General features: G+C 47.0%; 1 protein-coding gene and 1 long non-coding RNA gene across 2 annotated transcripts; both read left to right on the top strand.

Annotated features, from left to right (window-relative positions):
• The first annotated feature begins 2,015 nt into the window (after positions 1-2,015).
• On the top strand, positions 2,016-43,038 carry LOC121432890. Its single transcript, XM_041631060.1, has 2 exons — positions 2,016-2,746; positions 42,724-43,038. The coding sequence occupies exons 1-2, from the start codon at positions 2,016-2,018 to the stop codon at positions 42,824-42,826; spliced, it is 834 nt and encodes a 277-aa protein (XP_041486994.1). The 3' UTR covers positions 42,827-43,038.
• A 1,220-nt stretch (positions 43,039-44,258) lies between these two features.
• On the top strand, positions 44,259-50,528 carry LOC121432891. Its single transcript, XR_005972246.1, has 2 exons — positions 44,259-45,049; positions 49,854-50,528. It is a non-coding gene; the product is annotated as an uncharacterized LOC121432891 (long non-coding RNA).
• Positions 50,529-72,089: the final 21,561 nt, after the last annotated feature.

The raw sequence follows: 72,089 nt of genomic DNA on the forward strand, positions 1-72,089 counted from the left end.
TCCAGACGACGGGACGATGGGGACGAGACATGTCCCGACGACAGGACTACCGGTACCGGTCCAGTCCCGACCACTGGACGACGGGAACTTGTCTACTTCCGACGACGAGACGACGGGGACCATTCCCGTTCCGACGACGGTGAGAAGGGGACCGGTTCCGTTACGACGAGACGACAGGGATCATTCCCGTTCCGACCATTCCGGATCCCATGTCTGCGGAGAGTCTGCAGCAGACCGAGCGGCGGCCGTGGCCGGAGCCGACGACGTGTGCGAGTGTGCAGCCCACAACGGCTCCGGGTCGGGAACCGACGACGGTTTCCAGTACGGACCCGAGGACGGAGGTCCAGTCTGCAGACGACGTCATGTCCGAATCCGGAATGCATTACTTGCCCAATATTCTGCATTTCGTGTGGCTGCTGCTTGCCTGTGTTCCACAGCAGAGCGCCTTAGAGAGCTCCAGGAGACTTTCAGCGTTTGAAAGTGAGTTCCGTGACAAGATGATTCTTGCCTAAACCTCTTCAGTCGTCGCAGCCGGTTCGGTCTTCAGTGCAGCCGGTTTCTTCCAAAAATAAACACGTCAATGTGCTTTCGGTGGTCCGTGTCAATTCTTAATTACTTAATACATAAACGTAATTTACTTGGTTGTACCCGCGCCGGTTTTCAAAGGTACTGACCTGACGACACCCCGAAGTCGACGTTTCTAGGATTCCTGGACATGCTGGTATGGGGACCACGTGGTCAATCCTCAGGCCCTTGGGTGAACGGGGTGGGTAGGCGCCGCTGGGATCTGGGGACAGGGGCCATGAGGAAGTGCTAGCCAATCAATAGCAGAAAGACTATTGATGCCAGTCCTCAGCTATGCCTCCAAGCTGCAGGCCAGTCAAATCTTTGCAGCTAGGGTCACTGTGAGGCAGGCACTGGACCAAGTGCCACTTCCCTGTGCCCTATCGTGCAGTTTTCCCTAAGGACCCGCGGCACGTCCACCGCGGGACGACCGTTTTTCCTCACCGGAGTCAAAGGAGAAGACCCAGGCAGAAACAGAAACGCTACTGACACCAAACGCAGCTCAGCATGCCAGCTGAACCGCCAGCCGCTGGCGTCGCTGTGGCGCCCGAACTCAGCGTGTTCGTCCGGACGGCCGGAAAACGCTAAAGGGTTTGGTCCGGACCTCGGGACGACTCGGCAGGTCCACCGCGGACAACGCGGCGGGTCTACCGTGGGATACCGTGTGACCATGCGGCGGGTCCACCGCGGGACGATGTTGACTGGTCCCGTCCGGAACGCGGGAAGACGCAGCGGGTCCACCGCGGGACAACGCTGCAGGTCCACCGCGGGACTACGCGGACGGTTCGGGTATGGACCAGCGGACAACGGTGACGGGTCCCTTCCGGACCTCGGGACGACGCGGCGGGTTCACCGCGGGACGACGCCGATGCGTCCCGTCCGGACCGCCGGACGACTCGGCAGGTCCACCGCGGGACAACTCGGCGGGTCTACCGTGGGAAACCGTGGGATCATGCGGCGGGTCCACCGCTGGACAACGGTGACGGGTCCCGTCCGGACGCCCCGACGACGCGGTAAATTCACCGCGGGACGATGCGGCGGGTCCACCACGGGACGACGCGGATGGTTCCCGTCCGGACCGCCAGACGACTCGGCAGGTCCACCGCGGGACAACGCGGCGGGTCTACCGTGGAAAACCGTGGGACCATGCGGCGAGTCCACCGTGGGATGACGTTGACGGGTCCCGTCCGGACCGCGGGAGGACGCGTTGGGTCCACCGCGGGACGATGCGGTCGGGTCCAGTCTAGACGGCTGAACAACGGTGACCGATCACGTCCGGAATTCGGGACGACGCGGCGGTATCGCCGCGGAACGACGCTAACGAGTCCCATCTGGACCGAAGGGCGACGCGGCGGGTCCACCGCGGGACGACCTTTTCTCACTCTCACCGGAGACAAAGGAGAAGACCCAGGCAGAAACAGAAACGCTACTGACGCCAAACGCAGTTGAGCATGCCGGCTGCACCGCCGGCCGCTGGCGTCGCTGTGGCGCCGGAACTCAGCGTGTCCCGTCAGGACCGCCGAAAAACGATAAAGGGTCCGATCCGGACCTTGGGACGACGAGGCGGTTCCACCGCAGGACGACGCGGACGGGTCCCGTCCGGACGCCCGGACGATGCGGTAGGTCCATCGCGGGACCATGTGGCGGGTCCACCGCGGGACACGGTGACGGGTCCCCTGCGGACCGGGGGGATGAGGCGGCGTGTTCACCGCGAGACCGTGCGGCGGGTCCACCGCGAGACTGTGCGGCGGGTGCACCGCCGGGCGACGTGGATGGGTCCCGTCCGGACCGCCGGACGACTCGGCATGTCCACCGCGGGACAACGCGGCGGGTCTACCGTGGGAAACCGTGGGACCATGCGGCGAGTCCACCGCTGGACAACGGTGACGGGTCCCGTCGGGACGCCCGGACGATGCGGCGGGTCCACCGCGGGACGACCGTTTCTCACTCTCACCGGAGTCAAAGGAGAAGACCCAGGCAGAAGCAGAAACGCTACTGACGCCAAACGCAGTTCAGCATGCCGGCTGCACCGCCGGCCGCTGGCGTCGCTGTTTTGCCAGAACTCAGCGTCAAGGCGATTCCGGGGCATGGAGCTAGCATTAAGGGGTTCCCCGACCACTGTGTCGCTGTCCGCGAGTGCGCGGATTCGTGCGCGGAGCCGAATTCCCATCGGACGTCGGCTCGCCGGAGCTGCAATCCGACGGTGATTTTCAAAGGGCGTTCGTGATTTTCTGCCACTGTCCTTTCGTTTAGAGACCTGAATCAAACTCTGTATGTAAGGCTGCTGCGGGGTTTGATCCGCACGACCAAACCGACGACGTGGACTGGTGCGAGTCTGCAGCTGACGATTGACGCCAGCGAGCAGCCGAGTACCGGTCTGGGGTGTGGTGGAGGGTGGGAGCATATGGTGGGTACGGGTCCGCAGCAGATGACCGACGGGACGGGTGCGGAGCCGGCGATCGGGACGACGGGGGCGAGTCTGCGCCGGATACTGTACGTCTAGAGGCCGCGGTTTCTTTTCTGAAATTTCGCCATTTTCTGACCCCGCCTCCCTTCATGACTACAAATACCCAGGCCTGGAGGAGCCTGTAGCAGGATATGCTTCCTGCGCCAGTGCAGGCACTGCTGTCCTCCCCGCCCAAGTGCTGCCCAAGCGATGGAGACAATGGAGCAGAGGTTCCCTTGCAGACCACCAAGGAGGAGAGTGCGGATCCGACGACAGGGGCGAAAGGGCTTCCATAGAACTGTTGGAATCTGCTGCTTACTAAGGGGGCGTGCCCGGATCCGACCAAGGGTTTGAGTCCAGATCTGACGCAAAACCGCAACAGGTGAATGGGGTGAGTGTGCAGCCAAGGACAGGTGTGTGTTCCGAACCCAGAAAGGGTTCTGGTCCAGAGCTGACAATGTTTATGGGTCCAGAGCAGAGGGCAGAGATGATTGTGGAGCCTATGATGGAGGCGAGGTTGGAGCCCAGGAACGGGGGACCCGTCTGCGTCAGATACCATATATCAAGACGTCATGGTTTTTTTTTTTTTGTTTTTTTTTTGTTTGTTTGTTTGTTTTCGAGACAGGGTTTCTCTGTGGCTTTGGAGCCTGTCCTGGAACTAGCTCTGTAGACCAGGCTGGTCTCGAACTCACAGAGATCCACCTGAAGACATCATGGTTAAGGTGAATTTGGCAGGCAATGGATAGAGCTAGAAAACATCATTTTGAATGAGGTAACCCAGACCTAGAAAGATAATCATCACATGTACTCACTCATAAGTGGTTGTAAAACATAAAGCAAAGGAAACCAGCCCACAAATCACAACCCTAGGGAATCTAGACAACAATGAGGGCACTCTGAGAGGCTTACATAACTATAATCTACATGGCAAGTAGAAAAAGACAAGATCACCTGGGTAAGTTGGGAGCATGGGGACCTTGCCAGAGGTGTGAAGCAGAGGAGAAGAGGTAGGGAGGGGCGCAGAGAAAAATATAGAAATCAATAAAAATCAATAAAATATTAAAAAATGAAAAATAAACTTTTGGGAAATGACACAATGATATTCAACAAATGGTTCTTAACAATTGAATAGCCACAAGCAGAATGCACCTAGCTCTCACTCTGTATGACCCTATAGGGGCACCATTCAACACAGATCAATTCTTCCTATGGAAGTCAAAACTCTAAAGGTGGCAGATGAAAAAGTACCCCAAACTCGCAGGATCCCTCATGGGCAAGCACTTGCTGAGCAGGACTTCAGCACTAAGACATAGTGCTACCAACTGCAAGAGGGACATCATGAAACTGAAATTCTCAGGTCCAGCAAAGGCAGTGGTCTAATGTCCACCGAACAGAAGAAACTCTTTGATAACTTTTCATCTGGTATTGTATTAGTGTCTACAATCCACAAAGCACTCAGCCTTTAAAAAATCTTTTTAAAGAAACTCTTTGTCTCACTTACGTTTGATTTCTATGTGTATTAGTGTTTTGCCTGAATGCTTGTCTGTGTGTGGGTGTCAGATGCCCTGGAATTGGATTTACACAGTAGTGAGCTGACAAGTGTGTGCTGGGAATTTAACCTGGGTCCTCTGGACAGGCAGCTGGTGCTCTCCAGGATGCAGAAGTCACTTATCAAGGAAGAGAACATGGGATGACCCAAACAACAAAAGGTCCAGCAAAGTGATCATGTCATTGGCAGAGGCAGCAGCACAACTGTTATGTTCACCGTTGCTAGCCAGCTGAGAGAGGCGCTAATACCACTGAGATCCATGTTATCCCAGTCAGAGCGGCAGTGGTGGTCATCAAGAGAGCAAAGGAGAACTAATGCTGGGGAGAAGGGAAGGGGGTATCCAGGCCAGCAGGATGGAAAAGATGGTCCCTGATAAGCCTAGGGGAGAGCAATGGAAGAGCAAGAGACAGGAGAAGTGATGGCAGGACACTATTTCTGATCAAACCGCCCTTTATTATTTCCTCAGAAGCTGTTATACAGCAAATGGGCAAGGGGGAGGGGAGATGTGTCAACTCTGTTGGAATTCAGGCATGGAGACATCCCACGTGGAGATATCCCATGGTTTAGGCTGCTCTGCCAGTTGCTTCAAGGAAAAATACAAGAGACAGAAAGAAGACACCCTCCTCTTTTCCATGTGTGAGTTTTTCCGAGGATGGAGAGTCAGAACAAGAAGTTTCAGGCATTGTAGAGACACAAATTCTCTCTGTGGCAAAGTGGGTTGACAATCAAAGAAAGCAATTATGTCTCCAAACCCCAACACTCAAGGTTAGGTCTGAGTTCCTTGGCCATGTAGCTTACAGAAAGAATCACAGGATCTGATAAGCACACTGAGAAAATAAAGTTGCCAAAGGAAATTTAAATGAAATAATTGTGTATAAATAAGAAAGAAAACTAGATGGTTAGCTAGACCACTTGTTTACGGTTTGGTAGAGTGGCAATAGGACAGGAATCTGCTACACTGGAGCCACAGAAAGCTCCCTGCCAGTCAAAAGACCTGGCTGAAAGGTGCTTGACTTGCTTAAAATTTGTCAATGGTTAATAGAAGAATCATTGCTTTGGGGTGAAGTTGATATTACACGTGTTAATTAATGCAAATTAATACTAAGAAAAATGTTTAACCACTTTTGAGCTCTTGAAAAAAATATATAACTTATGATCATACTGTGAGTTTTTCTTGTGTAAAAATACTGTTTTAGGGGGCTGAGAGATGGCTCAGAGATTAAGAGCACTGACTGTTCTTCCAGAGGTCTTGAGTTCAATTCCCAGCAAGGACATGGTGGTTCACAAACATCTATAATGAGATCTGGTGCCCTCTTCTGGCCTCCAGGGGTACCTGCAGGCAGAATCTGTATACATAATTAATAAAATAAATCTTTTTTAATTTAAGGATACTGTTTTAGGAAAATATGAGTTGTGGTTGTGAAGTTATCTTTCTTTGGTTAGAAACTATTGTCCAGAGTGGTATAAAGGGGATAAAAGAACAATCAAGAGACAATTAAAAAAAAGAGAAAAAGGGCTGGAGAGATGGCTCAGTGGTTCAGAGCACCGCCTGCTCTTCCAAAGGTCCTGGGTTCAATTCCCAGCAACCACATGGTGGCTCACATCCATCTGTAAAGAGGTCTGGCGCCCTCTTCTGGCCTGCAGGCATACACACAGACAGAATATTGTATACATAATAAATAAATAAAATAAATATTAAAAAAGGAGAAAAATAACCTGAATTCAACTTTGCTTCCTGAGAGAAGTCTCCTGGGTGTGTTTAGAGGCTGACCCCACCTCTCTTGTCCAGTGTCTCTGGCCTGCTGATGCTGGACTTCAGCTGTTCCCTTTGCTGGGCGTTTTATAGTCTGAAATGGTTCTGTGTTATCTTCTTTAACAAATGAATTCTGGGGCTTGTAGAGATGGCTCAGTGGGTGAGAGCACCAGCAGCCTTTACAGGGGACCTAGGTTCAATTCCTAGAACACACATGGCAGCTTCCTTCTGTCTGTAACTCCATGTCCAGGACTTCTGACGTCCACCTACAGACCAGCATTCACACAAAACACCAACACACATAGAAATTAGAACTAGTAAAGAGAAAGAGTTTCTTACAAAATATTTTTTAAAATCTGAGTCCTTGGTGTGTTGTAGACACTAATCCTCTGCCAGATGAAAGTCATCAGAGAGTTTTCCCATTGTGTGGGCATTTGACCATTTCCTATACTGGACCTGAGGTTCTCAGCTTCATGACGTCCCTCTTGCCATCGGTAGCACTATTTCTTCAGTGCTAAAGCCCTGCTCAGCAAGTGCTAGCCCATGAGGGATCCTGCACTTTGGGTTATTTTATCTGCCACCTATAGAGTTTTGGAGTTCATGGGAAGGATGGGTGTGTGTGAACTGGTGTCCCCCAGGGAAACACTGAGAGGGATCTACTTGCTTCCTACTTGTGGTATTCACTTTCCAGAGACCATTTGTTGAAGGTTTTGTCATTTCTCAAAAGCTAGTTTTTGCTGTTCAGTGGCAATGCATGACTTTAATCCCAGAGGCAAAGGCAGGTGAATCTCTGAGGTCAAGGTCGGCTTCTTTCAGGGTAGTTGATGCTACCCCGAGAAAACTTGTCCTGGAAATAAAATTCTATTTTTTGTATGATTGTGAAAATCAAGTCCAGTTTTGACAAGTGCGTGTTTATGGAACTTTAGGTCTAGCCAAGTGTCCGGTTGTCAGTGAAGTGTGTGCTGTTTGTACTACTATAGCTCTATAAAGCCCCAGAGACCAGATGTGGAGACACATTCCGCATTGTTCTCTCTGTGTGTGTGTGCATGTGTGCATGTGTGTGTTTAGTGACAGCGTGGTTATCCTGGGTCTTTTGGAATTCTACATGAAATGCAGTATTTATGAAAAATCCCAGAGTAAGTCTGGGAGGCCAGTGCTGGCCTGGTACTTTCTGTGATGAAGTGAAAGGCCTGGAATTTGCCATCATAAAACTTTGAAACATCTAGGAGGAGCATGAAAGGCAGCTGTAATGACTTTGGAGTTTGACAGCTGGGTCTCTGTCCTTGTGCCTCTTTGATCAAAGGAGCAGAGCCATAACTCAGCTCCCTAGCACAAACACAGCTCACAGTAGCCGGAGGCAACAACTGCAATGCCCTGAATCCCCAGCCACACAGTTTCTGTTTCAGTTTTTCTAGATTACAGAGTTTAGGAGTTGGGCACGGGTGGCACAGGCCTCTAATCCCACTACTCGGGAGGCAGAGGCAGGCAGATATCTGTGAGTTCGAGGCCAGCCTCTTCCAGGACAGGCTCCAAAGCTACAGAGAAACCCTGTCTCGAAAAACCCAAACGAACAAACAAACAATCAAAAAAGTTTAGGACAGCTGTGCTTCCTTCCTTAGGAGCCCAGGTGTGATGAGGCATAACTTGCTGTGCGGAGGCTCTGCCCTTAACAATCTACTAAATAAATGAAGTACTAGCTAAGTATTTGTTGCAAACCCCCCTCCTGGACTCAAGAAAGCTCAGAGAAAGTGGTTTCAGTTTTATCAGTGCTACAAACAGGAAGCAAACACGCCCTAGGAAGAGGAGTGACTCACTCAGTAAGCAGTTGAGCAAACAAACTGAAGTCAGGCCAGGGCTGAGGACAGGAAGAAGAGAGGTGGGGCTACAGTGGATTGTCTCAGGGTGGACAGGCCTGGCAGCTTAGCCCCTGGAGGGGAGGGGGTGCTGCCTGGAGAATCAGTCCTTGCTCAGACCAGCAGAGAAAAGGATATCCTAACTGGGTCCTCAGCAGCTTGTCTGCCAAGGCCAGCGCCCTGCTGAAAACACACTGAGAAATCTAGAAAGCATGACCCCTCGCACCCAAAAAAAAAAACGCTTTCCTCCAGCAAGGGAAAGTGCACCCACTAGTCTAAATGAAAACTGAAACAAATCTCAGGCACAGCCCAAGAGCCAACTGTGGCCATTTTCAGAGAGAAATGGGCCCAATCTGGAGGTTGCCAGCCTTTCCTTGCTGGCAAGGCTTCTACTACCCATCTACCAAAAATCTGGCATCTTTATCACGCGGGAGCCAGGAGTTTTTGTTCTCCAGCCTGGATGAATGTGGCTTCCAGACAGGAGCCATCCTTCGGGGCGAATATAGAAATGGGATAGTGCGAACAATAGAAATCTAGGGAGCAAAATCCTTATGATTTGTCTGTTTGAATCAGGTCTTTTTTGTTTGATTGTTTGTTTTTCATGATAGGGTTTCTCTGTGTAATAGTCCTGACTGTCAGGGAACAATTCTTGTAGACCAGGCTGGTCTTGAACTCACAGACATCGGCCTGCCTCTGCCTCTGGAATGCTGGGATTAAAAGTGTGTGCCACAGCAGGCTCATGGGAATCAGTCTTCTTTTTTTTTTTTTTCACTTTTTATTTTTTTTTATTTTTTAAATTTATTTATTTATTAAGGATTTCTGCCTCGTCCCCACAACCGCTTCCCATTTCCCTCCCCCTCCCCCGATCAAGTCCTCCCCCCTCATCTGCTCGAAGAGCAATCAGGGTTCCCTGACCTGTGGGAAGCCCAAGGACTGCCCACCTCTAACCAGGTCTCCTAAGGTGAGCATTCAAACTGCCTAGGCTCCCACAGGGCCAGTACGTGCAGTAGGATCAAAAACCTACTGCAATTGTTCTTGAATTCTCAGTATTCCTCATTGTCCGCAGAGACAGAGACCCACACGGGAGCACCGGACAGAAATCTCAAGGTCCAAATCAGGAGCAGAAGGAGACGGAGCACGAGCAAGGAACTCAGGACCACGAGGGGTGCACCCACACACTAAGACAATGGGGATGTTCTATTGGGATCTCACCAAGGCCAGCTGGCCTAGGTCTGAAAAAGCATGGGATAAATCCGGACTAGCTGAACATAGCGGACAATGAGGAATACTGGGAATCAGTCTTCTTATGACTCAGCAATCACACTCAAGGCTGCATCCCGACCTGGAAGCCTCTGTTCCTGCAGGCCAGGCTATGCCAGTCCTTTCCTCTTCTTCACCAAGCTGGGTTGTTCAACATCCAGCAGGAATTTGGCAGTAACTGGAAAAACTTACTAAGCTTTCAAAAGGAAAAAGCAGCACAGACTGAGTTTAAAAGGCAGCAGAATCTCATCTTTGGGAGGCCCACTTCCTGATTCAGGGCCTGATCCTGGCAGAAACTAAGTAATCCTTGTGATGTAGACCTTGAAATGCGGGTACCAGGTAAGTGTTGGACGACACACCCAACGCCTGAGTTTTAAAATTTTATAAATTTTTCTGTGACATAGTTCATTTTTTGGTTGTGCCCTTATGTGTTTTTCCTCTTTGGGAAAGTCCTTTATCTTGGGACAGATTTCCAGTAAAAATGATTAGTTTTCATCTTAAAGTGATTTTGAAGCTCCTTTTTAAAAATATATATGTTTTGTAATGATGACTTCTGGCATCTGCATGGATGGTTTTGCCCCATTTTATTCTTTCCAGTTTTACAAACTTTAGAGAGCATTACCTTTTGGTTAATTAAGATCGCTCTATTTCAGTGAAAGTACAGGACGCTGATTTAAGGTGTAGTGCGTGAGGCCTTAGAAACTGCTTTTCTTCAAATCATGGACACCACATTTAAAAGAGCTACTCGCATGACATCAAGTTTTTATTAGAATAATGGCCTTCATTAAACGACAGACTTTCTAGGAAGAGGACAGCACCTCATTTAAAGGATGAACATTTATTCAAAGGGTGACTTTTGAACAAGCTTTCTTTCAAGACTGCCCAGCATTTATGTAAAGAACTGGCTTTAGTTAAACACTGAATTTAAAAAGAATTTGGTTCTGTCTGTCGGTCTGTCTGCCTGTCTGTCTGTCTATCACCTATCATTTATCTACTTCTTTTCAGACAGTGTCTCTCTAAAGAGCCATGGCTGTCCTGGAACTAGCTGTGTAGAACAGGGTGGCCTTGAACTGCCAGAGATCATCCCGCCTCTGCTTCCAGGCTGTTTGGATTAAAAGTGTGTGCTATCAAGCTTGGCTCAAATATATTGACGTTTAAAACTTTTGTATCTTTTTGAAATTAGAATTTAGTACTTTAATTACTGTCTTTCTCTCCATCCCTCTCTATTTATCCCAATGATAACGCCCTTTTTCTTTGTTTGTTACAAATATATGTGTGTTATTGTGTGTGCATACATGTGTGTTTATGTGTGTATTCCTAAACACAGACATTAAAACTGATTAGTCTGTATAATGCCACTTGTATGTATATGTGTTCAAGGCTGAGCATTTGGCATTGGATAGCCAATCTGGGGCTCTTTGCTGGGGAAGAGTATTTTTCATGCTCTGAACGTTCCTTGTTTTGTTCTATGTTGTTGGGATTTGTTTCCACGCATGCTTGTTTGCTGCTGTTTGTTTATTGAGGCAGGGTTTCTCTGTGTAGCCTTGGCTGTCTTGAAACTCATTTTGTAGACCAGGCTGGTCTCTAATTTAAGAAATTAGCCTGCCTCTGCCTCCTGAGTGCTGGGATTAAAGGTGTGTGCCACCACTGCCAGGCTACTATCAGGGTTCCTTTCTTACCTCTTTTTTTTTTTTTTTTTTTTTTTTTTTTTTTGTCTAAAGCTCAGGCCTCATGAGCTTCCTACTTCCAGGTCAGCAAATCTATCCTTGTTCTCCTTATAAAGAGGCAGCCAGGCCCAGAGGACACTGCACCCCTGGAGCAAAAGGAGGATTTGGATGGGAAGGATCTACTTTAGTATAGGGCTTGGGATTTTGGAAATGAATGACTCTTCATCCAAAAACTCACTTTTTATGAAACAGATCAAGGTTTTGTTTTGTTTTGTTTTTTTTTTTTTTTTTGTGGTTTTTCGAGACAGGGTTTCTCTGTGGTTTTGGAGCCTGTCCTGGAACTAGCTCTTGTAGACCAGGCTGGTCTCGAACTCACAGAGATCCGCCTACCTCTGCCTCCCGAGTGCTGGGATTAAAGGCGTGCGCCACCACCGCCCGGCTCAAGTTTTTCTTTAAAGGTTTTTTTTTTTTTTTGAAGGATTGACTCTCCATTAAATTGATATTTTATTGAAATGATAATCTTTTTGTACACGTTGAAAAATTCATTTAAGGATTGGCTTAATAGTAACTTCACAAAGCAATGTTTGACAACCATACTAATTAAGGCAATTAAAAGCATTAAGTCCTTTTTATTGATGACTAAATAAACAGGAATCTTGTTCCTCTGAAATATCTCTTGGAATCCAAGTTACGCGTACAGAGTTTTTAATGGGAAAAACCTCAGAAACAATATTTAATTAACATCAACATTCAATAATGATCAAGGTAATATTAAAATGCTCACTCCAGACATGTTATGTCAGTTACTTTCTTGTCCATAGTTTTGTGATATTTTGGTTTACTTTAATTGTTTTGGTGAATACATGTGGACCATAGTCACAGCCATGGAAATCTCAAATGTGTGGGCATTGAAGGGTGGCATAGAGAGGGCTGAGAACTGTCTGTGTAAAATCAACATGGAGTCAGGACAGGGTGGTGTTACCCTCAATGTTTTAGACACTTTAAAATTGACTTTTAGTGATAATGATTGACAGGTTAGATATTTATTTCTTGACAGGATTGTTCTGTGTAGCACTAGCTGTCCTGGAATTTGGTCTAGACATCAGACTTGGACTCACAGAGATCCTCCTGCCTCTTCCTCCTGAGTGCTGGGACCAAAATCATGGGGCATTACTGCATAGCTAGGTTAGGAATTTATTTAAAAGACTGACTTTTCATTTGAAAGGTTGATTTCATGAAAAAGTCAGCCTTCATGAGAAGGATGAGTTTCTCACTGAGATCCCTAAGGCCAAGGAAGAACAGGGTAAGTTTTCACTGTGTTGATTCAAGTCCTGTCCTTTGGACTTGAGTTCCCATCCACAAACCAGCACTTCAGAACCCAGAGAGTAGTCATTGTCTTCAGTGTGTGCCTGTCTCAGTTTTTCAGATCTGCACAGTGTTCCAGTAACATCCCCAGGGGAAGGCAAATGCCTTGAGGCAAGATCCTGTAACCTGGAGCAGGGACAAGCATCTCTTGAGAATGGAACTCTCCACCCAAACAAAGGAGGCTTCCTGAGGCCACACTTGCAGATGCAAAACTAGGCTAGAGATGACCACTGGGTCTGGAGTGCTCTAGAGGCTACAGAGAACTCTCTGGACACAATAACATCCTAGCTTGCTCCCTGGTAAGCCCTGCTAACCTGACCATGTCCTACTTTCAAATCCTAACTTTCAAATACATTTTGGTAAAGCTCTGTAATATCCTTTTCTGTTTCTCTTTTAAAACAATCCTTTATTTTAGGATGTAATTTAGACTGCAGACATTTGGTTTTCATCTAAAACTACTTTTAACCATCTTCATCCAAAGTAATTTTATTCAAATACAGAAAGTATGTCCTGGAACTTGCTAGTAGATCAGGCTGGCCTCTGCACTCAGAGTGCTGAGACCAAAGGCCATGTGCCAACAAACTTACTAAGACAGACATGCTTTTATTCTAAATCCAGTTTTATTTTGTCCTTTATAGAAAATGTTAAAGGCATATATCTGAAATAATCAGGCAACAAATAGTCTTGAGGTTTGTTGAATACAGTCAACCCCCAAAAAGCCCCAACTTGGGTTTCCAAATGACTCTAAAGTTACCTGCTGAACATGCTGTAGGATGTTAGTTACCACTGTGTCTATTGCCATTACCATAATGAAGAGGAAATTTAACTTATAGATTTATATGTATTTAATCAACATTTATTTTCATATCCTACATCTCATAGTTTTGATTTTTAAAATTCATATATGTTATTTGTATGCTGAGACTCTTCTTTGATGAGTTCCAGGAGATCAGACACCCTCTTTTAGGATTTGCAGGCACCAGGCACACATGTGGTACACAGAAACACATGTATGCAAAACATTAGTACACATCAAACAAGCAACTAAATTAAAATACTCTTGGAGGGTCTGGAGTGAGATAGCTTAGAGGTTTCAGTATATGTCGCTTTTGCAGAGGGTCCAGGGTTAGTTCCCAGCACCCACATTTTCCTGCGAATCTGAAATACTCTTCTGGCCTGTGTGGGCACCGGGCACACACAATGTGCACAGATATCCATGCGGGAAAAACACTCCTACATATAAACTGAAAGAAAATAGGTCTCTTTAAAATACTTCCTTAAGTTACAAAGAAAGAAAAGAAACAAGCCAGGAGGTGGTTGAAGGAGCACACCTTTTATCCCAGCACTCAGAGAGAGAAACCCTGTGTTCAATTCGAAACAAACAAACAAAAAGGAAAAGAAATGAAACATATTGTTATTTGTTATTATTCTAATGAAATGACGTTAATATCCTTTGGGTATACTCAGTAAAGGCAATGATTTCTTACCAGAGATAATTTAAAAAGAAAATAATATTTAAGTATCAGGAAACAATCTGTTTTAAAAAGAATAGGTTGAGGGCTGGAGAGATGGCTCAGTGGTTAAGAGCATTGCTTGCTCTTCCAAAGGTGCTGAGTTCAATTCCCGGCAACCACATGGTGGCTCACAGCCATCTGTAATGAGGTCTGGTGCCCTGTTCTGGCCTGCAGATATTCATACAGACAGAAAATTGTATACATAATAAATAAATATTTAAAAAAATAAAAAATAAAAAGAATAGGTTGAGGGATGAAGAGATGGCTTTAGTGGTTAAGAGCATTGCCTGCTCTTCCATAGGTCCTGAGTTCAATTCCCGGCAACCATATGTTGGCTCACAACCATCTGTAATTAGATCTGGTGCCCTCTTCAGCCTTGCAGACATACACTCAGACAGAATACTGTATACATAATACATAAATAAACAAATATTAAAAAGAATAGGCTGAGATTCACCTGCTTCTGCCTCTCAATTGCTGAGACTTAAGGCCATTGCCAACACCATTTGGCAAAATAAGTTTTTTACAAAAATAAGCAAACAGTACATTTTGAATCTTGAGTGCCCGCGCCACAGCGACCTCGGCGGCTGGCGGTGTTCTGGAAGCGACTGTACTGCGTCTGGCAGGCGGAGCTGCGTTTGGCGTCAGAATCGTTTCTGCTTCCGGCCCGTGTCTTCTTCATTGGCTCCAGTGAGCGTGAGAAACGGTCAGGCAGGCGTGGACTGGCGTCTTGCCCGCAGGAGGGCACTCGTAGGAACCTTAGCCTCGCCGTGACCGGTGAAAGGAGATAGATGGCCGGCCGGCCGTCGGAGATTCGCCACTCTCGAGTCCTGACCCGTGATGTCCCTGAAAACCATTGAGCCGGCGCGATGGAGATTAGGTTGTGGGAAAAAACAACAAATTTGTCCATTTCAATTAGGCTCAGGTGGGATGTCTTGGGACACTTGCCCGACCAAAACGTATCTTTGCCGACGGCAGTCGGTACTGAATCTGCTACCGAAAGAAATCGGGTGAATTTTCAGCGTTGATATAAAAGCCAAGTGTAGAGAACTCGAAAACGAAACGAAATCGCAGCGTCCTAATCGCATCTGGTGCACACTCAAACCCGGGCGTCAGCCGTTTCTAGCAGCGTTTTGCTCAAGTCCTCGGGACCGTGGTGGAATCCCGCGGAAGAGCCACTTTGTAGAGCCTGATTCCTGCCCAAAACGAAAGGACCAAAGCAGAAAATCACGGATGCGGTTAGAAATTGCAGTCGGATTGCAGCTCGGGCCTGCTGACAGCCCTTCAGAAGTTGGCTCGGGTGACGAATCCCGTACACGCGTGGAGTGTGGATAATCGGCGGGGAAAACTGCTAGCCCTGGTGTTGTGCATGGAGAATCTCTGCTAGGCTGAGTGCTGGCGCCACAGGGATCTCAGAGGTGAAGAAGTGTCTGGTCTGTAGCCGGCAAGCTGAGAAGCTGAGTTGTAGACTGTATAGGAAGGGTTATTTATTTATTTATTTATTTATTTATGACTTCTGGTTGGGACTTCTTCATTTACCCAGGGGCAAGTGAGAAGCAGTCAGGGCGGCCTGGTTGCTTGTCTTTCCCAAGGCAAGAGAGCACTCAGCAGTGCCATGACCAGGAAAAAAGAGAAAGGGGCCACAGTAGACAGCCCAGTGCTGGAGTCGTAGTGCTTTGGAGTCGACAGTGCTTTTTAGTCAGGGCAACACAAAAAATGCTGTTGCAGTGGGGATTTGGTCGGGCAAACACCGATGTTATCATCTTCCAGGGGCGGTGTCAGATGTCTTGGACACTTCCCTGGCCAAAACGTGCCTTTGCCAATGGCAGTAGACACTGAGTCTGCTGAGGAAAGAAATCCCACGAATTTTCAGCGTTTATGAACGACAGCGAGCTGAGACTAGAGGAACCCCAAAACGAACGGAACCGCGGCGTCCTGACTGCATCTGAGCTATAGATCAAGCATTTATAATTAATATAAGCCTCTGAGTGGTAATTTGGGAACAGCTATCAGGACAGGGAGTAAGCTGTGAGGACAAAAGGCGACCTTTATACATATCTGTGAGTATCTGGCTACCCACTGGGCTACATAATGATGAAACCTTGTTGTAAATAAGAAAACATACAAAACTGCCTGCATTTTTAAAACTTTTTTGTTTAAGACTTATTTATTGGTTATATACAGCATGTTTTCCTGCACACCAAAGAGGGCATCAGATCTCATTACAGATGGTTGTGAGCCACCATGTGGTTGCCAGGAATTGAACTCAGGACCTCTGGAAAAGCAGTCAGTGCTCTTAACCTCTGAGGCATCTCTCTAGCCCAAACTGCCTGCATTTTAATGGTATAATAGAATATAACAGGATTCAAAGGCTATTGTAGGTATAACCATGTTTTATTAATTGAATAAAACATGTTAATAAATGCATGTCAATAAAAAGTTTAATTTATAACTTTGTAGGGAAGGAAGGACAGGTAAAACTCTGGCCAAGTTCTTTGACTGGTTTAAGAATTTATGAGGCTTGGAGAGAGATGGTTCAACAGTCAAGAGTCCTGGTTGCTCTGTCAGAGGACCTCGAGTCCACTCCCAATATCAGTATGTTATCTTCTAGTGATATTTGATTTGTGTTTTACTAAATAAAGCTTGTTTTAAATAAATAAAGCTGTGTGATTGCTGACGCAACAGTGACCCCTGCTGAAAATTTCAGGTGGTTTTGTTTTGTTTCAGCAAAGTCACCTTTATAGAGGTTGTCCTGTATTTGCAGACTCACAGTGACATCTGGATATCATCAGTATGCTCAACAGATAGCTTTAGGATGTGTCTTAGTTTTCTATTACTGTGAAAAGATGCCATTGCCTAGATAACGTACAAAAGAAAACATTTAATTGGAGGCTTTTCTACAGTTTCAGAGAGTGCATGACCATAAAGATGGGGAGGGGAGGGCAAGCAGGCATGCATGACACTCTAGCTGACAGGTTAGATCTGGTCTGACACACACACACACACACACAGAGAGAGAGAGAGAGAGAGAGAGAGAGAGAGAGAGAGAGAGAGAGACAGAGATACAGAGAGAAACAGAGACAGGGAGAAACAGAAACAGAGAAACCGAGACACACACACACACACACACACACACACACACACAGACAGAGGGAGAGACAGAGATACAGAGAAAAACAGAGACAGGGAGAAACAGACACACACACACACACACAGAAACAGACAGAGAGTGACAGAGAAACTGGACTTGTGTGGGATTTCTGAAACTCCAAAGCCCACCTGCAGTGACACACCTCCTCCAACAAGCAAGCCATCCCAATCCTCCCTAAGATCTAAATAAAAGTTTCAAACGTATAACTTCCTTAAGATTCACTTCTGTGGATTGTTAAAAGACTGACAGATGGGGTTGGAGAGATGGTCAGTGGTTAAGAGCCCTGACTGCTCTTCCAGAGGACATGTGGTTTTTGCTTAGTTGTTTGAGAGAGAATCTTGCCTCTCAACTCATTGAGATTTGCCTTCCTTTGCTTTGAAGTGTTGGCATTAATGACATGTACCACCCCACCTTGCTGAATAAGAGAACACTTTTAAGTTGGGAGAGTAGGCCCCAGCCCCTGGCATCTATCCCAGCCCCCAGGCCTGAGAGTTATATTGGTCTGAACTCCAAATCCCAGCAAGCCATGTTCTGACCCCTCCCTGGGGGCGGCGGTCAGAACCACTCCCACAGAGTATTTAAATGAACTCCCCAAAGAGGAACACTGGTCTCTGTTCCTTACTCCTGGTCGCACTGCACTTGGAGCTTCTGGTTTCCCCTCCGGGCCACCTTTTTGGGTCTTGGTTACCCCACTCAGGATGGTGATTTCTATTTTGGTCCATTTTATGCAATTCAAGATGTCATTTATTTATTTATTTATTTATTATTATTTTTTAACCATTGAGTAGTACTCTAATGTGTAAATGTGCTACATTTTCTTTATCCATTCTTCAGTTGAGGGGAATCTAGGCTGTTTCCAGGTTCTGGCTATTACAAATAATGCTGCTTTGAACATAGTTGAACATATGTCTTTGTAGTATGATTGAGCATCTTTTGGTATGTGCCCAAGAGTGGTTTTGCTGGGTCCTGCAGTAAGTTGATTCCCCATTTTCTGAGAAACAGCCATATTGATTTCCAAAGTGGTTGTACAAGTTTGCATTCCCACCAGCAATGAATGAATGTTCCCCTTATTCTGCATCCTCTCCAGTATAAGCTAGCATTGGTGTTTTGAATCTTAGCCATTCTGACAGGTCTAAGATGGAATCTCAGAGTTGTTTTGATTTTCATTTCCCTGATGGCTAAGGATGTTGAACATTAGCTTAATGTTCTTTCAGCCATTTGAAATTCTTCTGTTGAGAATTCTCTGTTTAGTTCTGTACCCCGTATTTAATTGGATTATTTGGAATTTTTATGTCTAATTTCTTTCTTTCTTTCTTTCTTTTTCTTTTTTTTTTTTGGTTTTTTCGAGACAGGGTTTCTCTGTGGCTTTGGAGCCTGTCCTGGAACTAGCTCCGTAGACCAGGCTGGTCTCGAACTCACAGAGATCCGCCTGCCTCTGCCTCCCGAGTGCTGGGATTAAAGGCGTGCGCCACCACCGCCTGGCTTTATGTCTAATTTCTTGAGTTCTTGATATATTCTGGAGATCATTCATCTATCTGATGTGAGGTTCTTTTCCATTCAGTAGACTGCCTTTTTGTCTTATTGACTGTGTCCTTTGCTTGACAGAAGCTTCTCAGTGTCAGGAGTTCCCATTTATTTACTGTTGCTCTCAGTGTCTATGCTACTGGGGTTATAGTTGGGAAGAGGTCTCCTATGCCCATGCATTGAAGGCTACTTTCCATTTTCTCTTCTATCAGGTTTTGTGTAGTCAGATTTATACTGAGGTCTTTAATCCATTTGGGCTTGAGTTTTGTGCATGTGGATGATTCCATTGGTTAACCTCTCTGTTTCTATGCCACTACCAGGCTGTTTTCAGTATTGTAATTCTGTAAATAGAGCTTGATGTCAGGGATGGTGATGTATTGTAGGGAGGGGGCCCCTTGTTCTGGTCGCCATGCTAGTTTGACCTCCGAAATAATCACCCAGAAATCGTATTAATTAAATCACTGCCTGGCCCATTATCTCTAACCTCTTATTGGCTAACTCTCACATCTTGATTTAATCCATTTCTGTTATATTACCACGTGGCAGTGGCTTGCTGGGAAAGATTCGGCATGTCTGTCTCTGGCAGGTCCATGGTGGCTCTCCCTCTGCCTCTCTTCCCAGCATTCAGTTCTGTCTACTCCGCCTACCTAAGTTCTGCCCTATCAAAAAGCCAAGGCAGTTTCTTTATCCAACCAATGAAAGCAACGCATAAACAGAAGGATCTCCTACACCAGCGATGCCTCCAGAAGTTTTTTTTTTGTACAAGATTGTTTTGGCCTTCTGGGTTTTTGTTTTTCCATATGAAGTTGATTATTTTTCTTTCAAGGTCTGTGAAGAATTGCGTTGAGGTTTTGATGGGGATTGCATTAAATCTGTAGATTGCTTTTGCTAGGACTGTCATTTTTATTATGTTGGTTCTCCTTATCCAAGAACATGGGAGATCTTTCCATTTTCTGGTATCTTCTTCAATTTCTTTCTTCAAAGATTTAAAGTTCTTGATGAATAGGTCTTTCACATCTTTGGTTAGTGTTACCTCAAGATATTTTATGTTATTTGTAGCTATTGTGAAAGGTGATATTGTTCTGATTTCTTTCTCAGCCCCTTTATTGTTTGTATATAGCAGGGCTACTGATTTTTAATTTTTGAGTTGATCTTGTATCCTGCCACACCACTGAAGGTATTTATCAGTTGTAGGAATTCCTTGCTAGAGTTTCTGGGGTCACTTATGTATACTATCATATTATCTGCAAATAGTGAAAGTTTGACTTTTTACTTTCCAATTTGTATCCCCTCGATCCTCTTTTGATGTTTTATTGCTCTAGACAGAACTTCAAGAACTATGTTGGAGATATGGAGAGCGTGGACAGCCTTGTCTTGTTCCTGATTTTAGTGGAATCGCTTTGGGTTTCTCTCCATTTAATTTGATGTTGGCTGTCGACTGCTGTGTATTGCTTTTATTATGTCTAGACATGTTCTTTGTATCCCTGATCTCTCCAAGACCTTTATCATGAATGGGTATTAGGTTTTGTCAAATGCTTTTCTCAGCATCTAATGAGATAATCATATGGTTTTTCTTCTTTAAGTTTATTTTTACGATGGATTACATTGATAGATTTTTCATATATTGAACCATCCCTGCATCTCTGGGATGAAGCTGACTTGATCATGGTTAGTGATTCTTTTTGTGTTTCTTGGATTCTGTTTGCCAGTATTTTATTGAGTATTTTTGCATCAATGGTCATAAATGAGATTGGTCTGTAATTCTCTTTCTTGGTTGAATTTTTGTGTGGTTTTGGTATCAAGGTAACTGTAGCCTCATAAAAAGAGTTTGGTAATGTTCCTTCTGTTTCTATTATGTGAAACACTTTGAGGAGTATAGGTATTAGCTCTTCTTTGAAGTTCTGGTAGCATTCTGCATTAAGACCATCCAGCCCTGAGCTTTTTGTGGTTGGAGGGTTTGTGTATCTTGTTGATTTTCCCAAAGAAGCAGCTCTGTGTCTCATTGATTCTTTGTATTGTTTTCTTTGTTTCTATTTTATTGATTTCAGCACTCAATTTGATGATTTCCTGTCTTCTACTCTTCCTGATTTTGTGACTTTGAGGCAACCTGATCTACAAAGGAAATTCCAGGACAGCAAGGACTGTTGCACAGAGAAGCCTGTCTCGAAAAACCATAAAAAATGAATAAATTATTTCTCTGATTAGTATTTTGTGTCTCAACTTCAATTCCTCATGCCCAGAAACTTCTGCTTCTGGTAAGTCTTCCGATAAGATTGTGCCAAAGTCTCCTGAATAAAACCTCCATTTCATTTTCCAGTCAAAAAATAACCTGCTTGCGAATCTCGCCTTTCTTATTGCAAATACGCAAACGTTCTGTGCGTTTGGGGTTTGTACTCAGAGGGACAAACCCAAGTCTAAATGCCTTAGACTTCCCAGGAGAAAGTCCCAAAGGTTGCTAGGGAGACCTGCTTTGAGAAGCTTTTTGGTACCTGGGCCCTCCAGCTTGAGCCTTGGCTGCCACCTAGTGGAAACAGCTCGCAACCTCTGCCGGATCGGTCGCCCTGGGAGACGACACTAGCTTTGCATCTTGGCATCTGCCCCAGTAAGAACACTTAGTAAAGAGCTACAGTGCAGATTCTCAAGAAAATCCACAGAGAGCAATAAACGGATGGATGGATGGACGGACGGACGGACGGACGGACGGACGGACGGACAAATAAATATGACCTGAGCTTCACCCTCTGACCCCCATGGTGGAGTGAGTACTGACTTGGTGGCTGTCCCCTGACCTCCACAGCGAGCTGCGGGTCTAGCATGCCTGCACGCACTCACATATCATGAGTAACACACACACATAAGAAATAAAAAGTTACTCCGGGCAACAGCGGCGCACACCTTTAATCCCAGCACTCAGGAGGCAGAGGCCTGTGGATCTCTGTGAGTTCGAGACCAGCCTGACTTACAAGAGCTAGTTCCAGGACAGACTCCAAAGCTACAGAGAAACCCTGTCTTGAAAAACCAATAAAAAATAAAAATAAAAATAAAAAGTCGTTGGGCAGTGGTGGCACACACCTTTATTCTAGCACTCCAGAGGCAGATGCAGATATATATCTGCAGAGTGTCTTCCAGGACAGAGAAGAAAACACAGAGAAACACTGTCTTGGGAAAACCAAAACAGAACAAAAAACAACAACAACAAAAAAAATAAATCCCAAGAACCTAAATAAAATACTTAAATAAAAGTGAGTTACAAAATTTTAAAATCCAATAGAATTTTTAACAATTACAACATTACATCGGAACAACAGAGATAATAAAAATAATAATGCTAGTGGTACTGAAAAAAAGGTCAACTGGAATTTGTTAAAAAGCTGCAGATCCAGCCGAAAGGTAGAAGTGCACACCTTTAATCCCAGCATTTGGAAGGCAGAGGCAGGCAGATCTCTGAGTTCGAGGCCAACCTGGTCTACAGAGTGAGTTCCAAGACAGCCAAGCTACACAGAAAAATCCGTTATTTTTTTTTTTTTTAAGTTTCAGATCCAAATGCTCGCCTAAGTCATGGGACAGTCTTCACAAGGCACCCAGAAAATGCTCCCCCTCATCATACAGATTTGTGGTTCTCAGCCTTCCTAATGCTGTGACTCTTCAATGTAGTTCCTCATGTGTGGTGGTCCCAACCACAAAATATTTTTGTTGCTACTTCATAACTGTAATTCTGCCACTGCTATGAATAGTAATGTAATATCTGATGTGTGGAATAGCTGATATGCAACCCTTGTGAAAAGGCTGATTTTTTTCCTCCCCTAAGGGGTCGCAGCCCACACGTTGATATCCACTGGTCTAAAAGGAATGAAAAGGAACAGCAGAGTATCCCAGTGGACATTTTCTCTGTCCCAGAATCCTGGGTGTCAGTTCTGGAGATGAACTTCTGCACACATAGGACAGGGATAATTCACTGTCTTATTTGTTCCATCAGAAAATTCATGTGAAGAGCCAACCTTGCCAAGCTCCACAGGTACCAGGTATGAAGTTATCAGGGACTAAAGGTTCCAATATCTGTGAGGCTGAAGCCTAGAGTTTGAAAATCTTCACACCAAAATATGCAGTTCCCTATCATATCGTCCGATGTGTGGCAGCAATGCACCAAAGTGCTGGCAAGAGGCTGGGGATCAGCTGCCACAGTCCTATTTGGCCTCAAGAGTCCGCCTCAATAATCCCTCATTCAGTCTGATCAAGGATCCCTTGGTTGGTTCTTAACGACACTCAGTAACCTATATTCTACACTCTAACTCAGTATGCTGAACCTGGGGAAAAGCCACAGCCATGTTCATGTCCCTCAGCACCAAGGCAGCAGTGTGCCAGAGAAATCTCAAAAGCATTGGTGTTATGATTTGCATTGCAATTTTAAAGTTTCAGCTGCTGTAGGCCCATATTTCTATAAGGTGTGGCAGTCAGGTGCCAAAGCCATAGGCCCCATCTGTGGGGGCCACGTAGCTCTGCAGACAAGCTGTCTTTCCCGAACAAATGTCGGGATGTTCGGTGCTGCTTCCTTTGTAATTTAGAGGATATCTTCTAGAGATGCCACTTCAGGCCTCCGTGACAGCTAGCATACAGGTAGATGCGGACATGACAGAAGGCCATTCACCTGGTTACCTAGCAGACAGCCTAATGTATTTTCCCGCTCAATTGATGTGATGGTATAAAAGCTGTTTGGATGATAAACGCCGGAGATCGTCAGGAGAAAGGACCCTGAGATGCCCTTCCATGATGACCCTGTAAGTTGCGGCTGATTATTCCTTACGTCTCCTTATCAGTCCAGTTAGGGAAGAATAGTTATCTGTGTTGGAGCAACACGGGCCCCAACAAGCTGTCATTGGCATGGTTTTTTTCAGACCATGGTGCTGCGCTGAGAAGTTTAATAGAGGAAGTAACTGCTATGCAGAAAGCTAAACCGAGGACTCCTGTGCCCAGTTTCTTCCCAAGGAAAGCAATGTCTGCACAGAACTGTCAAGGTAAGTTCTCCTGGCTACATCCAAGTCTTAGTGTTAGCCCTTCATCCCTCACTCCCCGGGCCAACTGGACTCTCAAATATTCCAATCTTGCCAGCCTCCAAAACCTTGTAGAGCTCTGTCATGAAGTCCTTCTGGGTAGGATAGGGTGGGAAGGGGAAAGGGAAATGGGTTCCAGCCATCTCCTGGCTTTTGTCAGCTATTGCCCTAGAGTTAAAAAAAAAAAAAAAAGAAGAGAAATCTACTACCTTTCTCACAAGCCATGAAGTGGCTCTAACTCTACATAGCCCCAAACAGTTTTCCCACGTGTCACAGAATTTCCCTCCTAGTGGTATATTTTCTGGCAGGCAGAGACCCCATTCTGTCCATTTACATGATGTACCAAGACCATACAATCCATCTGGTGATGCTGGTCAGATATTATTGCAGAGTCCAGGCCAGGAAAGCCCTACGATGAGTGTCTCGTGTTGGTTCCAGACGCTCTTCCCTTACTTGCACAAAAGCAGAGCCTTCCACACCAAGGTGAGTGTCATTTGGACCACAGCTGCCCCTTGCGACTTCTTCCCAAGGCCACTGTAATGGGGTATTTGCAAGCTGCCTCGCCTGCTCCTGTGCTGAAGGCCCACAGACCTATGGGAAATAGCATGGAATGGACTTTCTTAGACCATGATAGTTCCCATCTACAGCCTCCAGTGTCAGACAGTTCACATCTGCTTTTCTTCATCCTAATCTTGATTGCAAGACAAGCAGCGCCTTCTACTGGTCATTTTTTTTTTGCCTCAAGACATAAGAGCCTTCTGGAGTTCAAGAAAGCTTACTAGCTGCTAGTGGGAGCCTTGGGGGGATGATTCCTGAGACCCTAACCCCCCCCCCCCCCCAAATGAAACCAAACCAAACCAACCAAACAAAAACAAAACCAACAGCTGTTTGGTTCCAGACTGGAAGGACGCCTCTCACAGCCACTAACCTCTGAGCAGAGTGGCTTCCCAACACTAAGGCCGCAGCGTTCTTCTTCCCCTGCCAGGCCAGGGGCTCTCAGCAGCTCCATGGTGTGTTTCATTTCCATCTCTTCTCCTCTACCATCTCTTTGCCATCTGGAGGTCACACTCATGCAGACCTCTTTTCTTGAGAGTTCTCACTGGACAGATCCATCTCTTCAAAGTCCAAATATTAATAACCCTAAGACCCAGTTTATTATTAATAAATTGAAAACCTTCTTTGACTACACTGTCCTACATCACTACAGTGGTCGTGCCAATGCATTTATAGGGAAAAGAAGCTGCCAAAGTGTTCTTCAGTCACAGTTGGTGTTTGACTCTAAATAGCGGACAATGGCCCCATGTTCTTAAGTCACCACAGACTTCCATTCCCACAGCCTGGATTCTTGTGGCAGGCTTCTTTCACCTGCTTGTTTCCTTTTCACTTGTTTATAAAGGCTGAGTGAAGTAGTCTTAACCAGATGCCAGTCTTTGTAGCAATTTTTCTAAGTCCCGCCGAATCTAATGCTCGCACCCTGTGAGATGAGCTGAGGCATCTACCGCTCCATGGCAGGGAGCCTACACCTTGGCCTTCCCTGGGACGGGTCCAGGACTTACCTCCCTTTGTGCAAAGGATTGAATTTTTCATTTTCTTTTTTCTTTTCTTTTCTTTTTATTTTTTTTTTAAGATTCGGCTTTCCTGTGTGTGTGCTGTGTGTATGCACACATTCGTGTTGTGAATCCAGGTGTGCATGTGCTACAGTGTGTGTATCTGCTTAGAGGACAATTTCTTCCCGTGCTGCTTCCTGCTTTCTACTCTGAGGCAGGGTCTCTGGATTGTTTTGCCACTGTGTTTGCCAGGCAAGCTAGCTTGCAGGCTTCTGGGGCATCTCTTGTCTCTGTATCCCACTGTGCAATAAGAACACTGGGATTATAGACACTCAGGTTACTGTCTCTGGCTTCTATGTGTTCGCTGAGTATCCCAACTCAGGTTTTCACGATGATGTGGCAAGCTTGTGAGCCATCTTCACAGCCTCCCAAGGGTTTGTTTTTAAACTAACCCTTACTCCTTCAGGGCCCTGTCTGCATATGTGCCTTCGGGAGGAAACAGCACATCATTATCGTCTTCTTTTTGAAGTTGTTCTTATTTTATCTTCTATGTATAGGTGTTTTACCTACATGTATGCACGTGGACTGCATGTATGTATGTCTGGTGCCCAAAGAGGTCTGAATAAGAGGGCATCAGATCCAGCAGAACTGGAATTATTGGTGGTTGTGAGACATTGGGTAGGTTCCAGGTCTTCTGGAAGAACAGTTAGTGCTCTTACTGGCTGAGCCAACCTTCCCAAACTTCCCACTCTTCAGATCTTGTCTTGAACACCTTTAGGGTGATGAGAGCAGTGGGGTATTTGTGAGGAGGCCATGGTTCTGAGGAATCTGGGTTCTTACAGGTAATAGAGCAGTGACCTCAGGAAGCAGACCAGTAAGATTTCTTGTGAGATTTTGAACTCCTCTGAGGTGCCGGTGAGCTACCTTCCCATAATGGTGTGGGGTGGCCATGTCTTTAGAGTTCAGACCACAATTTGTTTCCTTCTCACAGTTTGTTGACTTCAGAGGAAATAGGTTGTAGACTGGCTTGGTGTCTCATCCAGGGCTTCTTCTCATTCTGCGTGTCTATCCTGCTCTCCCCACACGTAGCTCTTTGGCTTCCCAGAATGTTTTCGAGTTGTTCTTCCATCTTTCAGCCTCTCAGGAGAATCACAATCTGGATGGCTTCCAGCACTTTTTCAAGAGCCTGCAGTCAGGGCCTACTGAGGGTGAGTTAGGAGGGTGAGAGAGAAGAGCCAGGCACAGGCCCTTGGAAAGGACATTTACTTGATCAAAGGGAAGCTTTTTTCCCCATCCTATCCTTTTCTTCCGACTCCCTGGAGGAGGGCCAGGCCACAGCCTCACAGCTTGCCTCCCCACTGATTATATGAGCCCTTTCTAGCAGCTCTTACCACTGCCAACCAGGATGGGAGGATTATCCTTGGCTGCCAAGGTAATCAACTGCTTGGAGCATAGGGACCTAACTTGAAAGGGCTCTATAGTACTAGTAGCCCTGACTCTATATGGCAAGGAGCCACATGCCTGCTAGGCTTGGAGCCATCAGTGGTCCCATAGACAGGGTTTTAGAGGTGTGAATTGTCTCAGGCAAGGGCCCTACAGAACCAAGAATCTTATGGTTGAGGTTAGATGGGGTTGGACTTCATTTTTTGCTCTCTTGTCTGAGGGTTATGTGACATTGGCCAGATTATCTTTGCACCGGAGTCTTCATGTAAGTCCATAGTACCGATGGCAAGAGAAATGGGTGTCACATAGTCCATAGTACCGATGGCACTTCCTTCTTAGGGGTTTCTTAGGCGTAGCCTACTCCTCTCTTTGTGTTTTGTCTGTCTGTCTATCAGGCAGTGTTGGTCAAGGCAGCCTCATATTCTTACTCTTGAACCCAGCTGTGCACTTTGCCCAGGTGGTGAAGGAATGTTGAGCAGCGGTCCTTGCTGGTGGCACCATGATACTCATCAGGTCTCTCTTCTCCGTCCCCTGCAACACTGAACAGAAATGGGCCAGCACTTGCAACCCCAGCAGTGCCCACTAGATGCCGCTGCCCTTGCCTTTTAGGCTGGTGGGGGAGTAGTGCTAAGGCTCTTACCTGTGTGCAGCCGCTGGAGTAGGCTTCTCTGAGCAAAAGCCCTCTGTGGTCCTGGACTCACTTAGGCACCCCCCATTCACTTCCTGTACCAGCATCTCTTAGAAAGTCATTACATGTATGCTTTTAGAAAAGTTAACAGTTTTATTATAGAAATCAGATGAGCTGTAGACATCAGAATTCTACCAACAGAAGACTCGAACTGGTGCATGTAACGTGTGTATGTACATTTTGCACATGTACGTGCATATTTTTGAAATCACACGTCTCCATTATCAGTATTATCATTTGCTTTTTCTCTCCGCAACAAAACATTACTATTTATCCTTGTCAGCAAATATTTATTCTAGCACAGTCTACTGTGCTGCACCCTAACCACATAGATGTGCTGTTACGTTTCACCATATGCCACTCACTCCACATCCGGTTTGTTGGTTACTTAGACTATTTCCTGGTTATCTCTGCTTTTCATGGTTCTGTGATCAATGCAAACAAACAAATTTAAGGATTGTTTCCTTCTTTTATCCTGAGTGCAGTGGGGGTGTGGACCGCTGGGCTCCTAAGCATGCGTTCCAGCCTTGACTGCCTGTTGGAATGGCCCAGAGCTTTCTGTGGATTTTCTGTTTTGTTTTCGCGGATGGACCTCAGAACCATGTACAGGTCAGGCAAATACTCTGCCGTCAAGACACATATAGGCATTTGGTTTTGGTTTGCAGTGTGTGTGTGTGTGTGTGTGTGTGTACAGATTTCTACATTTGTATTCATTTAGTGGGTTAACGTTGTATGTGGTCATTATTGCTGTTTTTTTTGTGAGATGGGGTCTTACTATGTAATTTTTAATTTTTTTTGAGAAAATGTTTATATAACAATCCTAGTTGTACTGGAACTCACTCTGTAGACCAGGCTGGCCTCAAATTCACAGAGATCCACCTGTCTCCATCTCCTGTGTGCTGGGATTAAAGGTGTGCACTGCCACGACCCAGCTCTTATTATGTTGTCTTTGTGTTTTTGTTTTTGAGACAGGGTCTATGTATTTCTCTTGTATTCAACTGTGTAGAGCAGGCTGGTTGCAAACTCACAGAGATCCACCTGGGAGTCTGTAGAAAAGATAAAAAACTTAGGAAGAGAATTTTTCTTAGGTACTAGCAATTGAAAGAAGGGGGTGTCTGACCTGTTTGAGGTGAACCCAAGTCATTTATTATGTTTACAGTATTCTCAGTATTCTGTCTGCATGTATGCCTGGAGGCCAGAAGAGGGCACCAGATCTCACTACAGATGGTTGTGAGCCACTATGTGGTTGTCGGGAATTGAACTCAGGACCTTTGGAAGAATAGGCAGTGCTCTTAACCACTGAGCCATCTCTCCAGCGCCCCCCCAACAAACTTTTATCTTTTATGTTTATATAAGCAAATTTTAAAGCTCCTGTTTCTTCCCCATCATCATAGCATCACCTTAAAATTCAAGAGAGACTGGCAGTTGATTTCTGCAGGTACCTGGGCATGCTTGGTGGTCTTTATGCCTCCAGGTCCATGGCTAATGGCTGGCCGTCCTGTAACAATAGCTAATTGGTTTGATTCAGAGTTTTGAATGAGTCATTGGTGATAGAGAGGAGATTGATGAAGCAGGGTGCAATTAATAGAAACAGGAGAATGTGGATCAGCTGCGGGGAGGTAGAGGGGTCAGGAAGGAAAGCATATGGAGCTCTCCATCCAGCAGAGTACAGTATTTCATTCTTCTGAAACCGCAGACAAGACAGTTGATCTTGGTGTCCTCCACAGCTTACTGTTGTAGTTACCGTGTGCGAAGGAGTATGAGTGTGAGGTGGAGGGGTGAAGGGTTTGAGATGACATAAATGAATCCAATGAGGGAGGCCTTCAAGCTTAGCAGCTGTTGGGAGTTATAAAAATTATTTTGAAGGGGCTCCACCACTTAGGAGAAAGGGGTGAGGTTGGTCTGGAGGAGAGAGAAGTTGGTCTGATTTCTGATGTTGATTGGAGATGGACAGGGGTTGGTATACAGTCGAGGTAGGGTGTAGTCGATGAATTTCCACAGGAGGGAGTGGAGGTGATAAAGGAGGGACGCAAGCAGGTAATCAGGGAGAGGAGAAGGTGTAGGTGAGAGACTGGGAGTTAGAACTAGGGTCTCATATGTGAGTTCAAAGGGCCAGATGGAAAGGGATCATTTGGCCAGAGTCCAGAGCCTGAAAGGAGCCAGAGGCAAGAGCTTTACCCAGTCAAGGTGAAGTTCCTGTGAAATTTTAACTAGAATGTTTTTTCTCTTTTCCCCTCCTCCTCCTCCTCCTCCTCTTCCTCCTCCTCCTCCTCCTCCTCCTCCTCCTCCTCCTCCTCCTTTCTTCTTCTTTTTAAAGTAGGAGTTAGTTTGTTCTACTTTCCCTGAGAACTGGGAGTGGTATGGGGATATGAAAATGCCAAGGGATGTTGGGAGCTTTAGATAGAGTTTGAGAGATCTGAGAGGTGAACTCAGGACCATAGTTCTGACTGAAGAGAGTCTGGAACTCCAAATCACGGAACAATTTCCTGGAGAAGGATGTTACAAGCTGTCTGGGCCTTCTTATTAGAAGCCAGAAATGCTTCTGTCCACCCTGATAATGTATCCACTAATACCAGGAGATAGTTCCCACGTCTGACTGTGGGGATGTGGGTAAAGTCAAGTTGTTAGTCAGTCCCTGGGAGAGAGTCCCTGGCCTGGGTAGGAAAAGGGAGGCTATGCTACCTGGGATTAGGGACTGACATCTGATAGATTTTATAGGAGGCACAGATAGTTTTTTTTTTTTTTTTTTTTTTTTTTTTTTTTTTTTTTTTTTTTTGCAGATAGTTCTTAAGAAATGCAAGCCAGGAGTGGGCTGGAGGTGAGCCTTGACACAATGAGACAGAGTCTATTAGGACAGAATCTGTCGAGTGTCAGGGGGTGGTTGTGAGGATGCGGATTGCAGTGGGTGGAGTCCCCGCAGTGGGTGAGGTGAATCTAGCCTTGGAGGGCAGAAGCTCTAGCTGCCTCATCAGCCCGGCTGTTTCCCCTAGAGATAATGGAGCTGTCTTCGGATGAGACCAGCAGTGAATAATCCCAGTAACCTTGGGGAGATGGGAGGCTTTTCGCAGAGCCACAACTGGGCCTGAGTTAGTTATGGGTACTCCTTTTGTTGTTAAGTCGCCCATGCTCTTTCCAGATAGCAGCGTGGGACAGGAGGATATGAAAAGCATATTTGGAGTCTGTGTAAGAACATTTAGGGATCAACCCTGTGTCAACTGAAAGGCACAGGTGAAAGCTATTAATTCAGCCTGTTGGTTAGTAGTATGGGCGGATAGTACTGTGCCTCCTCCACCCCAGTATCTGATACCAGGGCAAAGCTTGCTTTTTGGGCCCACTCATGTAAAAAGGAGCTGCCATCTGTGTACCAGGTACAAGTGGCCTGAGGCAGTGTGCCCTCCTGTATGTGTGAAGGATGGGGAAGTAGTTCCTTAAGGGCTTCAATGCAGGAATGAGATGGAGGAATAGTCAGTATTAGGTTGATGGAGGAGATTTGAGATATTGAGGGGTGGGCAGGATTGGAAAGTAAGTGTGGCATCTTCTACTAGGGCCACTTGGAGAGAAAGAACTCAGGAAGGAGGTAAGGTTTGTAAGCCGTTATAGGGTTCAGAGATGGGACAGGTTGGGGTGGGAGAAGATAGTGGTGGGTGACCCAAAGGTTAGTTTTTTTGGTTCACAAATAAGGAGCTCAGCAGCTGCTAAAGCACATACAGTGCCCATCTGTAGGTGGTAAGGTCTAGTTTTCGCCACAGGTATGCTACAGATGCACAGGAAAGCCCCAGCTGGTACCTAGAACATAACACATATGCCCTAGAAAAGGGCATATCCTTCTTTTCCCATACACAGAGGGAGAAAGGATGAGTTAGGTCTGGGAGATGAAGGGCTGGAGCCTGGAGCAGAGCTTGTTGCAGTTTTTGAAAGGGCTTAGTGAAAGCATTGAGAAGAGGTTCATGGAGGGGGCCCAGAGTTGCCTCATATAACGGGAGGGCCGGGAGGGAAAAAGATCCAAGAAAGCAGGAAAATTGGACCTTTATCTGCATTACGGTACCTAGGGGCCACAGCGTCAATTTAAGTGAAAACATCCCACTTGAAGGAGCTGGGATCCCCGAAAGGGGATGGTTGTGATGGTTGTTTTGGGGGTAAACCAGTCCACAGGTAAGCTTAGGGCTGCTACCGGAGCAAATGGAGATATTGGGAAAGAAGGGATTTTATTGCTCTATTGTCCATTTGAGGGACAAACAGGGGAGACCACCCCAGTTGAATTTGAGGATACCAACCTGTGAGTCTACACAGGCAGGACCATTAGGTACCAGGAGGACTCTGCCAATATCATGCTTCTGGATCAATATGCCCACCCTCCTGTCCTGGTGAAGCTGCTAGCCCGGAGAGGAGACCGTGCAGAGGTCAAAGTCACCCTTGGTCCCACTTTTGCTGCTGGGCAGAAGGTTAGGTGTGTTCCCTGTGCCCCAGACCTCCCCAGCTTGAAATGGGGCTTCTCATGGGCCATTCTCTCCCTGTGGAGAAGTCACACCCCTGTTAGGGCTCCTTTTATTCTCTGTGTGACCTAAGATGGTCAAAAGTATATGCAGGCTGATGAATTATCCTGGATCAAGAAATACCAGGCTAGTTATGAGATAGACCAGTTATATTTTTCTTTATTATAAGGGGCAAACTCACGAAACAGGAACGAGAAGGCCAAGCTCTGCTGTGTAGTGTGGGAACCCAAAAGTCACGCCCTGACTTGGTCCCACCCCTTAAAGACCATTGGCTGACAAAGATTCCCCATCACTTCCCCCTTTTGTCTAAATAAGAGTGATCCAAACCCAATTCAAAACTATATACAATAGAAACAGATATCAAGTATAAAATTACAACCAACAGAAATAATATTAAGCAAGCAACACATGCTAAATGTTTAATAATCATTTTATTTTAAAGAGTCTAAGTCTTGCATCGGACATAACTGGTCATTGCTGTCAGGGAAGCTTCCTAAATCCATTTTGCTTTCTTTGAATTGAGCCTATGGAGGACTCTACCAAGAGCAGGAATGAAATCCCTATGCAAAAAATCTCCCAGATTGAGTTCTTCCCAATTTTGATAGCTAAGTCCCCTCTCTACCACCTATTCCTAGGAACAATAAAATTTCCTCTTAGTAGAAGGGACTGTAAGAGAGTGGATTATGTTCTTTCTGTCTAAAGTAATAGCTTTGTGAATTAGGGTAATGGTTAGTCCTAAGTAGGTGACCCGAGGAGTGGACATTTTGGCCTTGGGCGGTGAGACTCTATAGGCCCTGCTGGACAAGAAATTTAGAAGAGCAGAAGTATTAGTTTGGCTAATTTCTAAGGATGGACTGCAAAGTAAAATATCTACATACTGTATGAGTTTAGATTTGGAGAGACAGGGAGAGTAGGTCAGAAGCTGGGGTCTGGCCAAATAGATGTGGGATCTCCTGGAACCCCTGTGGTAGGACAGTCTGGGTGAGCTGTGTCAAGGTCGGTCTAGGCGGCAGCATGAGGCTGAGAGGGATAGAGAAAAAGGCATCCTTGAGATCCACAACCGAGCAAGCGAGAGGTCCCTGAGGAGCTGGTGGAAAGAAGGGTGTAGGGATTAGGCACAATGGGATAAAGTGGGATGAATGCAGAATTAATGACTTGGCGGTCTTGAACTAGGCGGTAGATCCTGTTAGGTTCCTTAGCTACAAGTATAGGAGTGCTGAAAGGAGAAAAGGTGTGCAAAGTAGCTTTTTTCTTAGAAGGTCAGAGATGATAGGCACTGGCCCCTTAAGGCTCTGGAGTGGGAGTGAGTAGTGAGTGATGGACCACAAGGGGTCCTGGAATTGGATGACAATGAAAGCAACACATGGACAGAAGGACCTCCTACACCAGGAACCAGTTAGGAGGAGGAGGAGAGGAACTGTTGGTGAATCTGGTGTCAGGTGAATAGGGGGAGCAAATGAAAAGCTCCTACTTTGGCTAAGAGATTCCTTCCCAGGAAGGGCACAGGACAGGTTGGTACTACCAGTAATGAATGAGAGGAATATCCCTGAAAATGCAATTGAGTAGTGGGATCTGATGAGGTCGATAAGGTTGTCTCCCTACTCCAACAATAGGGAGATGAAAAGAAGTGGGTCCTCAACTTCCCCAGGACCATGTATGTGGCATCAATATCCAAGAAAAAGGAGTTGGATCACCCTGATACCATCATGTCCACCCAGGGCTTCCTGTCAGAGATGACAGTGGCTGGATCAAGAAGACCCAAGTATCCTCAGACATTCATGGCCAGGGATAGGAAATTGGCTTGAGGGTGGTCTGTGTTTGATGTCCCCATGCCATGAGGTACACGAGGGCAATCCACTGACCAGTGTCCCTCTTGCTGCCGCTTTGGACACTATATGGCCTATGGGGATTAGGGAAAGCCTGGGCCCAGTGTCCATCTTGACCATACTTGAAACAAGGACCAGGTGGTCCTCGAGCCCCAGAGGGCAAGGGATCCTGGGTAGATTCTGAGTTGGGTCGGATGCCCTTGGTCAGCATCTGGTACTTTTGTTAACAAGCTTTCTCATCTCTCATGGTACACCTTAAAGGCCAGTGCTAAGATTCTGTCTGTGGGAGAAGGGGACCCTCTCTCTAGATGCCTAAGCTTAGCCCTAATATCAGGGAAGCTGTGGGGGAAAAATAGGTCATAAGAAGTTGCCTGCCCTCTGGGTTTTCAGGGTCTAAGTTTAGTACACCATAAGAGGGTCTTTGTGAGGCATTCCAGACCCTGAGATGGATTTTTTTTTTTTTTGATTTTTCGAGACAGGGTTTCTCCGTAGCTTTTGGTTCCTGTCCTGGAACTAGCTCTTGTAGACCAGGCTGGCCTCGAACTCACAGAGATCCGCCTGCCTCTGCCTCCCGAGTGCTGGGATTAAAGGCGTGCGCCACCACCGCCCGGCTCCCTGAGATGGATTTTTATTTCCAGGACAAGTTTTCTCGGGGTCGCATCCACTACCCTGAAAGAAGCCGACCTTGACCTCAGAGATTCACCTGCCTTTGCCTCTGGGATTAAAGTCATGCATTGCCACTGAACAGCAAAAACTAGCTTTTGAGAAATGACAAAACCTTCAACAAATGGTACCTGGAATCTAAATACCACAAGTAGGAAGCAAGTAGATCCCTCTTGGTGTTTCCCTGGGGGACACCAGTTCACACACATCCATTCTTCCCATGAACTCCAAAACTCTATAGGTGGCAGATAAAATAACCCAAAGTGCAGGATCCCTCATGGGCTAGCACTTGCTGAGCAGGGCTTTAGCACTGAAGAAATAGTGCTACCGATGGCAAGAGGGATGTCATGAAGCTGAGAACCTCAGGTCCAGTATAGGAAATGGTCAAATGCCCACACAATGGGCAAACTCTTTGATGACTTTCATCTGGCAGAGGATTATTGTCTACAACACACCAAGGACTCAGATTTTAAAAAATATTTTGTAAGAAACTCTTTCTCTTTACTAGTTCTAATTTCTATGTGTGTTGGTGTTTTGTGTGAATGCTGGTCTGTAGGTGGACGTCAGAAGTCCTGGACATGGAGTTACAGACAGAAGGAAGCTGCCATGTGTGTTCTAGGAATTGAATCTAGGTCCCCTGTAAAGGCTGCTGGTGTTCTCACCCACTGAGCCATCTCTACAAGCCCCAGAATTCATTTGTTAAAGAAGATAACACAGAACCATTTCAGACTATAAAAGGTCCAGCAAAGCGAACGGCTGAAGTCCAGCATCAGCAGGCCAGAGACACTGGACAGGAGAGGTGGGGTCAGCCTCTAAACCCACCCAGGAGACTTCTCTCAGGGAACAAAGTTCAATTCGGGTTATTTTTCTCTTTCTTTTAATTGTCTCTTGATTGTTCTTTTATCCCCTTTATACCACTCTGGACAATAGTTTCTAACCAAAGAAAGATAACCTCACAACCACAACTCATATTTTCCTAAAACAGTATCCTTTTTAAAAAAAGATTTATTTTATTAATTATGTATACAGCATCTGCCTGCAGGGACCCCTGCAGGCCAGAAGAGGGCACCAGATCTCATTATAGATGTTTGTGAGCCACCATGTCCTTGCTGGGAATTGAACTCAAGACCTCTGGAAGAACAGTCAGTGCTCTTAATCTCTGAGCCATCTCTCAGCCCCCTAAAACAGTATTTTTACACAAGAAAACTCACAGTATGATCATAAGTTATATATTTTTTTTCAGGAGCCCACAAGTGGTTAAACATTTTTCTTAGTATTAATTTGCATTAATTAAGATGTGTAATATCAACTTCACCCCAAAGCAATGATTCTTCTATTAACCATTGACAAATTTTAAGCAAGTCAAGCACCTTTCAGCCAGGTCTTTTGACTGGCAGGGAGCTTCCTGTGGCTCCAGTGTAGCAGATTCCTGTCCTATTGCCACGCTACCAAACCGTAAACAAGTGGTCTAGCTAACCATCTAGTTTTCTTTCTTATTTATACACAATATTTCATTTAAATTTCCTTTGGCAACTTTATTTTCTCAGTGTGCTTATCAGATCCTGTGATTCTTTCTGTAAGCTACATGGCCAAGGAACTCAGACCTAACCTTGAGTGTTGGGGTTTGGAGACATAATTGCTTTCTTTGATTGTCAACCCACTTTGCCACAGAGAGAATTTGTGTCTCTACAATGCCTGAAACTTCTTGTTCTGACTCCCCATCCTCAGAAGAACTCACACATGGAAAAGAGGAGGGTATCTTCTTTCTGTCTCTTGTATTTTTCCTTGAAGCAGCTGGCAGAGCAGCCTAAACCATGGGATGTCTCCACGTGGGATGTCTCCATGCCTGAATTCCAACAGAGTTGACACATCTCCCCTTCCCCTTGCCCATTTGCTGTATAACAGCTTCTGAGGAAATAATAAAGGGCGGTTTGATCAGAAATACTGTCCTGCCATCACTTCTCCTGTCTCTTGCTATTCCATTGCTCTCCCCTAGGCTTATCAGGGACCACCTTTTGCATCCTGCTGGCCCGGATACCCCCTCCCCTTCTCCCCAGCATTAGTTCTTCTTTGCTCTCTTGATGACCACCACTGCCGCTCTGACTGCCGCTCTGACTGGGAAAACATGGATCTCAGTGGTATTAGCGCCTCTCTCAGCTGGCTAGCAACGGTGAACATAACAGTTGTGCTGCTGCCTTTGCCAATGACATGATCACTTTGCTGGACCTTTTGTTGTTTGGGTCATCCCATGTTCTCTTCCTTGATAAGTGACTTCTGCATCCTGGAGAGCACCAGCTGCCTGTCCAGAGGACCCAGGTTAAATTCCCAGCACACACTTGTCAGCTCACTACTGTGTAAATCCAATTCCAGGGCATCTGACACCCACACACAGACAAGCATTCAGGCAAAACACTAATACACATAGAAATCAAACGTAAGTGAGACAAAGAGTTTCTTTAAAAAGATTTTTTAAAGGCTGAGTGCTTTGTGGATTGTAGACACTAATACAATACCAGATGAAAAGTTATCAAAGAGTTTCTTCTGTTCGGTGGACATTAGACCACTGCCTTTGCTGGACCTGAGAATTTCAGTTTCACGATGTCCCTCTTGCAGTTGGTAGCACTATGTCTTAGTGCTGAAGTCCTGCTCAGCAAGTGCTTGCCCATGAGGGATCCTGCGAGTTTGGGGTACTTTTTCATCTGCCACCTTTAGAGTTTTGACTTCCATAGGAAGAATTGATCTGTGTTGAATGGTGCCCCTATAGGGTCATACAGAGTGAGAGCTAGGTGCATTCTGCTTGTGGCTATTCAATTTTTAAGAACCATTTGTTGAATATCATTGTGTCATTTCCCAAAAGTTTATTTTTCATTTTTTATTATTTTATTGATTTTTATTGATTTCTATATTTTTCTCTGCTCCCCTCCCTACCTCTTCTCCTCTGCTTCACACCTCTGGCAAGGTCCCCATGCTCCCAACTTACCCAGGTGATCTTGTCTTTTTCTACTTGCCATGCAGATTATAGTTATGTAAGCCTCTCAGAGTGTCCTCATTGTTGTCTAGATTCCCTAGGGTTATGATTTGTGGGCTGGTTTCCTTTGCTTTATGTTTTACAACTACTTATGAGTGAGTACATGTGATGATTATCTTTCTAGGTCTGGGTTACCTCATTCAAAATGATGTTTTCTAGCTCTATCCATTGCCTGCCAAATTCACCTTAACCATGATGTCTTCAGGTGGATCTCTGTGAGTTCGAGACCAGCCTGGTCTACAGAGCTAGTTCCAGGACAGGCTCCAAAGCCACAGAGAAACCCTGTCTCGAAAACAAACAAACAAAAAAAAAAAACAAAAAAAAAACCATGACGTCTTGATATATGGTATCTGACGCAGACGGGTCCCCGTTCCTGGGCTCCAACCTCGCCTCCATCATAGGCTCCACAATCATCTCTGCCCTCTGCTCTGGACCCATAAACATTGTCAGCTCTGGACCAGAACCCTTTCTGGGTTCGGAACACACACCTGTCCTTGGCTGCACACTCACCCCATTCACCTGTTGCGGTTTTGCGTCAGATCTGGACTCAAACCCTTGGTCGGATCCGGGCACGCCCCCTTAGTTGGCAGCAGATTCCAACAGTCCTATGGAAGCGATTTCGCCCCTGTCGTCGGATCCGCACTCTCCTCCTTGGTGGTCTGCAAGGGAACCTCTGCTCCATTGTCTCCATCGCTTGGGCAGCACTTGGGCGGGGAGGACAGCAGTGCCTGCACTGGGGCAGGCAGCATATCCTGCTACAGGCTCCTCCAGGCCTGGGTATTTGTAGTCATGAAGGGAGGCGGGGTCAGAAAATGGCGAAATTTCAGAAAAGAAACCGCGGCCTCTAGACGTACAGTATCCGGCGCAGACTCGCCCCCGTCGTCCCGATCGCCGGCTCCGCACCCGTCCCGTCGGTCATCTGCTGCGGACCCGTACCCACCATATGCTCCCACCCTCCACCACACCCCGGGCCGGTACTCGGCTGCTCGCTGGCGTCAATCGTCAGCTGCAGACTCGCACCGGTCCACGTCGTCGGTTTGGTCGTGCGGATCGAACCCCGCAGCAGCCTTACATACAGAGTTTGATTCAGGTCTCTAAACGAAAGGACAGTGGCAGAAAATCACGAACGCCCTTTGAAAATCACCGTCGGATTGCAGCTCCGGCGAGCCGACGTCCGATGGGAATTCGGCTCCGCGCACGAATCCGCGCACTCGCGGACAACGACACAGTGGTCGGGGAACCTCTTAGTGCTAGCTCCATGCCCCGGGAATCGCGGTGACGCTGAGTTCTGGCAAAACAGCGACGCCAGCGGCCGGCGGTGCAGCCGGCATGCTGAACTGCGTTTGGCGTCAGTAGCGTTTCTGCTTCTGCCTGGGTCTTCTCCTTTGACTCCGGTCAGAGTGAGAAACGGACGTCCCGCGGTGGACCCGCCGCATCGTCCGGGCGTCCGGACGGGACCCGTCACCGTTGTCCAGCGGTGGACTCGCTGCATGGTCCCACGGTTTCCCACGGTAGACCCGCCGCGTTGTCCCGCGGTGGACCTGCCGAGTCATCCGGCGGTCCGGACGGGACCCATCCACGTCGCCCGGCGGTGGACCCGCCGCACGGTCTCGCCGTGGACCCGCCGCACGGTCTCGCGGTGAACACGCCGACTCATCCCCCCGGTCCGCAGGGGACCCGTCACCGTGTCCCGCGGTGGACCCGCCACATGGTCCCGCGATGGACCTACCGCATCGTCCGGGCGTCCGGACGGGACCCGTCCGCGTCGTCCTGCGGTGGAACCGCCTCGTCGTCCCAAGGTCCGGATCGGACCCTTTATCGTTTTTCGGCGGTCCTGACGGGACACGCTGAGTTCCGGCGCCACAGCGACGCCAGCGGCCGGCGGTGCAGCCGGCCTGCTCAACTGCGTTTGGCGTCAGTAGCGTTTCTGTTTCTGCCTGGGTCTTCTCCTTTGTCTCCGGTGAGAGTGAGAAAAGGTCGTCCCGCGGTGGACCCGCCGCGTCGCCCTTCGGTCCAGATGGGACTCGTTAGCGTCGTTCCGCGGCGATTCCGCCGCGTCGTCCCGAGTTCCGGACGTGATCGGTCACCGTTGTTCAGCCGTCTAGACTGGACCCGACCGCATCGTCCCGCGGTGGACCCAACGCGTCCTCCCGCGGTCCGGACGGGACCCGTCAACGTCATCCCACGGTGGACTCGCCGCATGGTCCCACGGTTTTCCACGGTAGACCCGCCGCGTTGTCCCGCGGTGGACCTGCCGAGTCGTCTGGCGGTCCGGAAGGGAACCATCCGCGTCGTCCCGTGGTGGACCCGCCGCATGGTCCCGCTGTGGACCTGCCGGGTTGTCCCGCGGTGGACCATTCGCATCCTCCCGCGGTGGACCCGCCGCATCGTCCCGCGGTGAATTTACCGCGTCGTCGGGGCGTCCGGACGGGACCCGTCACCGTTGTCCAGCGGTGGACCCGCCGCATGATCCCACGGTTTCCCACGGTAGACCCGCCGAGTTGTCCCGCGGTGGACCTGCCGAGTCGTCCGGCGGTCCGGACGGGACGCATCGGCGTCGTCCCGCGGTGAACCCGCCGCGTCGTCCCGAGGTCCGGAAGGGACCCGTCACCGTTGTCCGCTGGTCCATACCCGAACCGTCCGCGTAGTCCCGCGGTGGACCTGCAGCGTTGTCCCGCGGTGGACCCGCTGCGTCTTCCCGCGTTCCGGACGGGACCAGTCAACGTCGTCCCGCGGTGGACCCGCCGCATGGTCCCACGGTATCCCACGGTAGACCCGCCGCGTTGTCCGCGGTGGACCTGCCGAGTCGTCCCGAGGTCCGGACCGAACCCTTTAGCGTTTTCCGGTCGTCCGGACGAACACGCTGAGTTCGGGCGCCACAGCGACGCCAGCGGCTGGCGGTGCAGCCGGCATGCTGAGCTGCGTTTGGTGTCAGTAGTCCTGTCGTCGGGACACGTCTCGTCCCCATCGTCCCGTCCTCTGGACGTACTCATCCCAATCGTCCCGTCCTCGGAACGGGACTCGTCCCAGGAGAAGACTCCGGAGTTGGCCCCATCTTCGGCCCTGCACTCGCTCCCGTTGTCCGCTCAGGACCCGCTGCTCTGTCATCCAGACCATTGCTCCAGCAGCACTTGCACCGGGAGGACAGCAGAGCATGCACAGGGGCAAGCAGAACAGCTTTTTACAAGCTGCTCCAGCCAGGGTATTTGTAGTCTTGAAGGAAGGCGGGGTCAGAAAATTGTGAAATTTCAAAAAAAAAAAAAAACAAAAAAAAAAAACAAAAACGAAACCTCTAGTCCCGTATCCGGTGCAGCAGACTCGTCGCATCAGCAGGACTGGACTGGACCCATCGTCCCGCGGTCCGGACAGGACAAATCCCCGTCGTCCCGCGATCCGGACGGGACCCATCCGAGTCGTCCCACGGTCCGGACGGGACCCTCCGCATCGTCCCCGCGGTGGACCCGCCTCGTCCGGACAGCGGGACGACGCGGCGAGTCCACCGCGGGACGTCGCTAACGGGTCCCGTCCGGACCGCGGGACGACGAGAAAGGGTCCTGTCCGGACCGAGGACGACTCAGCAGGTCCACCGCGGGACAACGCAGCGGGTCTATCGTGGGACCATGCGGCGGGTCTACGGCGGGACGACGCGGACTGGTCCCTTTCGGACCGCGGGAAGACGCGGCGGATCCACCACGGGACGATGCGGCAGGTCCACCGCGAGAGGACGCGGGCGGGTCCCGTCCGGACCACCGGACAACGCTAAACGGCCCGGTCCGGACCTCGGGACGACGCGGCAGGTCCATCGCGGGACCATGCGGCGGGTCCACCGCGGAAAGACGAGGATGGGTTCCGTCCGGACCGCCGGACGACTCGGCAGGTCCACCGCGGGACAACGCGGCGGGTCTACCGTGGGATACCATGGGACCATGCGGCGGGTTCATCGCGGGACAACGGTGACGGGTCCCGTCCGGACCGCGGGAAGACGCGACGGGTCCACAGCGGGACGACCTTTTCTCACTCTCACCGGAGTCAAAGGAGAAGACCCAGGCAGAAGCAGAAACGCTACTGACGCCAAGCAGCCGGCCGCTGGCGTCGATGTGGCGCCCGAACTCAGCGTGTCCCGTCCTGACCGCCGGAAAACGCTAAAGGGTCTGGTCCGGACTATGCGACGACGAGGCGGTTCCACCGCGGGACGACGCGGACGGGTCCCGTCTGGACGCCTTAAAGTTGCGGCAGGTCCATCGCGGGACCTTGTGGCGGGTCCACTGCGGGACACGGTGACAAGTCCCGTGCGGACCGCGGGATAAGGCGGCGTGTCCACCGCAGGACAACGCGTCGGGTCTACCGTGGGAAACCGTGGGACCATGCGGCAGGTCCACCGCTGGACAACGGTGACGGGTCCCGTGCGGACGCCCGGACGACGCGGCGAGTCCACCGCGGGACGATGCGGCGGGTCCACCGCGGGACGACCGTTTCTCACTCTCACCGGAGCCAAAGGAGAAGACCCAGGCAGAAGCAGAAACGCTACTGACACCAAACGCAGTTCAGCATGCCGGCTGCACCGCCGGCCGCTGGCGTCGCTGTGGCGCCGGAACTCAGCGTCAAGGCGATTCCCGGGACACGGAGCTAGCACTAAGGGGTTCCCCGACTACTGTGTCGCTGTCCGCGAGTGCGCGGATTCGTGCACGGAGCCGAATTCTCATCGGACGTCTGCTCGTCCGAGCTGCAATCCGACGGTGATTTTCAAAAGGCGTCCTTGATTTACTGCCACTGTCCTTTCGTTTAGAGACCGGTATCAAACTCTGTATGTAAGGCTGCTGCGGAAATCGATCCGCACGGCCAATCCGACGACGTGGACCGGTGCGAGTCCGCAGCCGAGGATTTGGGCCAGCGCGCAGCCGAGGACCGCTCCGAGGTGCTGGGGGACGGGGGCGTACGGTGGGTATGGGTCCGCAACAGATGAGCGACCGAGGGGACGAGTGCGGAGCCGGCGACAGGGACGAACGGGGTGAGTCTGTACACCATACCTTAGGTCAAGTGGCTGCGGTTTCTATTCTGAAAAGTCCCAATTTTCTGACCCCGCCTTCCTTCAAGACTATAAATACCCAGGCTTGGAGGAGCCTGTAGCAGGCTCTGCTGCCTGCTACAGTGCAAGCTCTGCTGTCCTCCCGCTGCAAGTGCTGCTCAAGCGATGGAGACGATGACGGAGCACCGGTTCTGGAGCCGACCACCACGGGGGCCAGTGCAGAGCCGACATCGACGCGGGCGAGGCCGAGGCCGAGGCCGGAGCCGACGACGTGGTGTGCGAATCTGCAGCCGCCGCCGCCGACCTGTGCGGGTCCGCCAAAGCCGACGGTGGGGGCGAGGATGGAGCCAACGACGGGGTTCCAGGCTGCAGACGACGCCTAGGCCGACGCCGACGACGACGCCGACGACGATGCTGACGACGATGCCGACGACGGGTGCAAGTCCGGAGAGCGTTCGTTGCCTAATATGCTGCCTGCTGTGCTGTGTGGCTGCTGCACACCGGTGTTCCAGAGCAAAGACCCTTAGAGAGCTCCGGGAGACTTTCAGCGTTTCAAATTGAGCTCTATGCTAAGAAGATCCTTGCCTAAACCTAGCCAGGTTGTCTTCAGTGCAGCCGGTTCCTCTCAAAATAAACACTTCAATGTGTTTTCGGTGGTCACTGTCAATTCTTAATTACTTAATACATAAACGTAATTTACTTGGTTGTAACCGCGCCAATTCTCAAAGGTACTGACCACACCCACCCCGAAGCTCATATTTCTAGGATTCCTGGAAAGGCTGGTGTGGGGAAAAGGGTGGTCTTTCCTCAGGTCCACAGGTGAAACTGGTGGGTAGGCACCACCTGGGTCTGGTGTGCTGTGGCGTGTCGTGGGTGGGGGGGGGAGTGATGAGGAAGTGCTAGCCAATAGCAGAAAGGCTGTTGATGCCAGTCCTCAGCTCAAACCCCAAGCTGCAGGCCTGCCACTTCCTTGCAGCCAGCGTCCCTGAGAGTCAGGCACTGGGCCAAGTGCCACTTTGCGGTGCACAGCGCCCCATCCTGCAGTTTTCCACGGTTGCTGCGGAATTCCATCCCTACCGCGTTCCCTTCGACGGGAGACAAACGGTGCAGTACAAGAACCCTCTGATGCCATGGTGCCAGTTCGCACCCTATAGCGGTCAGGAGGACGCGGTTTCTTTCCCGTGTTCGCGTCCTCTACGTTCGGTTCTCTGTGGTTTCTATACACGCCGCTGTAACTTCACCCGATCCCGTTCCGTAGCAGATTAAGTGCCAGCTTCCGTGGGCAAAGACACGTTTTTGTCGCGCAAGGGTACCAAGGCATCCGACTAGAACCGCGTGGAAGACGACGGATTCGGTGTTTGCGCAGCCCCCCACCCCCGCACCCTCCCCTGCGCCGAATCTCCTTCTCGCCGGCGGTGCATTCCCAGCGCCAACGGTGTTGGGGACATTCTGGACTCAGGACTCGAGTATGGCCCTGTCTCCGACGGCCTTTTTCGTCGCCTCCTTTTGTAGCGGTCGGTCTCGACGCAGCTAAGGACCCTCCGCGTGGACCCACTGCGGTCAAATGCCGGGCCAAGGCTACCCGACCATTTCTCACTTTCACTGGAGCCAAAGGAGAAGAACCAAGCAGATGCAGAAACGCTACTGACGCCAAACGCAGTTGAGCATGTCGGCTGCACCGCCGGCCGCTGGCGTCGCTGTGGCGCCGGAACTCAGCGTGTCCCGTCAGGACCGCCTAAAAACGATAAAGGGTCCGATCCGGACGTTGGGACGACGAGGCGGGTACACCGCAGGACGACGCGGACGAGACCCGTCCGGACGCCCGGACGATGCGGTAGGTCCATCGCGGGACCATGTGGCGGGTCCACCGCGGGACACGGTGACGGGTCCCCTGCGGACCGGGGGGATGAGTCGGCGTGTTCACCGCGAGACCGTGCGGCGGGTCCACCGCGAGACCGTGCGGCGGGTCCACAGCCGGGCGACGTGGATGGGTCCCGTCCGGACCGCCGGATGACTCGGCAGGTCCACCGCGGGACAACGCGGCGGGTCTACCGTGGGAAACCGTGGGACCATGCGGCGAGTCCCCCGCTTGACAACGGTGACGGGTCCCGTCCGGACGCCCGGACGATGCGGCGGGTCCACCGCGGGACGTCCGTTTCTCACTCTCACCGGAGTCAAAGGAGAAGACCCAGGCAGAAGCAGAAACGCTACTGACGCCAAACGCAGTTCAGCATGCCGGCTGCACCGCCGGCCGCTGGCGTCGCTGTTTTGCCAGAACTCAGTCTGCGCCGGATACTGTACGTCTAGAGGCCGCGGTTTCTTTTCTGAAATTTCGCCATTTTCTGACCCCGCCTCCCTTCATGACTACAAATACCCAGGCCTGGAGGAGCCTGTAACAGGATATGCTGCCTGCCCCAGTGCAGGCACTGCTGTCCTCCCCGCCCAAGTGCTGCCCAAGCGATGGAGACAATGGAGCAGAGGTTCCCTTGCAGACCACCAAGGAGGAGAGTGCGGATCCGACCACAGGGGCGAAAGCGCTTCCATAGAACTGTTGGAATCTGCTGCAAACTAAGGGGGCGTGCCCGGATCCGACCAAGGGTTTGAGTCCAGATCTGACGCAAAACTGCAACAGGTGAATGGGGTGAGTGTGCAGCCAAGGACAGGTGTGTGTTCCAGACCCAGAAAGGGTTCTGGTCCAGAGCTGACAATGTTTATGGGTCCAGAGCAGAGGGCAGAGATGATTGTGGAGCCTATGATGGAGGCGAGGTTGGAGCCCAGGAACGGGGACCCGTCTGCGTCAGATACCATATATCAAGACGTCATGGTTAAGGTGAATTTGGCAGGCAATTGATAGAGCTAGAAAACATCATTTTGAATGAGGTAACCCAGACCTAGAAAGATAATCATCACATGTACTCACTCATAAGTGGTTGTAAAACATAAAGCAAAGGAAACCAGCCCACAAATCACAACCCTAGGGAATCTAGACAACAATGAGGACACTTGAGAGGCTTACATAACTATAATCTACATGGCAAGTAGAAAAAGACAAGATCACCTGGGTAAGTTGGGAGCATGGGGACCTTGCCAGAGGTGTGAAGCAGAGGAGAAGAGGTAGGGAGGGGAGCAGAGAAAAATATAGAAATCAATAAAAATCAATAAAATAATAAAAAATGAAAAATAAACTTTTGGGAAATGACACAATGATATTCAACAAATGGTTCTTAAAAATTGAATAGCCACAAGCAGAATGCACCTAGCTCTCACTCTGTATGACCCTATAGGGGCACCATTCAACACAGATCAATTCTTCCTATGGAAGTCAAAACTCTAAAGGTGGCAGATGAAAAAGTACCCCAAACTCGCAGGATCCCTCATGGGCAAGCACTTGCTGAGCAGGACTTCAGCACTAAGACATAGTGCTACCAACTGCAAGAGGGACATCGTGAAACTGAAATTCTCAGGTCCAGCAAAGGCAGTGGTCTAATGTCCACCGAACAGAAGAAACTCTTTGATAACTTTTCATCTGGTATTGTATTAGTGTCTACAATCCACAAAGCACTCAGCCTTTAAAAAAATCTTTTTAAAGAAACTCTTTGTCTCACTTACGTTTGATTTCTATGTGTATTAGTGTTTTGCCTGAATGCTTGTCTGTGTGTGGGTGTCAGATGCCCTGGAATTGGATTTACACAGTAGTGAGCTGACAAGTGTGTGCTGGGAATTTAACCTGGGTCCTCTGGACAGGCAGCTGGTGCTCTCCAGGATGCAGAAGTCACTTATCAAGGAAGAGAACATGGGATGACCCAAACAACAAAAGGTCCAGCAAAGTGATCATGTCATTGGCAAAGGCAGCAGCACAACTGTTATGTTCACCGTTGCTAGCCAGCTGAGAGAGGCGCTAATACCACTGAGATCCATGTTTTCCCAGTCAGAGCGGCAGTCAGAGCGGCAGTGGTGGTCATCAAGAGAGCAAAGAAGAACTAATGCTGGGGAGAAGGGGAGGGGGTATCCGGGCCAGCAGGATGCAAAAGGTGGTCCCTGATAAGCCTAGGGGAGAGCAATGGAATAGCAAGAGACAGGAGAAGTGATGGCAGGACAGTATTTCTGATCAAACCGCCCTTTATTATTTCCTCAGAAGCTGTTACACAGCAAATGGGCAAGGGGAAGGGGAGATGTGTCAACTCTGTTGGAATTCAGGCATGGAGACATCCCACGTGGAGACATCCCATGGTTTAGGCTGCTCTGCCAGCTGCTTCAAGGAAAAATACAAGAGACAGAAAGAAGATACCCTCCTCTTTTCCATGTGTGAGTTCTTCTGAGGATGGGGAGTCAGAACAAGAAGTTTCAGGCATTGTAGAGACACAAATTCTCTCTGTGGCAAAGTGGGTTGACAATCAAAGAAAGCAATTATGTCTCCAAACCCCAACACTCAAGGTTAGGTCTGAGTTCCTTGGCCATGTAGCTTACAGAAAGAATCACAGGATCTGATAAGCACACTGAGAAAATAAAGTTGCCAAAGGAAATTTAAATGAAATATTGTGTATAAATAAGAAAGAAAACTAGATGGTTAGCTAGACCACTTGTTTACGGTTTGGTAGCGTGGCAATAGGACAGGAATCTGCTACACTGGAGCCACAGGAAGCTCCCTGCCAGTCAAAAGACCTGGCTGAAAGGTGCTTGACTTGCTTAAAATTTGTCAATGGTTAATAGAAGAATCATTGCTTTGGGGTGAAGTTGATATTACACATCTTAATTAATGCAAATTAATACTAAGAAAAATGTTTAACCACTTGTGGGCTCCTGAAAAAAAATATATAACTTATGATCATACTGTGAGTTTTCTTGTGTAAAAATACTGTTTTAGGGGGCTGAGAGATGGCTCAGAGATTAAGAGCACTGACTGTTCTTCCAGAGGTCTTGAGTTCAATTCCCAGCAAGGACATGGTGGCTCACAAACATCTATAATGAGATCTGGTGCCCTCTTCTGGCCTGCAGGGGTCCCTGCAGGCAGATGCTGTATACATAATTAATAAAATAAATCTTTTTTTAAAAAGGATACTGTTTTAGGAAAATATGAGTTGTGGTTGTGAGGTTATCTTTCTTTGGTTAGAAACTATTGTCCAGAGTGGTATAAAGGGGATAAAAGAACAATCAAGAGACAATTAAAAGAAAGAGAAAAATAACCCGAATTGAACTTTGTTCCCTGAGAGAAGTCTCCTGGGTGGGTTTAGAGGCTGACCCCACCTCTCCTGTCCAGTGTCTCTGGCCTGCTGATGCTGGACTTCAGCCGTTCGCTTTGCTGGACCTTTTATAGTCTGAAATGGTTCTGTGTTATCTTCTTTAACAAATGAATTCTGGGGCTTGTAGAGATGGCTCAGTGGGTGAGAACACCAGCAGCCTTTACAGGGGACCTAGATTCAATTCCTAGAACACACATGGCAGCTTCCTTCTGTCTGTAACTCCATGTCCAGGACTTCTGACGTCCACCTACAGACCAGCATTCACACAAAACACCAACACACATAGAAATTAGAACTAGTAAAGAGAAAGAGTTTCTTACAAAATATTTTTTAAAATCTGAGTCCTTGGTGTGTTGTAGACAATAATCCTCTGCCAGATGAAAGTCATCAAAGAGTTTGCCCATTGTGTGGGCATTTGACCATTTCCTATACTGGACCTGAGGTTCTCAGCTTCATGACATCCCTCTTGCCATCGGTAGCACTATTTCTTCAGTGCTAAAGCCCTGCTCAGCAAGTGCTAGCCCATGAGGGATCCTGCACTTTGGGTTATTTTATCTGCCACCTATAGAGTTTTGGAGTTCATGGGAAGAATGGATGTGTGTGAACTGGTGTCCCCCAGGGAAACACCAAGAGGGATCTACTTGCTTCCTACTTGTGGTATTTAGATTCCAGGTACCATTTGTTGAAGGTTTTGTCATTTCTCAAAAGCTAGTTTTTGCTGTTCAGTGGCAATGCATGACTTTAATCCCAGAGGCAAAGGCAGGTGAATCTCTGAGGTCAAGGTCGGCTTCTTTCAGGGTAGTGGATGCGACCCCGAGAAAACTTGTCCTGGAAATAAAAATCCATCTCAGGGAGCCGGGCGGTGGTGGCGCACGCCTTTAATCCCAGCACTCGGGAGGCAGAGGCAGGCGGATCTCTGTGAGTTCGAGGCCAGCCTGGTCTACAAGAGCTAGTTCCAGGACAGGAACCAAAAGCTACGGAGAAACCCTGTCTCGAAAAATCAAAAAAAAAAAAAATCCATCTCAGGGTCTGGAATGCCTCACAAAGACCCTCTTATGGTGTACTAAACTTAGACCCTGAAAACCCAGAGGGCAGGCAACTTCTTATGACCTATTTTTCCCCCACAGCTTCCCTGATATTAGGGCTAAGCTTAGGCATCTAGAGAGAGGGTCCCCTTCTCCCACAGACAGAATCTTAGCACTGGCCTTTAAGGTGTACCATGAGAGATGAGAAAGCTTGTTAACAAAAGTACCAGATGCTGACCAAGGGCATCCGACCCAACTCAGAATCTACCCAGGATCCCTTGCCCTCTGGGGCTCGAGGACCACCTGGTCCTTGTTTCAAGTATGGTCAAGATGGACACTGGGCCCAGGCTTTCCCTAATCCCCATAGGCCATATAGTGTCCAAAGCGGCAGCAAGAGGGACACTGGTCAGTGGATTGCCCTCGTGTACCTCATGGCATGGGGACATCAAACACAGACCACCCTCAAGCCAATTTCCTAGCCCTGGCCATGAATGTCTGAGGATACTTGGGTCTTCTTGATCCAGCCACTGTCATCTCTGACAGGAAGCCCTGGGTGGACATGATGGTATCAGGGTGATCCAACTCCTTTTTCTTGGATATTGATGCCACATACATGGTCCTGGGGAAGTTGAGGACCCACTTCTTTTCATCTCCCTATTGTTGGAGTAGGGAGACAACCTTATCGACCTCATCAGATCCCACTACTCAATTGCATTTTCAGGGATATTCCTCTCATTCATTACTGGTAGTACCAACCTGTCCTGTGCCCTTCCTGGGAAGGAATCTCTTAGCCAAAGTAGGAGCTTTTCATTTGCTCCCCCTATTCACCTGACACCAGATTCACCAACAGTTCCTCTCCTCCTCCTCCTAACTGGTTCCTGGTGTAGGAGGTCCTTCTGTCCATGTGTTGCTTTCATTGTCATCCAATTCCAGGACCCCTTGTGGTCCATCACTCACTACTCACTCCCACTCCAGAGCCTTAAGGGGCCAGTGCCTATCATCTCTGACCTTCTAAGAAAAAAGCTACTTTGCACACCTTTTCTCCTTTCAGCACTCCTATACTTGTAGCTAAGGAACCTAACAGGACCTACCGCCTAGTTCAAGACCGCCAAGTCATTAATTCTGCATTCATCCCACTTTATCCCATTGTGCCTAATCCCTACACCCTTCTTTCCACCAGCTCCTCAGGGACCTCTCGCTTGCTCGGTTGTGGATCTCAAGGATGCCTTTTTCTCTATCCCTCTCAGCCTCATGCTGCCGCCTAGACCGACCTTGACACCGCTCACCCAGACTGTCCTACCACAGGGGTTCCAGGAGATCCCACATCTATTTGGCCAGACCCCAGCTTCTGACCTACTCTCCCTGTCTCTCCAAATCTAAACTCATACAGTATGTAGATATTTTACTTTGCAGTCCATCCTTAGAAATTAGCCAAACTAATACTTCTGCTCTTCTAAATTTCTTGTCCAGCAGGGCCTATAGAGTCTCACCGCCCAAGGCCAAAATGTCCACTCCTCGGGTCACCTACTTAGGACTAACCATTACCCTAATTCACAAAGCTATTACTTTAGACAGAAAGAACATAATCCACTCTCTTACAGTCCCTTCTACTAAGAGGAAATTTTATTGTTCCTAGGAATAGGTGGTAGAGAGGGGACTTAGCTATCAAAATTGGGAAGAACTCAATCTGGGAGATTTTTTGCATAGGGATTTCATTCCTGCTCTTGGTAGAGTCCTCCATAGGCTCAATTCAAAGAAAGCAAAATGGATTTAGGAAGCTTCCCTGACAGCAATGACCAGTTATGTCCGATGCAAGACTTAGACTCTTTAAAATAAAATGATTATTAAACATTTAGCATGTGTTGCTTGCTTAATATTATTTCTGTTGGTTGTAATTTTATACTTGATATCTGTTTCTATTGTATATAGTTTTGAATTGGGTTTGGATCACTCTTATTTAGACAAAAGGGGGAAGTGATGGGGAATCTTTGTCAGCCAATGGTCTTTAAGGGGTGGGACCAAGTCAGGGCGTGACTTTTGGGTTCCCACACTACACAGCAGAGCTTGGCCTTCTCGTTCCTGTTTCGTGAGTTTGCCCCTTATAATAAAGAAAAATATAACTGGTCTATCTCATAACTAGCCTGGTATTTCTTGATCCAGGATAATTCATCAGCCTGCATATACTTTTGACCATCTTAGGTCACACAGAGAATAAAAGGAGCCCTAACAGGGGTGTGACTTCTCCACAGGGAGAGAATGGCCCATGAGAAGCCCCATTTCAAGCTGGGGAGGTCTGGGGCACAGGGAACACACCTAACCTTCTGCCCAGCAGCAAAAGTGGGACCAAGGGTGACTTTGACCTCTGCACGGTCTCCTCTCCGGGCTAGCAGCTTCACCAGGACAGGAGGGTGGGCATATTGATCCAGAAGCATGATATTGGCAGAGTCCTCCTGGTACCTAATGGTCCTGCCTGTGTAGACTCACAGGTTGGTATCCTCAAATTCAACTGGGGTGGTCTCCCCTGTTTGTCCCTCAAATGGACAATAGAGCAATAAAATCCCTTCTTTCCCAATATCTCCATTTGCTCCGGTAGCAGCCCTAAGCTTACCTGTGGACTGGTTTACCCCCAAAACAACCATCACAACCATCCCCTTTCGGGGATCCCAGCTCCTTCAAGTGGGATGTTTTCACTTAAATTGACGCTGTGGCCCCTAGGTACCGTAATGCAGATAAAGGTCCAATTTTCCTGCTTTCTTGGATCTTTTTCCCTCCCGGCCCTCCCGTTATATGAGGCAACTCTGGGCCCCCTCCATGAACCTCTTCTCAATGCTTTCACTAAGCCCTTTCAAAAACTGCAACAAGCTCTGCTCCAGGCTCCAGCCCTTCATCTCCCAGACCTAACTCATCCTTTCTCCCTCTGTGTATGGGAAAAGAAGGATATGCCCTTTTCTAGGGCATATGTGTTATGTTCTAGGTACCAGCTGGGGCTTTCCTGTGCATCTGTAGCATACCTGTGGCGAAAACTAGACCTTACCACCTACAGATGGGCACTGTATGTGCTTTAGCAGCTGCTGAGCTCCTTATTTGTGAACCAAAAAAACTAACCTTTGGGTCACCCACCACTATCTTCTCCCACCCCAACCTGTCCCATCTCTGAACCCTATAACGGCTTACAAACCTTACCTCCTTCCTGAGTTCTTTCTCTCCAAGTGGCCCTAGTAGAAGATGCCACACTTACTTTCCAATCCTGCCCACCCCTCAATATCTCAAATCTCCTCCATCAACCTAATACTGACTATTCCTCCATCTCATTCCTGCATTGAAGCCCTTAAGGAACTACTTCCCCATCCTTCACACATACAGGAGGGCACACTGCCTCAGGCCACTTGTACCTGGTACACAGATGGCAGCTCCTTTTTACATGAGTGGGCCCAAAAAGCAAGCTTTGCCCTGGTATCAGATACTGGGGTGGAGGAGGCACAGTACTATCCGCCCATACTACTAACCAACAGGCTGAATTAATAGCTTTCACCTGTGCCTTTCAGTTGACACAGGGTTGATCCCTAAATGTTCTTACACAGACTCCAAATATGCTTTTCATATCCTCCTGTCCCACGCTGCTATCTGGAAAGAGCATGGGCGACTTAACAACAAAAGGAGTACCCATAACTAACTCAGGCCCAGTTGTGGCTCTGCGAAAAGCCTCCCATCTCCCCAAGGTTACTGGGATTATTCACTGCTGGTCTCATCCGAAGACAGCTCCATTATCTCTAGGGGAAACAGCCGGGCTGATGAGGCAGCTAGAGCTTCTGCCCTCCAAGGCTAGATTCACCTCACCCACTGCGGGGACTCCACCCACTGCAATCCGCATCCTCACAACCACCCCCTGACACTCGACAGATTCTGTCCTAATAGACTCTGTCTCATTGTGTCAAGGCTCACCTCCAGCCCACTCCTGGCTTGCATTTCTTAAGAACTATCTGCAAAAAAAAAAAAAAAAAAAAAAAAAACTATCTGTGCCTCCTATAAAATCTATCAGATGTCAGTCCCTAATCCCAGGTAGCATAGCCTCCCTTTTCCTACCCAGGCCAGGGACTCTCTCCCAGGGACTGACTAACAACTTGACTTTACCCACATCCCCACAGTCAGACGTGGGAACTATCTCCTGGTATTAGTGGATACATTATCAGGGTGGACAGAAGCATTTCTGGCTTCTAATAAGAAGGCCCAGACAGCTTGTAACATCCTTCTCCAGGAAATTGTTCCGTGATTTGGAGTTCCAGACTCTCTTCAGTCAGAACTATGGTCCTGAGTTCACCTCTCAGATCTCTCAAACTCTATCTAAAGCTCCCAACATCCCTTGGCATTTTCATATCCCCATACCACTCCCAGTTCTCAGGGAAAGTAGAACAAACTAACTCCTACTTTAAAAAGAAGAAGAAAGGAAGAGGAGGAGGAGGAGGAGGAAGAGGAGGAGGAGGAGGAGGAGGGGAAAAGAGAAAAAACATTCTAGTTAAAATTTCACAGGAACTTCACCTTGACTGGGTAAAGCTCTTGCCTCTGGCTCCTTTCAGGCTCTGGACTCTGGCCAAATGATCCCTTTCCATCTGGCCCTTTGAACTCACATATGAGACCCTAGTTCTAACTCCCAGTCTCTCACCTACACCTTCTCCTCTCCCTGATTACCTGCTTGCGTCCCTCCTTTATCACCTCCACTCCCTCCTGTGGAAATTCATCGACTACACCCTACCTCGACTGTATACCAACCCCTGTCCATCTCCAATCAACATCAGAAATCAGACCAACTTCTCTCTCCTCCAGACCAACCTCACCCCTTTCTCCTAAGTGGTGGAGCCCCTTCAAAATAATTTTTATAACTCCCAACAGCTGCTAAGCTTGAAGGCCTCCCTCATTGGATTCATTTATGTCATCTCAAACCCTTCACCCCTCCACCTCACACTCATACTCCTTCGCACACGGTAACTACAACAGTAAGCTGTGGAGGACACCAAGATCAACTGTCTTGTCTGCGGTTTCAGAAGAATGAAATACTGTACTCTGCCGGATGGAGAGCTCCATATGCTTTCCTTCCTGACCCCTCTACCTCCCCGCAGCTGATCCACATTCTCCTGTTTCTATTAATTGCACCCTGCTTCATCAATCTCCTCTCTATCACCAATGACTCATTCAAAACTCTGAATCAAACCAATTAGCTATTGTTACAGGACGGCCAGCCATTAGCCATGGACCTGGAGGCATAAAGACCACCAAGCATGCCCAGGTACCTGCAGAAATCAACTGCCAGTCTCTCTTGAATTTTAAGGTGATGCTATGATGATGGGGAAGAAACAGGAGCTTTAAAATTTGCTTATATAAACATAAAAGATAAAAGTTTGTTGGGGGGGCGCTGGAGAGATGGCTCAGTGGTTAAGAGCACTGCCTATTCTTCCAAAGGTCCTGAGTTCAATTCCCGACAACCACATAGTGGCTCACAACCATCTGTAGTGAGATCTGGTGCCCTCTTCTGGCCTCCAGGCATACATGCAGACAGAATACTGAGAATACTGTAAACATAATAAATGACTTGGGTTCACCTCAAACAGGTCAGACACCCCCTTCTTTCAATTGCTAGTACCTAAGAAAAATTCTCTTCCTAAGTTTTTTATCTTTTCTACAGACTCCCAGGTGGATCTCTGTGAGTTTGCAACCAGCCTGCTCTACACAGTTGAATACAAGAGAAATACATAGACCCTGTCTCAAAAACAAAAACACAAAGACAACATAATAAGAGCTGGGTCGTGGCAGTGCACACCTTTAATCCCAGCACACAGGAGATGGAGACAGGTGGATCTCTGTGAATTTGAGGCCAGCCTGGTCTACAGAGTGAGTTCCAGTACAACTAGGATTGTTATATAAACATTTTCTCAAAAAAAATTAAAAATTACATAGTAAGACCCCATCTCACAAAAAAAAACAGCAATAATGACCACATACAACGTTAACCCACTAAATGAATACAAATGTAGAAATCTGTACACACACACACACACACACACACACACACACTGCAAACCAAAACCAAATGCCTATATGTGTCTTGACGGCAGAGTATTTGCCTGACCTGTACATGGTTCTGAGGTCCATCCGCGAAAACAAAACAGAAAATCCACAGAAAGCTCTGGGCCATTCCAACAGGCAGTCAAGGCTGGAACGCATGCTTAGGAGCCCAGCGGTCCACACCCCCACTGCACTCAGGATAAAAGAAGGAAACAATCCTTAAATTTGTTTGTTTGCATTGATCACAGAACCATGAAAAGCAGAGATAACCAGGAAATAGTCTAAGTAACCAACAAACCGGATGTGGAGTGAGTGGCATATGGTGAAACGTAACAGCACATCTATGTGGTTAGGGTGCAGCACAGTAGACTGTGCTAGAATAAATATTTGCTGACAAGGATAAATAGTAATGTTTTGTTGCGGAGAGAAAAAGCAAATGATAATACTGATAATGGAGACGTGTGATTTCAAAAATATGCACGTACATGTGCAAAATGTACATACACACGTTACATGCACCAGTTCGAGTCTTCTGTTGGTAGAATTCTGATGTCTACAGCTCATCTGATTTCTATAATAAAACTGTTAACTTTTCTAAAAGCATACATGTAATGACTTTCTAAGAGATGCTGGTACAGGAAGTGAATGGGGGGTGCCTAAGTGAGTCCAGGACCACAGAGGGCTTTTGCTCAGAGAAGCCTACTCCAGCGGCTGCACACAGGTAAGAGCCTTAGCACTACTCCCCCACCAGCCTAAAAGGCAAGGGCAGCGGCATCTAGTGGGCACTGCTGGGGTTGCAAGTGCTGGCCCATTTCTGTTCAGTGTTGCAGGGGACGGAGAAGAGAGACCTGATGAGTATCATGGTGCCACCAGCAAGGACCGCTGCTCAACATTCCTTCACCACCTGGGCAAAGTGCACAGCTGGGTTCAAGAGTAAGAATATGAGGCTGCCTTGACCAACACTGCCTGATAGACAGACAGACAAAACACAAAGAGAGGAGTAGGCTACGCCTAAGAAACCCCTAAGAAGGAAGTGCCATCGGTACTATGGACTATGTGACACCCATTTCTCTTGCCATCGGTACTATGGACTTACATGAAGACTCCGGTGCAAAGATAATCTGGCCAATGTCACATAACCCTCAGACAAGAGAGCAAAAAATGAAGTCCAACCCCATCTAACCTCAACCATAAGATTCTTGGTTCTGTAGGGCCCTTGCCTGAGACAATTCACACCTCTAAAACCCTGTCTATGGGACCACTGATGGCTCCAAGCCTAGCAGGCATGTGGCTCCTTGCCATATAGAGTCAGGGCTACTAGTACTATAGAGCCCTTTCAAGTTAGGTCCCTATGCTCCACGCAGTTGATTACCTTGGCAGCCAAGGATAATCCTCCCATCCTGGTTGGCAGTGGTAAGAGCTGCTAGAAAGGGCTCATATAATCAGTGGGGAGGCAAGCTGTGAGGCTGTGGCCTGGCCCTCCTCCAGGGAGTCGGAAGAAAAGGATAGGATGGGGAAAAAAGCTTCCCTTTGATCAAGTAAATGTCCTTTCCAAGGGCCTGTGCCTGGCTCTTCTCTCTCACCCTCCTAACTCACCCTCAGTAGGCCCTGACTGCAGGCTCTTGAAAAAGTGCTGGAAGCCATCCAGATTGTGATTCTCCTGAGAGGCTGAAAGATGGAAGAACAACTCGAAAACATTCTGGGAAGCCAAAGAGCTACGTGTGGGGAGAGCAGGATAGACACGCAGAATGAGAAGAAGCCCTGGATGAGACACCAAGCCAGTCTACAACCTATTTCCTCTGAAGTCAACAAACTGTGAGAAGGAAACAAATTGTGGTCTGAACTCTAAAGACATGGCCACCCCACACCATTATGGGAAGGTAGCTCACCGGCACCTCAGAGGAGTTCAAAATCTCACAAGAAATCTTACTGGTCTGCTTCCTGAGGTCACTGCTCTATTACCTGTAAGAACCCAGATTCCTCAGAACCATGGCCTCCTCACAAATACCCCACTGCTCTCATCACCCTAAAGGTGTTCAAGACAAGATCTGAAGAGTGGGAAGTTTGGGAAGGTTGGCTCAGCCAGTAAGAGCACTAACTGTTCTTCCAGAAGACCTGGAACCTACCCAATGTCTCACAACCACCAATAATTCCAGTTCTGCTGGATCTGATGCCCTCTTATTCAGACCTCTTTGGGCACCAGACATACATACATGCAGTCCACGTGCATACATGTAGGTAAAACACCTATACATAGAAGATAAAATAAGAACAACTTCAAAAAGAAGACGATAATGATGTGCTGTTTCCTCCCGAAGGCACATATGCAGACAGGGCCCTGAAGGAGTAAGGGTTAGTTTAAAAACAAACCCTTGGGAGGCTGTGAAGATGGCTCACAAGCTTGCCACATCATCGTGAAAACCTGAGTTGGGATACTCAGCGAACACATAGAAGCCAGAGACAGTAACCTGAGTGTCTATAATCCCAGTGTTCTTATTGCACAGTGGGATACAGAGACAAGAGATGCCCCAGAAGCCTGCAAGCTAGCTTGCCTGGCAAACACAGTGGCAAAACAATCCAGAGACCCTGCCTCAGAGTAGAAAGCAGGAAGCAGCACGGGAAGAAATTGTCCTCTAAGCAGATACACACACTGTAGCACATGCACACCTGGATTCACAACACGAATGTGTGCATACACACAGCACACACACAGGAAAGCCGAATCTTAAAAAAAAATAAAAAGAAAAGAAAAGAAAAAAGAAAATGAAAAATTCAATCCTTTGCACAAAGGGAGGTAAGTCCTGGACCCGTCCCAGGGAAGGCCAAGGTGTAGGCTCCCTGCCATGGAGGGGTAGATGCCTCAGCTCATCTCACAGGGTGCGAGCATTAGATTCGGCGGGACTTAGAAAAATTGCTACAAAGACTGGCATCTGGTTAAGACTACTTCACTCAGCCTTTATAAACAAGTGAAAAGGAAACAAGCAGGTGAAAGAAGCCTGCCACAAGAATCCAGGCTGTGGGAATGGAAGTCTGTGGTGACTTAAGAACATGGGGCCATTGTCCGCTATTTAGAGTCAAACACCAACTGTGACTGAAGAACACTTTGGCAGCTTCTTTTCCCTATAAATGCATTGGCACGACCACTGTAGTGATGTAGGACAGTGTAGTCAAAGAAGGTTTTCAATTTATTAATAATAAACTGGGTCTTAGGGTTATTAATATTTGGACTTTGAAGAGATGGATCTGTCCAGTGAGAACTCTCAAGAAAAGAGGTCTGCATGAGTGTGACCTCCAGATGGCAAAGAGATGGTAGAGGAGAAGAGATGGAAATGAAACACACCATGGAGCTGCTGAGAGCCCCTGGCCTGGCAGGGGAAGAAGAACGCTGCGGCCTTAGTGTTGGGAAGCCACTCTGCTCAGAGGTTAGTGGCTGTGAGAGGCGTCCTTCCAGTCTGGAACCAAACAGCTGTTGGTTTTGTTTTTGTTTGGTTGGTTTGGTTTGGTTTCATTTGGGGGGGGGGGGGGGGTTAGGGTCTCAGGAATCATCCCCCCAAGGCTCCCACTAGCAGCTAGTAAGCTTTCTTGAACTCCAGAAGGCTCTTATGTCTTGAGGCAAAAAAAAAATGACCAGTAGAAGGCGCTGCTTGTCTTGCAATCAAGATTAGGATGAAGAAAAGCAGATGTGAACTGTCTGACACTGGAGGCTGTAGATGGGAACTATCATGGTCTAAGAAAGTCCATTCCATGCTATTTCCCATAGGTCTGTGGGCCTTCAGCACAGGAGCAGGCGAGGCAGCTTGCAAATACCCCATTACAGTGGCCTTGGGAAGAAGTCGCAAGGGGCAGCTGTGGTCCAAATGACACTCACCTTGGTGTGGAAGGCTCTGCTTTTGTGCAAGTAAGGGAAGAGCGTCTGGAACCAACACGAGACACTCATCGTAGGGCTTTCCTGGCCTGGACTCTGCAATAATATCTGACCAGCATCACCAGATGGATTGTATGGTCTTGGTACATCATGTAAATGGACAGAATGGGGTCTCTGCCTGCCAGAAAATATACCACTAGGAGGGAAATTCTGTGACACGTGGGAAAACTGTTTGGGGCTATGTAGAGTTAGAGCCACTTCATGGCTTGTGAGAAAGGTAGTAGATTTCTCTTCTTTTTTTTTTTTTTTAACTCTAGGGCAATAGCTGACAAAAGCCAGGAGATGGCTGGAACCCATTTCCCTTTCCCCTTCCCACCCTATCCTACCCAGAAGGACTTCATGACAGAGCTCTACAAGGTTTTGGAGGCTGGCAAGATTGGAATATTTGAGAGTCCAGTTGGCCCGGGGAGTGAGGGATGAAGGGCTAACACTAAGACTTGGATGTAGCCAGGAGAACTTACCTTGACAGTTCTGTGCAGACATTGCTTTCCTTGGGAAGAAACTGGGCACAGGAGTCCTCGGTTTAGCTTTCTGCATAGCAGTTACTTCCTCTATTAAACTTCTCAGCGCAGCACCATGGTCTGAAAAAAACCATGCCAATGACAGCTTGTTGGGGCCCGTGTTGCTCCAACACAGATAACTATTCTTCCCTAACTGGACTGATAAGGAGACGTAAGGAATAATCAGCCGCAACTTACAGGGTCATCATGGAAGGGCATCTCAGGGTCCTTTCTCCTGACGATCTCCGGCGTTTATCATCCAAACAGCTTTTATACCATCACATCAATTGAGCGGGAAAATACATTAGGCTGTCTGCTAGGTAACCAGGTGAATGGCCTTCTGTCATGTCCGCATCTACCTGTATGCTAGCTGTCACGGAGGCCTGAAGTGGCATCTCTAGAAGATATCCTCTAAATTACAAAGGAAGCAGCACCGAACATCCCGACATTTGTTCGGGAAAGACAGCTTGTCTGCAGAGCTACGTGGCCCCCACAGATGGGGCCTATGGCTTTGGCACCTGACTGCCACACCTTATAGAAATATGGGCCTACAGCAGCTGAAACTTTAAAATTGCAATGCAAATCATAACACCAATGCTTTTGAGATTTCTCTGGCACACTGCTGCCTTGGTGCTGAGGGACATGAACATGGCTGTGGCTTTTCCCCAGGTTCAGCATACTGAGTTAGAGTGTAGAATATAGGTTACTGAGTGTCGTTAAGAACCAACCAAGGGATCCTTGATCAGACTGAATGAGGGATTATTGAGGCGGACTCTTGAGGCCAAATAGGACTGTGGCAGCTGATCCCCAGCCTCTTGCCAGCACTTTGGTGCATTGCTGCCACACATCGGACGATATGATAGGGAACTGCATATTTTGGTGTGAAGATTTTCAAACTCTAGGCTTCAGCCTCACAGATATTGGAACCTTTAGTCCCTGATAACTTCATACCTGGTACCTGTGGAGCTTGGCAAGGTTGGCTCTTCACATGAATTTTCTGATGGAACAAATAAGACAGTGAATTATCCCTGTCCTATGTGTGCAGAAGTTCATCTCCAGAACTGACACCCAGGATTCTGGGACAGAGAAAATGTCCACTGGGATACTCTGCTGTTCCTTTTCATTCCTTTTAGACCAGTGGATATCAACGTGTGGGCTGCGACCCCTTAGGGGAGGAAAAAAATCAGCCTTTTCACAAGGGTTGCATATCAGCTATTCCACACATCAGATATTACATTACTATTCATAGCAGTGGCAGAATTACAGTTATGAAGTAGCAACAAAAATATTTTGTGGTTGGGACCACCACACATGAGGAACTACATTGAAGAGTCACAGCATTAGGAAGGCTGAGAACCACAAATCTGTATGATGAGGGGGAGCATTTTCTGGGTGCCTTGTGAAGACTGTCCCATGACTTAGGCGAGCATTTGGATCTGAAACTTAAAAAAAAAAAAAAAAACGGATTTTTCTGTGTAGCTTGGCTGTCTTGGAACTCACTCTGTAGACCAGGTTGGCCTCGAACTCAGAGATCTGCCTGCCTCTGCCTTCCAAATGCTGGGATTAAAGGTGTGCACTTCTACCTTTCGGCTGGATCTGCAGCTTTTTAACAAATTCCAGTTGACCTTTTTTTCAGTACCACTAGCATTATTATTTTTATTATCTCTGTTGTTCCGATGTAATGTTGTAATTGTTAAAAATTCTATTGGATTTTAAAATTTTGTAACTCACTTTTATTTAAGTATTTTATTTAGGTTCTTGGGATTTATTTTTTTTGTTGTTGTTGTTTTTTGTTCTGTTTTGGTTTTCCCAAGACAGTGTTTCTCTGTGTTTTCTTCTCTGTCCTGGAAGACACTCTGCAGATATATATCTGCATCTGCCTCTGGAGTGCTAGAATAAAGGTGTGTGCCACCACTGCCCAACGACTTTTTATTTTTTATTGGTTTTTCAAGACAGGGTTTCTCTGTAGCTTTGGAGTCTGTCCTGGAACTAGCTCTTGTAAGTCAGGCTGGTCTCGAACTCACAGAGATCCACAGGCCTCTGCCTCCTGAGTGCTGGGATTAAAGGCGTGCGCCGCTGTTGCCCGGAGTAACTTTTTATTTCTTATGTGTGTGTGTTACTCATGATATGTGAGTGCGTGCAGGCATGCTAGACCCGCAGCTCGCTGTGGAGGTCAGGGGACAGCCACCAAGTCAGTACTCACTCCACCATGGGGGTCAGAGGGTGAAGCTCAGGTCATATTTATTTGTCCGTCCGTCCGTCCGTCCGTCCGTCCATCCATCCATCCGTTTATTGCTCTCTGTGGATTTTCTTGAGAATCTGCACTGTAGCTCTTTACTAAGTGTTCTTACTGGGGCAGATGCCAAGATGCAAAGCTAGTGTCGTCTCCCAGGGCGACCGATCCGGCAGAGGTTGCGAGCTGTTTCCACTAGGTGGCAGCCAAGGCTCAAGCTGGAGGGCCCAGGTACCAAAAAGCTTCTCAAAGCAGGTCTCCCTAGCAACCTTTGGGACTTTCTCCTGGGAAGTCTAAGGCATTTAGACTTGGGTTTGTCCCTCTGAGTACAAACCCCAAACGCACAGAACGTTTGCGTATTTGCAATAAGAAAGGCGAGATTCGCAAGCAGGTTATTTTTTGACTGGAAAATGAAATGGAGGTTTTATTCAGGAGACTTTGGCACAATCTTATCGGAAGACTTACCAAAAGCAGAAGTTTCTGGGCATGAGGAATTGAAGTTGAGACACAAAATACTAATCAGAGAAATAATTTATTCATTTTTTATGGTTTTTCGAGACAGGCTTCTCTGTGCAACAGTCCTTGCTGTCCTGGAATTTCCTTTGTAGATCAGGTTGCCTCAAAGTCACAAAATCAGGAAGAGTAGAAGACAGGAAATCATCAAATTGAGTGCTGAAATCAATAAAATAGAAACAAAGAAAACAATACAAAGAATCAATGAGACACAGAGCTGCTTCTTTGGGAAAATCAACAAGATACACAAACCCTCCAACCACAAAAAGCTCAGGGCTGGATGGTCTTAATGCAGAATGCTACCAGAACTTCAAAGAAGAGCTAATACCTATACTCCTCAAAGTGTTTCACATAATAGAAACAGAAGGAACATTACCAAACTCTTTTTATGAGGCTACAGTTACCTTGATACCAAAACCACACAAAAATTCAACCAAGAAAGAGAATTACAGACCAATCTCATTTATGACCATTGATGCAAAAATACTCAATAAAATACTGGCAAACAGAATCCAAGAAACACAAAAAGAATCACTAACCATGATCAAGTCAGCTTCATCCCAGAGATGCAGGGATGGTTCAATATATGAAAAATCTATCAATGTAATCCATCGTAAAAATAAACTTAAAGAAGAAAAACCATATGATTATCTCATTAGATGCTGAGAAAAGCATTTGACAAAACCTAATACCCATTCATGATAAAGGTCTTGGAGAGATCAGGGATACAAAGAACATGTCTAGACATAATAAAAGCAATACACAGCAGTCGACAGCCAACATCAAATTAAATGGAGAGAAACCCAAAGCGATTCCACTAAAATCAGGAACAAGACAAGGCTGTCCACGCTCTCCATATCTCCAACATAGTTCTTGAAGTTCTGTCTAGAGCAATAAAACATCAAAAGAGGATCGAGGGGATACAAATTGGAAAGTAAAAAGTCAAACTTTCACTATTTGCAGATAATATGATAGTATACATAAGTGACCCCAGAAACTCTAGCAAGGAATTCCTACAACTGATAAATACCTTCAGTGGTGTGGCAGGATACAAGATCAACTCAAAAATTAAAAATCAGTAGCCCTGCTATATACAAACAATAAAGGGGCTGAGAAAGAAATCAGAACAATATCACCTTTCACAATAGCTACAAATAACATAAAATATCTTGAGGTAACACTAACCAAAGATGTGAAAGACCTATTCATCAAGAACTTTAAATCTTTGAAGAAAGAAATTGAAGAAGATACCAGAAAATGGAAAGATCTCCCATGTTCTTGGATAAGGAGAACCAACATAATAAAAATGACAGTCCTAGCAAAAGCAATCTACAGATTTAATGCAATCCCCATCAAAACCTCAACGCAATTCTTCACAGACCTTGAAAGAAAAATAATCAACTTCATATGGAAAAACAAAAACCCAGAAGGCCAAAACAATCTTGTACAAAAAAAAAACTTCTGGAGGCATCGCTGGTGTAGGAGATCCTTCTGTTTATGCGTTGCTTTCATTGGTTGGATAAAGAAACTGCCTTGGCTTTTTGATAGGGCAGAACTTAGGTAGGCGGAGTAGACAGAACTGAATGCTGGGAAGAGAGGCAGAGGGAGAGCCACCATGGACCTGCCAGAGACAGACATGCCGAATCTTTCCCAGCAAGCCACTGCCACGTGGTAATATAACAGAAATGGATTAAATCAAGATGTGAGAGTTAGCCAATAAGAGGTTAGAGATAATGGGCCAGGCAGTGATTTAATTAATACGATTTCTGGGTGATTATTTCGGAGGTCAAACTAGCATGGCGACCAGAACAAGGGGCCCCCTCCCTACAATACATCACCATCCCTGACATCAAGCTCTATTTACAGAATTACAATACTGAAAACAGCCTGGTAGTGGCATAGAAACAGAGAGGTTAACCAATGGAATCATCCACATGCACAAAACTCAAGCCCAAATGGATTAAAGACCTCAGTATAAATCTGACTACACAAAACCTGATAGAAGAGAAAATGGAAAGTAGCCTTCAATGCATGGGCATAGGAGACCTCTTCCCAACTATAACCCCAGTAGCATAGACACTGAGAGCAACAGTAAATAAATGGGAACTCCTGACACTGAGAAGCTTCTGTCAAGCAAAGGACACAGTCAATAAGACAAAAAGGCAGTCTACTGAATGGAAAAGAACCCCACATCAGATAGATGAATGATCTCCAGAATATATCAAGAACTCAAGAAATTAGACATAAAGCCAGGCGGTGGTGGTGCACGCCTTTAATCCCAGCACTCGGGAGGCAGAGGCAGGCGGATCTCTGTGAGTTCGAGACCAGCCTGGTCTACGGAGCTAGTTCCAGGACAGGCTCCAAAGCCACAGAGAAACCCTGTCTCGAAAAAACCAAAAAAAAAAAAGAAAAAGAAAGAAAGAAAGAAAGAAATTAGACATAAAAATTCCAAATAATCCAATTAAATACGGGGTACAGAACTAAACAGAGAATTCTCAACAGAAGAATTTCAAATGGCTGAAAGAACATTAAGCTAATGTTCAACATCCTTAGCCATCAGGGAAATGAAAATCAAAACAACTCTGAGATTCCATCTTAGACCTGTCAGAATGGCTAAGATTCAAAACACCAATGCTAGCTTATACTGGAGAGGATGCAGAATAAGGGGAACATTCATTCATTGCTGGTGGGAATGCAAACTTGTACAACCACTTTGGAAATCAATATGGCTGTTTCTCAGAAAATGGGGAATCAACTTACTGCAGGACCCAGCAAAACCACTCTTGGGCACATACCAAAAGATGCTCAATCATACTACAAAGACATATGTTCAACTATGTTCAAAGCAGCATTATTTGTAATAGCCAGAACCTGGAAACAGCCTAGATTCCCCTCAACTGAAGAATGGATAAAGAAAATGTAGCACATTTACACATTAGAGTACTACTCAATGGTTAAAAAATAATAATAAATAAATAAATAAATAAATGACATCTTGAATTGCATAAAATGGACCAAAATAGAAATCACCATCCTGAGTGGGGTAACCAAGACCCAAAAAGGTGGCCCGGAGGGGAAACCAGAAGCTCCAAGTGCAGTGCGACCAGGAGTAAGGAACAGAGACCAGTGTTCCTCTTTGGGGAGTTCATTTAAATACTCTGTGGGAGTGGTTCTGACCGCCGCCCCCAGGGAGGGGTCAGAACATGGCTTGCTGGGATTTGGAGTTCAGACCAATATAACTCTCAGGCCTGGGGGCTGGGATAGATGCCAGGGGCTGGGGCCTACTCTCCCAACTTAAAAGTGTTCTCTTATTCAGCAAGGTGGGGTGGTACATGTCATTAATGCCAACACTTCAAAGCAAAGGAAGGCAAATCTCAATGAGTTGAGAGGCAAGATTCTCTCTCAAACAACTAAGCAAAAACCACATGTCCTCTGGAAGAGCAGTCAGGGCTCTTAACCACTGACCATCTCTCCAACCCCATCTGTCAGTCTTTTAACAATCCACAGAAGTGAATCTTAAGGAAGTTATACGTTTGAAACTTTTATTTAGATCTTAGGGAGGATTGGGATGGCTTGCTTGTTGGAGGAGGTGTGTCACTGCAGGTGGGCTTTGGAGTTTCAGAAATCCCACACAAGTCCAGTTTCTCTGTCACTCTCTGTCTGTTTCTGTGTGTGTGTGTGTGTGTCTGTTTCTCCCTGTCTCTGTTTTTCTCTGTATCTCTGTCTCTCCCTCTGTCTGTGTGTGTGTGTGTGTGTGTGTGTGTGTGTGTGTCTCGGTTTCTCTGTTTCTGTTTCTCCCTGTCTCTGTTTCTCTCTGTATCTCTGTCTCTCTCTCTCTCTCTCTCTCTCTCTCTCTCTCTCTCTCTCTGTGTGTGTGTGTGTGTCAGACCAGATCTAACCTGTCAGCTAGAGTGTCATGCATGCCTGCTTGCCCTCCCCTCCCCATCTTTATGGTCATGCACTCTCTGAAACTGTAGAAAAGCCTCCAATTAAATGTTTTCTTTTGTACGTTATCTAGGCAATGGCATCTTTTCACAGTAATAGAAAACTAAGACACATCCTAAAGCTATCTGTTGAGCATACTGATGATATCCAGATGTCACTGTGAGTCTGCAAATACAGGACAACCTCTATAAAGGTGACTTTGCTGAAACAAAACAAAACCACCTGAAATTTTCAGCAGGGGTCACTGTTGCGTCAGCAATCACACAGCTTTATTTATTTAAAACAAGCTTTATTTAGTAAAACACAAATCAAATATCACTAGAAGATAACATACTGATATTGGGAGTGGACTCGAGGTCCTCTGACAGAGCAACCAGGACTCTTGACTGTTGAACCATCTCTCTCCAAGCCTCATAAATTCTTAAACCAGTCAAAGAACTTGGCCAGAGTTTTACCTGTCCTTCCTTCCCTACAAAGTTATAAATTAAACTTTTTATTGACATGCATTTATTAACATGTTTTATTCAATTAATAAAACATGGTTATACCTACAATAGCCTTTGAATCCTGTTTTATTCTATTATACCATTAAAATGCAGGCAGTTTGGGCTAGAGAGATGCCTCAGAGGTTAAGAGCACTGACTGCTTTTCCAGAGGTCCTGAGTTCAATTCCTGGCAACCACATGGTGGCTCACAACCATCTGTAATGAGATCTGATGCCCTCTTTGGTGTGCAGGAAAACATGCTGTATATAACCAATAAATAAGTCTTAAAAAAGTTTTAAAAATGCAGGCAGTTTTGTATGTTTTCTTATTTACAACAAGGTTTCATCATTATGTAGCCCAGTGGGTAGCCAGATACTCACAGATATGTATAAAGGTCGCCTTTTGTCCTCACAGCTTACTCCCTGTCCTGATAGCTGTTCCCAAATTACCACTCAGAGGCTTATATTAATTATAAATGCTTGATCTATAGCTCAGATGCAGTCAGGACGCCGCGGTTCCGTTCGTTTTGGGGTTCCTCTAGTCTCAGCTCGCTGTCGTTCATAAACGCTGAAAATTCGTGGGATTTCTTTCCTCAGCAGACTCAGTGTCTACTGCCATTGGCAAAGGCACGTTTTGGCCAGGGAAGTGTCCAAGACATCTGACACCGCCCCTGGAAGATGATAACATCGGTGTTTGCCCGACCAAATCCCCACTGCAGCAGCATTTTTTGTGTTGCCCTGACTAAAAAGCACTGTCCACGACTCCAGCACTGGGCTGTCTACTGTGGCCCCTTTCTCTTTTTTCCTGGTCATGGCACTGCTGAGTGCTCTCTTGCCTTGGGAAAGACAAGCAACCAGGCCGCCCTGACTGCTTCTCACTTGCCCCTGGGTAAATGAAGAAGTCCCAACCAGAAGTCAAAAATAAATAAATAAATAAATAAATAACCCTTCCTATACAGTCTACAACTCAGCTTCTCAGCTTGCCGGCTACAGACCAGACACTTCTTCACCTCTGAGATCCCTGTGGCGCCAGCACTCAGCCTAGCAGAGATTCTCCATGCACAACACCAGGGCTAGCAGTTTTCCCCGCCGATTATCCACACTCCACGCGTGTACGGGATTTGTCACCCGAGCCAACTTCTGAAGGGCTGTCAGCAGGCCCGAGCTGCAATCCGACTGCAATTTCTAACCGCATCCGTGATTTTCTGCTTTGGTCCTTTCGTTTTGGGCAGGAATCAGGCTCTACAAAGTGGCTCTTCCGCGGGATTCCACCACGGTCCCGAGGACTTGAGCAAAACGCTGCTAGAAACGGCTGACGCCCGGGTTTGAGTGTGCACCAGATGCGATTAGGACGCTGCGATTTCGTTTCGTTTTCGAGTTCTCTACACTTGGCTTTTATATCAACGCTGAAAATTCACCCGATTTCTTTCGGTAGCAGATTCAGTACCGACTGCCGTCGGCAAAGATACGTTTTGGTCGGGCAAGTGTCCCAAGACATCCCACCTGAGCCTAATTGAAATGGACAAATTTGTTGTTTTTTCCCACAACCTAATCTCCATCGCGCCGGCTCAATGGTTTTCAGGGACATCACGGGTCAGGACTCGAGAGTGGCTTTCTCTCCGACGGCCGGCCGGCCATCTATCTCCTTTCACCGGTCACGGCGAGGCTAAGGTTCCTACGAGTGCCCTCCTGCGGGCAAGACGCCAGTCCACGCCTGCCTGACCGTTTCTCACGCTCACTGGAGCCAATGAAGAAGACACGGGCCGGAAGCAGAAACGATTCTGACGCCAAACGCAGCTCCGCCTGCCAGACGCAGTACAGTCGCTTCCAGAACACCGCCAGCCGCCGAGGTCGCTGTGGCGCGGGCACTCAAGATTCAAAATGTACTGTTTGCTTATTTTTGTAAAAAACTTATTTTGCCAAATGGTGTTGGCAATGGCCTTAAGTCTCAGCAATTGAGAGGCAGAAGCAGGTGAATCTCAGCCTATTCTTTTTAATATTTGTTTATTTATGTATTATGTATACAGTATTCTGTCTGAGTGTATGTCTGCAAGGCTGAAGAGGGCACCAGATCTAATTACAGATGGTTGTGAGCCAACATATGGTTGCCGGGAATTGAACTCAGGACCTATGGAAGAGCAGGCAATGCTCTTAACCACTAAAGCCATCTCTTCATCCCTCAACCTATTCTTTTTATTTTTTTAAATATTTATTTATTATGTATACAATTTTCTGTCTGTATGAATATCTGCAGGCCAGAACAGGGCACCAGACCTCATTACAGATGGCTGTGAGCCACCATGTGGTTGCCGGGAATTGAACTCAGCACCTTTGGAAGAGCAAGCAATGCTCTTAACCACTGAGCCATCTCTCCAGCCCTCAACCTATTCTTTTTAAAACAGATTGTTTCCTGATACTTAAATATTATTTTCTTTTTAAATTATCTCTGGTAAGAAATCATTGCCTTTACTGAGTATACCCAAAGGATATTAACGTCATTTCATTAGAATAATAACAAATAACAATATGTTTCATTTCTTTTCCTTTTTGTTTGTTTGTTTCGAATTGAACACAGGGTTTCTCTCTCTGAGTGCTGGGATAAAAGGTGTGCTCCTTCAACCACCTCCTGGCTTGTTTCTTTTCTTTCTTTGTAACTTAAGGAAGTATTTTAAAGAGACCTATTTTCTTTCAGTTTATATGTAGGAGTGTTTTTCCCGCATGGATATCTGTGCACATTGTGTGTGCCCGGTGCCCACACAGGCCAGAAGAGTATTTCAGATTCGCAGGAAAATGTGGGTGCTGGGAACTAACCCTGGACCCTCTGCAAAAGCGACATATACTGAAACCTCTAAGCTATCTCACTCCAGACCCTCCAAGAGTATTTTAATTTAGTTGCTTGTTTGATGTGTACTAATGTTTTGCATACATGTGTTTCTGTGTACCACATGTGTGCCTGGTGCCTGCAAATCCTAAAAGAGGGTGTCTGATCTCCTGGAACTCATCAAAGAAGAGTCTCAGCATACAAATAACATATATGAATTTTAAAAATCAAAACTATGAGATGTAGGATATGAAAATAAATGTTGATTAAATACATATAAATCTATAAGTTAAATTTCCTCTTCATTATGGTAATGGCAATAGACACAGTGGTAACTAACATCCTACAGCATGTTCAGCAGGTAACTTTAGAGTCATTTGGAAACCCAAGTTGGGGCTTTTTGGGGGTTGACTGTATTCAACAAACCTCAAGACTATTTGTTGCCTGATTATTTCAGATATATGCCTTTAACATTTTCTATAAAGGACAAAATAAAACTGGATTTAGAATAAAAGCATGTCTGTCTTAGTAAGTTTGTTGGCACATGGCCTTTGGTCTCAGCACTCTGAGTGCAGAGGCCAGCCTGATCTACTAGCAAGTTCCAGGACATACTTTCTGTATTTGAATAAAATTACTTTGGATGAAGATGGTTAAAAGTAGTTTTAGATGAAAACCAAATGTCTGCAGTCTAAATTACATCCTAAAATAAAGGATTGTTTTAAAAGAGAAACAGAAAAGGATATTACAGAGCTTTACCAAAATGTATTTGAAAGTTAGGATTTGAAAGTAGGACATGGTCAGGTTAGCAGGGCTTACCAGGGAGCAAGCTAGGATGTTATTGTGTCCAGAGAGTTCTCTGTAGCCTCTAGAGCACTCCAGACCCAGTGGTCATCTCTAGCCTAGTTTTGCATCTGCAAGTGTGGCCTCAGGAAGCCTCCTTTGTTTGGGTGGAGAGTTCCATTCTCAAGAGATGCTTGTCCCTGCTCCAGGTTACAGGATCTTGCCTCAAGGCATTTGCCTTCCCCTGGGGATGTTACTGGAACACTGTGCAGATCTGAAAAACTGAGACAGGCACACACTGAAGACAATGACTACTCTCTGGGTTCTGAAGTGCTGGTTTGTGGATGGGAACTCAAGTCCAAAGGACAGGACTTGAATCAACACAGTGAAAACTTACCCTGTTCTTCCTTGGCCTTAGGGATCTCAGTGAGAAACTCATCCTTCTCATGAAGGCTGACTTTTTCATGAAATCAACCTTTCAAATGAAAAGTCAGTCTTTTAAATAAATTCCTAACCTAGCTATGCAGTAATGCCCCATGATTTTGGTCCCAGCACTCAGGAGGAAGAGGCAGGAGGATCTCTGTGAGTCCAAGTCTGATGTCTAGACCAAATTCCAGGACAGCTAGTGCTACACAGAACAATCCTGTCAAGAAATAAATATCTAACCTGTCAATCATTATCACTAAAAGTCAATTTTTAAGGGTATTAAATGTTAAGGGTAACACCACCCTGTCCTGACTCCATGTTGATTTTACACAGACAGTTCTCAGCCCTCTCTATGCCACCCTTCAATGCCCACACATTTGAGATTTCCATGGCTGTGACTATGGTCCACATGTATTCACCAAAACAATTAAAGTAAACCAAAATATCACAAAACTATGGACAAGAAAGTAACTGACATAACATGTCTGGAGTGAGCATTTTAATATTACCTTGATCATTATTGAATGTTGATGTTAATTAAATATTGTTTCTGAGGTTTTTCCCATTAAAAACTCTGTACGCGTAACTTGGATTCCAAGAGATATTTCAGAGGAACAAGATTCCTGTTTATTTAGTCATCAATAAAAAGGACTTAATGCTTTTAATTGCCTTAATTAGTATGGTTGTCAAACATTGCTTTGTGAAGTTACTATTAAGCCAATCCTTAAATGAATTTTTCAACGTGTACAAAAAGATTATCATTTCAATAAAATATCCATTTAATGGAGAGTCAATCCTTCAAAAAAAAAAAAACCTTTAAAGAAAAACTTGAGCCGGGCGGTGGTGGCGCACGCCTTTAATCCCAGCACTCGGGAGGCAGAGGTAGGCGGATCTCTGTGAGTTCGAGACCAGCCTGGTCTACAAGAGCTAGTTCCAGGACAGGCTCCAAAACCACAGAGAAACCCTGTCTCGAAAAACCACAAAAAAAAAAAAAAAACAAAACAAAACCTTGATCTGTTTCATAAAAAGTGAGTTTTTGGATGAAGAGTCATTCATTTCCAAAATCCCAAGCCCTATACTAAAGTAGATCCTTCCCATCCAAATCCTCCTTTTGCTCCAGGGGTGCAGTGTCCTCTGGGCCTGGCTGCCTCTTTATAAGGAGAACAAGGATAGATTTGCTGACCTGGAAGTAGGAAGCTCATGAGGCCTGAGCTTTAGACAAAAAAAAAAAAAAAAAAAAAAAAAAAAAGAGGTAAGAAAGGAACCCTGATAGTAGCCTGGCAGTGGTGGCACACACCTTTAATCCCAGCACTCAGGAGGCAGAGGCAGGCTAATTTCTTAAATTAGAGACCAGCCTGGTCTACAAAATGAGTTTCAAGACAGCCAAGGCTACACAGAGAAACCCTGCCTCAATAAACAAACAGCAGCAAACAAGCATGCGTGGAAACAAATCCCAACAACATAGAACAAAACAAGGAACGTTCAGAGCATGAAAAATACTCTTCCCCAGCAAAGAGCCCCAGATTGGCTATCCAATGCCAAATGCTCAGCCTTGAACACATATACATACAAGTGGCATTATACAGACTAATCAGTTTTAATGTCTGTGTTTAGGAATACACACATAAACACACATGTATGCACACACAATAACACACATATATTTGTAACAAACAAAGAAAAAGGGCGTTATCATTGGGATAAATAGAGAGGGATGGAGAGAAAGACAGTA

The sequence above is a fragment of the Microtus oregoni genome, unplaced genomic scaffold (assembly GCF_018167655.1).
Source record: "Microtus oregoni isolate MIOR12 unplaced genomic scaffold, Mior012 000036F_ref0000092, whole genome shotgun sequence".
In the NCBI taxonomy this organism is placed as follows: Eukaryota; Metazoa; Chordata; class Mammalia; order Rodentia; family Cricetidae; genus Microtus; species Microtus oregoni.

Coding starts and splice junctions, on each gene's coding strand:
- LOC121432890 (XM_041631060.1), top strand. CDS start 2,016: ATGCCGGCTGCACCGCCGGCCGCTGGCGTCGCTGTGGCGCCGGAACTC. Junction 2,747..42,723: donor ATTCCCATCGGACGTCGGCT/CGCCGGAGCTGC, acceptor CCTGTGCGGGTC/CGCCAAAGCCGACGGTGGGG.